The 72,089-nt window shown below is 46.3% G+C and overlaps 2 protein-coding genes and 1 pseudogene across 2 annotated transcripts; 1 reads left to right on the top strand and 2 right to left on the bottom strand.

The window, feature by feature from the left end:
• Positions 1 to 16,983: 16,983 nt before the first annotated feature.
• Positions 16,984 to 41,570, bottom strand: LOC136540342 (uncharacterized). Its single transcript, XM_066532346.1, has 12 exons — positions 41,323 to 41,570; positions 41,142 to 41,226; positions 32,241 to 32,292; positions 31,980 to 32,000; positions 31,846 to 31,899; positions 31,339 to 31,389; positions 31,132 to 31,194; positions 20,791 to 20,856; positions 20,637 to 20,675; positions 18,284 to 18,406; positions 17,634 to 17,726; positions 16,984 to 17,439 (listed from the first exon to the last, which is right to left on the bottom strand). Exons 1-12 carry the CDS (start codon positions 41,414 to 41,416, stop codon positions 17,254 to 17,256), a joined length of 927 nt encoding a protein of 308 aa, XP_066388443.1. The 5' UTR covers positions 41,417 to 41,570; the 3' UTR covers positions 16,984 to 17,253.
• A 3,750-nt stretch (positions 41,571 to 45,320) lies between these two features.
• Positions 45,321 to 45,677, top strand: LOC136462782 (cellulose synthase-like protein G2). The gene has a single exon (XM_066461837.1). The coding sequence runs from the start codon at positions 45,321 to 45,323 to the stop codon at positions 45,675 to 45,677; it is 357 nt and encodes a 118-aa protein (XP_066317934.1).
• Positions 45,678 to 48,311: 2,634 nt separating this feature from the next.
• Positions 48,312 to 59,092, bottom strand: LOC136462774 (uncharacterized; annotated as a pseudogene).
• Positions 59,093 to 72,089: the final 12,997 nt, after the last annotated feature.

Below are 72,089 nucleotides of genomic sequence, written 5' to 3'. Positions count from 1 at the left end.
AAATCTCATTGCCACTCTTTGATTGAAAGTGACTTCCATTTGTCAAAACTCCTACATCCTGCAGTCCTTCACAACATCACTATCAGTTGTACTCTATAGAGTCGAATTATCGAGCTACAGAAGACAGATTTAGGTGTGTTCCACATCAAGCGCAAGATGAAAGAGCAAGAAACTAAGCATTTTCGGGTAGATGAGAATGACGTGTTATGGTTTAAGGATAGGTTAGTGGTTTTGAAAGATAGAGAGCTTAGGAACCAAATCCTATCCGAAGTACATTCCTCGAAATTGTCTATTCATCCTGGTAGTAGCAAAATGTATCATGATTTGAAGCCTCGCTTTTGGTGGACCAAAATGAAGAAAGAGATAGCCGCTTATGTGGCTAGGTGTGACACTTGTTGTCGACTCAAAGCAGTGCACATGAAAGCTAGATTACTTCAACCACTCTCTATTCTAGGATGAAAATGGGAGGAGATAAGTATGGATTTTATTGTTGGACTCCCTACTACTCAGAGGAATTTTAACTTCATTTGGGTGATTATAGACCGTCTGGCTAAGTCTGCACACTTCATTCCTGTCCGCATTGATTTCCATCCAACTGACTATGCGGAGTTGTACTTTAATCGGATAGTTCGACTTCATGGGATACCTCACACTATTGTCTCTGATAGAGGACCATAGTTCACTGCTCGCTTTTGGGAGCACATACACAGATTATTAGGAACTAAGTTAGTAAGAAGCTCTGCCTATCATCCGCAAACCAATGGGCAAACTGAATGAGTGAATCAAATCTTAGAAGATATGCTAAGAGCATGTGTCATCTCGGCTAAGGGTTCATGGGAAAAGTGGTTGCCCCTAGCTGAATTCTCTTACAATAATAGTTGTCAAGAGAGTATCAAGATGGCACCGTTTGAAGCTTTGTATGGCCAGAAGTGTAGAACCCCGATGAATTGGGTTGAAGCTGGTGAAAGGAGATATTATGGAATTGATTTTGTTCAAGAAGCTGAAGAACAAGTCCATACTATCCAAACCCATATGGTCATAGCTCAAGCTAGGCAGAAAAGTTATATTGATCATCGTAGAAAACCTATTGAGTTCGAAGTTGGAGACTTCGTTTATCTAAAAGTCTCACCCATGAAGAGTGTCCAACGCTTTGGTGTGAAGCGAAAGCTTGCGCTGAGATATGTCGGTCCGTTTGAAATCATTGGACAAAGTGGTAAGGTAGCATATAAGATCCAATTACCTCCTAAGATGAGTGCTATCTTCAATGTCTTTCATGTATCCCAGTTGAAGAAATGTCTTCGCGTCCCTGAAGAGAGAGTTCCACTAGGGGATATCGAGTTAAAATCTGATTTGACTTTTGAAGAAAAACCGGTCTGAGTAATTGACACTCGAGAGCGAGTGACTCAAAGTCGGGTGGTCAAGTTTTACAAGGTCATGTGGAGTAATCAGGGTAGTAAAGCGATGCAACGTGGGAAAGAGAAGATTATTTGAGGGACGGTTATAAGGAATTCTATCAACAATGGTACGCTTGTCAAATCTTAGGATGAGATTTTTATAAGGGGGGAAGGCTGTAACACCCCATGTGTTTGGCTTCCACATTTGCACTTGCATTTCATAAACACGAGCATCATTCATCCATTCATGAGTTTAGAATTGTCTAAAACATGCTTTTGAAACAAGTTGCAACTTCTTTTCTAGAAGCCCATCTCTAAAGAACTCTGAGGTTAAGCGTGCTTGGCCTAGAGCAATTTCAAGAGGGGTGACTGATCAGGAAATATTTCCTGGGTGCGCACGAGTGAGGACAAAGTGCGTAGAAAAGACTTGTGTGGGTCTGTGAGGGCAGTCTATGTCCTAGAAAAGCTGCTAGATGTAAGCGGGCCTGGCCTCATAGAGGCGGGACATTATAGAAAATCTTAGAGATCATGTTGCAAAGATTGATATTTTACTAGAAGGTGTAAGGACTGAAGATCAATTAGCGGATATCTTCACTAAACCGCTAAATGAGGTGACTTTTTGTCGTTTGTGGAATGAGCTCAATGTTCTTGATTTTAGTAACTTCACTAAAAAATAAGTTTGTGTTGTCCCTTGCATTGCATTGTAATATACAACATGTTTAATTTTTGGTAATGCATATAGGGCTTGTCTAACATGGTTAAGATAACCGCCGTAAAGCATGTGAAGAAGCTTAACCTTGGATCAAACTTGACAAGCAACTAGATTACTTTCAAGTATTGCATTGCATAGGCATGAATGTTGCTTTGTCGTTTATCTTCAATTGCCCTCTTATTGCCTATTTTCTTAAAAAGAATTATAGTCTAAGGCAAAATATCTTAAAATTTTTTTAGGGTTTGAGAGAGGTCACTCATATTAGTCCCAATTGGTGTTTATTTGGATCTTATTGGAATTGGGACTTGACTAGGAACAGGCAGCATGAAGGACTTTGAAGATTTGCTAGAAAAAGAGTGACCGAGCCCTGCACCGGACTTTGATGTCTAGCGTCCGATCAGTTCACAGGAGGTGAATATGCTGCGAAGGAGTGACCGGACACTGAAATAGTGTTTTCCCAGCGTCTGGTCAGATGGTGATCCAGCGTCCGGTCGATCGAAGACGATGAAGGCAGACTACACTGGACTCTGGCTATGTCCGATTCGGGTTCACCGGACGTGTCTGATTGCGATTCTAGGGGTTTTGGACCTCTCTGGAATCGACCAAACGTTGGGTGGCAGCGTTCGATCGCTGCCACCGGAGCGTTCGGTCAGTAGAAAACATGCGGGAGTCAAACTCTTTTCTCCATTTCTTTTTCTACTCCATGGGGGCCACTATAAATCTCCACGCATGTATCTGAAGGGTCGAGATGGCGACTAGAGGGGGGGTGAATAGTCTTTTCTAAAACTTAATCGCGTCGGCTAACCGATACAAATGTGGAATTAAAACTATCGGTCTAGCCAAGACTATACCCCACTATATATGTTCACTAGCACCTTGCAAAGATAACAATTATGCAACAAAGGTGCCAGGCTAGCTAGAGCTCTCCTAAACAATTCTAGGAGCAAGGTTACACAAACCTATGCCACTAGTACTTTAAGCAACAAGGGAGCTTCTACACATGCTAGTAAGCAAAAGCACAAAGCTAACTAAGCTCACTAGCAATGCTCAACAACAAGGCAACCAATGCCTAATTAGAGAGCGCAAATACTTAGCTACACAAACTAAGCAATGTGACTAACAAGGTTACTAAAACCAAATTAGCCACGCAATGGAGCTACTCAAGCAAGAAGGTAATTAGCAAGCTACACAAGCTATCTAATTACAAGAGCAACTACACAAGCTTAATATGTATAAAAGTAATTGCAAGCTTGTGTAATGGGGATGCAAACCAACGGGAAGAATAAAGTTGACACGATGATTTTTCTCCCGAGGTTCACGTGTTTGCCAACACGCTAGTCCCCGTTGTGTCGACCGCTCACTTGGTGGTTCGGCGGCTAATTAGCATCACCCGCTAAGCCCGCATGTTGGGCACCACAAGAACCTACCCCTTGAGTGAGGGTAGCTCAATGACACGCTTTACTAGAGTTGCTCTTCACGGCTCCCGCGGGGCGAGCACAATGCCCCTCACAAGCACTTCTCTAGAGCGCCGCACAAGCTTCTTGCGCGCTTCGATGGAGACCACCACCAAGCCATCTAGGAGGTGGCAACCTCCAAGAGTAACAAGTACCACCAGCTTGCAACTCGATCACCTAGTGTCACTCGATGCAACCTCACGATGCAATCGCACTAGAATCGCTCACTCACACAATCGAATGATCACTATCAAGTATATGTGTGATGGAGGGCTCCCAAGCACTCACAAGCATGGACACTAAGTCCCTTGAGGTGCTCCTCACCAGCCATGGCCAAAGGCCACTTATATTTATAGCCCCAAGGGCTAAACTAGCTGTTACCCCTTCACTGGGCAACGGTCGGGCCAATCGGACGCTCCAGTCGTGTTGACCGGATGCTGGACCTCAGCGTCCGGTCGCCCGCAGACGGCCACGTGTCCCGGTTCCAACGGTCACTTGACTTGACCGGACATAGCAGCTTTCAACTGACCGGACGCTGAACCCCCAGCGTTTGGTCGTTTCCAGTAAGGTACCGACCTCGACCGGACGCGTCCGGTCACACTTGATCGGACGCAGCCAGCGTCCGGTCACACTCTAGCTTCTGCGTCACTCCACATCAGCGCGACTGGACGCAGGCAGGAAGCATCTGATGCTTTTGGATCTAGCATTCGGTCACTCGACCGATGCTGGCATCTCCTCCATTCTCTTCACCCTTGCTCAAGTGTGCTAACCACAAGAATTTGCATCCGGCGCAATAGAAAATAGGCATTCCATTTTCCCGAAAGCGCCGAATCACCACCTCCTTTGTAAATGTGCCAACACCACCAAGTGTACGCCACCATGTGTATGTGTGTTAGCATTTTCATAATCATTTCCCAAAGGATGTTAGCCACTCAACTTGCCACGCCACTCGATCCTAGTGACAATGCAAAGTTAGATCACTCGAGTGGCACTAAATGACCGATATGTAAACAAGTTTGCCCCTCTTGATAGTACGGCCATCTATCCTAAACCCGGTCATAAAATTTTCTACACACCTATGACCGATGAAATGAAATGCCCTAGGTTATACCTTTGCCTTGCGCATTCCATTCCATCTCCTTCAATGTCGATGCAACACATGCACCAACACGATCAACAATGATATGATCCACTTCATATCATCACATGATCATATTGGTTCATCGATCTTGACTCTACTTGCTCTTCACCATTGCCATCGTCCATCGGCGCCAAGTCTTGCTCAAGCTTCACCGCCACGTGGTCCATCACTCCAAAGCCTTCGACTTGCCCTTCACGCTTGCAACCGGTCCATCAAGCCAAGTCTTGTCTTGATCTTCTCCACCTTGATCACATGACTCAATGTCATGTCTCATGTGCAATAAGCTCCTTCATCATCACATGTGTGAGCTTTGCAACATCTCCAAGCCATTTTCACCTCCATGGCATATGTTGCTCATACACATGTACCTATGGACTAATCACCTGTGTATCTTACATAAACACAATTAGTCCACCTAGGTTGTCACTCAATTACCAAAACCAAACAAGGACCTTTCAGTATCCCTATTCCACATCATCTCCCACGCCACCGCTCGCACCTCCCCTACCCGCAGCCACACCGCCACACCCTATCGTGCCGCCACTGCCCGAGTTGTGCGCCGCCACCACCGCGCCCTGCTGCACCGCCGCTGCCCACGCCGTGCGTCACCACTGTCGTGCCCTACCCGTGCTCTCCAGCACCACCATGCCTAGCGCCACCGTGTCCTACTCCAGTGCTGCTGTCATGCCCTAGCGCCCGCATTGCAACCTCACCGGAGACCATAATCTCCATCCAGTGCCACCGTCCAGCGCCTTAGAGCTATTGTCGTAACCCTAATCTCTAGTTACCAACCCGATGGTTCCCCAATTCGTTCCTCTTATCGTCGTTTCACCGGTTCGTCAGGTAGCAAGCCCTCATCTCCAATTTCATACCTAATTGCTTGCTTCCTAGCGTTTTGTATCTCTAGATGAATAATTAAAGTTATTTGTATATCCTATCTATTCTATCATGCAGCGAGCCAGTGCCATTATGGTCCTATTTGTAGTTGTCAGTCAACTCAGGGCCAAGCTCACGAGTACGGATCGAGGCCAAGCCTCAGAAGTGACAGTTGGCAGTTGATCTTCGTCAGCAGTAGTTGTTCTTTTTAGATCCATCAGATGGCTCATGTCAAGAATGTTGGAGGTGGTCCCGGTGATGAGGATCCGAGGCCCCCGCCTCACCAGCCTATAGATCCAAAAGGCAAGGCGACGAAGAAGCTTGCAACAAAGAAGCAGAAGTATCCAGATGCAGATATAGCTAGAGCAGCCATAGTTGCAGCAGCAGCAGAGCGTGCAGAGGTAGGAGGTGCTAGGAGTGGAGTCCAGATCATAGATCAGCTCTCTCCATCTACGAGGGCTGCACTAGAGCAGGTTGAGCGATGTCATGGTGGTCTAGCTGGGACTGTCATGGTTGCGAGACGGCGAGTTGTCTTAGATGAGAGTCAGCCTCAGAGGGAGTCACAATAGGAGCCATAGCCAGCATAGCAGACTCAGGAGGGAGAGCAGGCTGAGGAGACAGAGAAGGCACCTTAGCCACAGCTTCACCGCTCTAGTTGTACCCATGCTCCAGTCACTCCAAGGTTAGAGACATAGCGGAGGGGTTCACGTCCACCACCTAGACCATAGGGTCCGCCTCTAGTGACCCATTTGGATTTGAGGGCCACCATAGCCAAGCAGGTTCAGCAGCTCAGATTTGTGGACTTTGAGCAGTGGTTTCCATTGAGGTGGGATAAGCATGCTTCAGAGGGTTTCTACACACCTCTGTAGGTAGATTTTTATAATGCATATCTTAACAGTGGGGTAGTATTTAGATCTCAGAGGGTGTGCAACATTGAGACCATTATAGCAGCAGCTAGAGAGCATATTCGCCCTTACCTAGCTTACCTGCCAGGGCTAACAGATTTACTTGGATGGATAGGCTTATATGTTCCATCTTGGGTCCGTTAGTTCTATGCTACACTTTGGATTGACCTGCAGCATAGATTTATACACTTTGCATTCAGTGGCAGAGATTATAGGCTAACGAGCACTAGGGTTAGAGAGATACTCAGGCCTCAGGAGCAGCCTGTCCAGCTACATGAGGTTTGCTATGGACAAACAGCACCCCCCAGACACCCACATGGCGGTATGGTGCCCCCTACCAATCTAGTCCGCCATTGCTTCATAGAGCCATTCACACGAGGGGTCTAGCAGGACACCCAGTGATCTCACTCCCACTGCTAGAGTGCTTGATGCCATTATGAGGAGGACTTTGCTTCCAAGGATGGGGTATCGCGAGGGCTTGACTCGCATACAGTTATAGTTATTGAGCTCTCTGATGTAGTAGATAGTGTTTGATATTTGTGATCTCTTTCTATCAGAGATGGAGGATACTATTGTAGAGGGGTTTAGGGGTCACAAGCAGCTGTCATATGCTCACTAGATTACATTTCTAATCCACAGGGCAGTTACTATGAGGCCACTAGAGATGCTGGCAGAGTACAGTGGTGCTACTATAGAGTTACCTACATACAACATGACTCAGATAATTCGACATAGTGCAGTGAGGACACCCAGCCAGCTGAGCTAATGTCTAGAGGTGCTAGAGACTATAGCTCAGTAGGATGAGACTATCAGGGGCATAGCAGCTATAGAGGAGGAGTAGCTTGATGCTCAGCAGGAGAGGATGGTCGAGAGCGACCCCAGTGATAGCTCAGATGAGGACTATCGAGACATTCCTCGGATGCCTCCATGTTGACATGACCATGAGGCTGGTAGCTCTAGTTCAGCTCCATCTACACCGTAGACAGACCTTGCTCTACTTTCCATACTTGAGCGGATGAGGTAGGATCAGGCTTGCCAGGCTCAGGAGACCGCCGCCACTTTTGCATAGTTTTAGACTTGGCAAGATGAGTTTCAGCAGCAGCAATAGGCCATACAGCAGCAGCAGCATGCCATGCATCAGTAGTAGCTTCTCATGCAGCAGCAGCTACTTAGGTTTATGTAGCATGTTGTGATAGCTATTGGGGTTCCACCACCATAGCCTTCACCCTAGCTTGGTCAGACTGCCACCACTTCTATGACTCCAGCTTTATAGCCTAGTGAGATTTAGAGTCAGGGACAACCATCAGCACAATTTGCTTCACCTATAGAGCAAGTGTCCCAGTGGTTTGCCTCGCCAATGTTAGCCCCGTAGTTCACACCTCTTCAGACGGGCTTCACACCGACTCAGACTTCCTCACTGATAGTGCCTGATACCTCAGTCTCTAGGAGTCTTGGAGCGACTTTCAATAAGTTGAAAGGGCAGCCTACTCTACCATATTTGCATGTCCTAGGTCCTTCTATAGTTGCACCTATTACCAAGACTATAGAGACGCTCCCTTCTTCTGTTGCATCATCAGAGCCACCTGCTTTAGTGATACCTACACAGTCTATGGCCGCTCCAGTCCCTAATCAGACCTAGACTGCTTCAACATCGCTTCTAGCTATAGAGGGTCAGATAGCTCAAAGCTCAAGGTCAGATGATGATGGCACACAGTTCTAGCTCGCTCCTCGTACCTCCATGCTCGACTCATCCTCTGTAGCCCCACTGACCGACCCATAGGTTTTGTTGTTTGATGCCAAAGGGGGAGAGGGATCGAGTATGATAGTCTTAGGGGGAGCGACATATCTAGGGGGAGCTTAGTTTATTTATTAGATTATCAATTACATTTAGAGTTTTATGTGATACACTATTTTGCATTCATGTGTTTACTTTTATGCATCAAACTATATTTATGTGATAGTGATATCTATGTGATCATGATATATGACATGTGTGCTCTCTACTTTGAATTATTTATATGTCATATCACTTGTGCTATGCTCATTTGCTTTCCTTCCATGTTTTACTCCGATGCAAATGAGCTTTATTACTTGTACTCATGCTTATTTCATATCTTTTGAGTACATCATGTTGCCTTGGGTCATATAAGCTTGCCTAACTCTTTTGTTCTTATTGTCAAAAGCTTATATGAACCAAGCATGTTAAAAACCTCAACTCTTTCACATACCCGAGGTGGTATTGTCATCAATCACCAAAAAGTGGGAGATTAAAAGCATCTAGGCCCCTAAGTGGGTTTCGGTGATTAATGACAATATGTGATTACTATGACTAATGTGTGTTTTGTAGAGGCAATTAAGTTAGGTCATGGTAATGGAGAGCGATTGGGCTATCTTGGTGGTCATGCCCCTATGATGGAAATCATTTCTGTTTTCAAAGGATGGACGACAAGGTTAAAGATGGATTAGTTCTAAGTGTCGATTAGAGTTGAAGAGACACTTAGAGTAGTTTATGACTTTATTTTTCCTTTGGCCATACTATTAAGGGGGGTATGGATGGGTAGCTTGACCTAGGTGAGTCTAGTGAGTTAGGTGTAGTGCACACTTGCTAAATCTAGCACTAGGTGGCTCCTAAATAGCCCTTAGATCCATTAGAGCAAACTTTATTCACATATGATCGAGAGTTAGAAGTGAATGGAGGGTCAAATACTGACTGAACACTGGCTTCGGTGTGACTGGACGCTGGCGTAGAGTCCGGTCAGTTCATTTGATCAAGGTGAAGTCATCTAGAAGTGACTGGACGCTGAGAGGTGAGTGACCGAACGCTGAGGGCCAGCGTTCGGTTGATTCTAGTAAGGTTCCATAGAGGGAAAATCATGATCGGACGTGTCCGGTCAGTGCTGACTGGACACTGTCCAGCGTCCGGTCACCATTTGATCACTGGAATTCGGGGTGAACTGACCAGAGCGTTCGGTCAACATTACCGGAGCGTTCGGTCACCCCGTAGAGGCACATAACGATTCATTTTTCAACCATACTTATAAATACTTCCTCCATTTGTGTGTGGGGGTACTTTTGCTCATTCCAATAGCTGAGAAACATCTTTGTGAGTGCCAAAAAGAGTAAGGTCCTAGTGAGGTGATTGAGATTTGAGAATCTCAAAGAGAGTCCTCATTAGTGAGATCAAGAGTAGCAAAGTCTGCATCCACCCTTCTCATTAGGCTTGTTGTGGTCAAGTGAGAGTTCGTGCTTGTTACTCTTGGTGATCACCATCACCTAGACGGCTTGGTGGTGATTGGGAGCTTGGTGATCATCCGACGGAGCTTGTGGATGACCCAACTCAAGTTGTGAGCGGTTGTGGGTGATTCACCATGACAGAGTGTCGAAGAATCAACCCGTAGAGAGCATTTGATCCTTGCGCGGATCAAGGGGGAGCTACACCCTTGCGCGGGTGGTCCAACGAGGACTAGTGGGGAGTGGCGACTCTCCATACCTCGGTAAAACATCGCCGCGTTCCTCCTTCTCTCTTTACTTTGAGCATTTACTTTGAGCAATTCAATACTTGTCTTTATCATAGAATTGCCATGCTAGAGTAGGATTGGAACTTAGGTTGTAAGACTTTTTATGCGGTAGAACATTAGAAACACTTTCTAGGCACAAAGGGTTAATTGGGCTAACCTAGGATTTAATTATTGCAAAGAAATTTAGAATTAGCCCAATTCACCCCCCCCCCCCTCTCTTGGGCATCTTGATCCTTTCAGATCTCATATTAGTTTTGTTTGTGGAGACTTGAAGGAATTAAACCATGTTTTGTTAGGTTTTAGGTGGAAGTTTGAGTAACCTCCCAAATTATCCTAGGTAGACCATATTATCATCCTATGATGGACCTTGGATTACATGAATAGCCCTAGTAATCCTAGCTATCCATCTCAATACATCCCCAAGATTAATTAAGCATATTTGAAAGCCATATGTTTGGCTTTGGTAATTGAGACAACTAGTGGACTAACCTTTTGCTAAGTGTTATTTAAGCTAGGTTAGGTCCACCCTGAGGTGGTGAGCAAGGCTTGGGGATGGATGAAGGGTGATCAATCCAGCTAGAGCAAGCTCACACTTTGAGAAGATGGAATGATGGAAACAAGCCCGAAGGCAAAGGTATATGTTAGGGGGTTTTGTTTTCATTGGCCAAGATGCAATAGAGTGCGTGGTCGGGTTTAGGATAGATAGTTGTACTATTAAGAGGGGAAGTCTAAAGCTTAATTAGTTATCTAAGTACCACTAGGTGTGAAATGACCTTGCATCTACAATAGACCTAGTGACGCAGTGAGTTGCAAGTGTAAATCCTTTGAAAATATTTAAAAATGTTAACTCCGGGCCAAAGGAGTTAATTCATTTGAAAAAGGGTTTGAAATGGAGCTAAACCGGTGCTTGTATGTAGATAGCACCGAACTATGCGCCGTGTATAGAGGGTGCCAGGGTGTTCAAATAGAGGATAGGGTTAGCCACCGGATTAGTCCGGTGGTTACCCCCACTAACTCATCGGACCATGCGTGGTTACTGTTCATAGATGGTGTTTTCAAAGTATGCACTGAATTAGTCCAATGTGAAGCATCGAACCAATCCGATGGCGCAAAACACTTTCTAGAACCTCTATGGTGGACACTGGATTAGTCTGGTGGTCCACAAGGAGGCCATCGCCATACCATGTGTTACACTAGTCGTTGGGCTATCCAATGGCTAGATTGACCGAGGCGTGGGTGCTAGGCAGTCATCGGATTAGTCTGGTGGTGTGCCTAGCAAGGCACTGAACTTTGCGCTACCCCATGTTGTATCATGAATTAAATCTGAGCCATTGATCTCACATTGTATTAGTCATGTGGTGCCAACCCGGTGGGCACCAGAGCGATCTGGTCCCTATGCAGACTGCTCACCATCAGTTTTCCAACAGCTAGTTTTTTTGTGTGTGGGGGGCTCTTTATATTTGTGTTGATCGGCTCCATGGGAGCTCACTTGGCATTCTAAGCATTCTAACACACTTGTGAGCCTCTAGGAACATCTCCTTGTTTGTGATTGATCCAAAGTGAGGTTGTGAGAGATCTAGTGCATTTGCTTTGTTGATTTGCAGCTTGTGGCACTAATTCTTCGATTGGGCTATAGTTTTCTTGTTATTCTTGGTGGTTGTCATCACCTAGACAGCTTGAAGTAGTTGTGGTTGTTGAGGGGAGTGTTGGTGATGGTTCTCCGCCTCCAACTGGTGATTTGTGAGAGGTTCACTTTGGCACCTCGCGAAGTTGCAAAGGGACACTTAGTGGAATGGTTGTGGCTAGTTGGAGTGCACCTTGTGCTTGATTATTGCGGCACCCAAGTCATGGATTTGCTTGAGGGCTAGTTAGCCAAAATAAATGGGTCGATTTGCCAAAAATCAAAACATATAACTCGATAATTAAATAAATGGGCCAATTGCATTTCTGCCTTCACTTTCACCTCTAATTGCACGTTTGCCCTCTTTTTTTTTAGAATTCACAAATTTGCCCTCACTTTCTGAATTTGAGTGTTTGTGTTGCTCCTAGTCTATCCAGTGAGGCTAACGGTGTGTGCTAGATGTTGCAAAGGCTTATATGCCTTTGACATGAATGACCCTAATCTATAGCCTTTTGCATATCTGGACATAAAAAAATGGCAAGATATATTTGTGAATTAAATGACAAAATGGCATCACACGGCTTTGTTTGGATGCACAATCTCAATCCACATGTGATAAAGTAGATTGGAGTGGAATTAAACTAAGTTATATTTCAATCCACTCCAATCCACGTGGATTAAAATAGATAGACGTATATCAAACAAGGCCTACGTTGGGTATAGTTGAAGCCATTTTATAAGGTAACCACCGTGTCGCCGCCCGCACAGATCACCTCGCCCGTCACCCACCTAACCGCACAGACCGTCGGGCCAGCTCACCGCCTCAGTCACCCGCCCAGGTAGCTTGCCACGTCAGTTGCCTTCCCACACAGCTTGCCATCGCGTCGGTTGCCCGCCCACGCAGCTCACCCCGCCAGCGCCTTCCATGCCGTGCTGATGCTACTAGCCACGGCATCGCTCAGCCGTGTGGCCAGCAAGCACGGTGGATATGAGAAGTTGTGCGGCCTATGCGTGTAAGGCTGGGATACGAAAGTCATGTTGGCTTCCCTTTTTCATTCTCTTTATTATTTTTATTTTTCCTTTTGCATTAGTTTGCTTCGGGTGACGGTGTTTAGAAGTGAGGGCAAATGGAGGACTGAAATTGTGAAAAACAAGGGTATATCTGCAAAATCTAAAAAACTGGGGCAAACGTACAACTACGCGTGAAAATGAGGGCCCAAATACAACTTGTCTTAAATAAATCTCTAAGCTACAAATCAATATATTATCGGCAGTGCTAGCATGTCTGCATGGACGCTCGCGCGCTGCACTCTATTTTGCGCGCTCCATGTGGGGCCCGCCCCGCCCGACTAACAAGAGGGGAAGGGGGCGGCGCCTCTAATTTGCAAGGACTCAGCCACGGCGTTATATGGATGCCCTGCCGATGCCAGGAGGGGGACACACCAAGACAATGCAACAGAAGGTGGGAAGGAGAGATGCAATACCCGATCTGCTTTTGAAACACCAAAATACAACAATTACAACATACGTCTGAAGGCAGATGAAACACTTGAAAAAACACCTAAAAACACTTGAAAACCTTTGAAACCATACACAACATCCAAATAAAAACACATAGAATGTATTTGTGAAACATATGCAACATTCAGATAAACACACTTGCAACATGCGTCCGAAAAATACAGATGAAATATTAGTGACAGACCTTTGCAACATACGTGTACAACCATTGCAACATATACAACATCCCGATCTACTTTTGCAACATCCATCTAAAATACTTGCAACATACCTCTGAAACATCTAAAACACTCGAAACATACGCTTACAACATACCTCTAAAACAATTGCAACATGCGCAACATCCCCGATCTAATTTTGCAACATCCATATGAAACAATTGCAACATACATCTAAAACGCCTGAAACACTTGAAACATATATATGCAACATAGGGGAGGGGAAAGGCTGGGCCGGTCGATTCCGGTCGTCGGGGTCAGAGACAGCGGCGAGCGGTTGTGCGCAAGCACCAACGCCACCAGTACCGGGCTTGGCTTAGCTACAATGGTGGGGGATGGTGGGCGAGGAGCGCCATGGCTGTCGAGGTGGGGGGAGCTTGATCACCGAGGTGAGAGAGAGCGCCACCGGGGGTAGGGAGGGCGCCGCGCCAGGGTTGGGGAGAGCCGCCCACTCCCCACAACACCGCCGCGCCACCTCCATGGATCTCGTTCGTTCTTCATGGATCTTGCCAGGGTGGGGGAGAGGGCCACTAGATCTGCGGCATTAGGGGCTCCCGGTGGGTGAGGACGCTGGGGTGGAGGAGGGATGCCGTCAGGGTGGGGGAAGGAGCTACCGGTGCAAGGGAGGAGGACGCCGGGGTGGGAGAAGGAGCGCGTCGAGGTGGGTGAGAGTGAGAGAGAGGATTTGTGCTGGTAGAGATTTTATTTGGCACTGTATGGCTCCACATGGTAGATCCGGTGGCTTGATTCTAGGCATTCATTTGTTGACCTTTGATGTTGGGGAAATTGAGGAAGGGGATTTTTTTATCCGTTTTAAACTACGACACAAAGAAGATGATTTTAAATTTAATCTTATTTCAGTTTATGGTCCGGCCCAAGCGGAGTTTAAGTCAAACTTCTTGTCTGAGATGATTCGGGTATGTTCAAAGGAAACCTTACCTATTATTATAGGTGGTGACTTTAACATTATTCGTAGACCAGACGAGAAAAACAATGAAAATTACAGTGATAGGTGGCCTTTTATGTTCAACGCAGTAATTGATGCCTTAAATCTTAGAGAAATTGAGTTGTCAGGAAGAAAGTTTACCTGGGCTAACAATTTGCGTAACCAAACCTTTGAAAAATTAGACAGGGTGTTAGTATGTACAGATTTTGAGTCAAAATACTCTTATTCAACTGTACATAGCCTAACCAGAGAAATTTCTGATCATACACCTCTACTTTTTTCTACAAATGACTCGTCCTCAACTTATCAACCTCAGTTCAAATTTGAATTAGGTTGGTTGTTAAGGGACGGATTTTGTGAGATGGTTTCAGAGGTTTGGCAGAACACTCTAGTTTCAGGCTCACCCATTGAGAGATGGCAAATGAAAATCAGAAGACTTTGTTAGCATCTTAGAGGATGGGCGAAGCATATGAGTGGCGAGTATAAGAAAGAAAAAAACAACACTTTTAAACAAACTAGATGATCTAGATAAGAAAGCAGAACATACCATGCTCAATGACTCAGAGCGAGATCTAAAGCACGTGTTAAATGAAAGGCTTGCAGAGTTACTAAGAGAAGAGGAACTCAAGTGGTACCAAAGGGCTAAAGTGAAACACCTTCTTGAAGGTGATGCGAACACAAAGTATTATCACTTGCTAGCCAATGGTAGACATAGAAAAACTTGTATTTTCCAGCTTGAAGATGGTGATAGTATTATAACTGGTGATGCTCAGCTTAAAGAGCATATTACTAGTTATTACAGAAACCTGTTCGGCCCATCTGATGATTCTCTAATATCTCTAGATGAATCTTGGACGGAGGACATACCTCATGTTTCTGAATTGGAAAATGAGTTCTTGATAGAGCCTTTCACACAAGAGGAAGTCAGAGCGGCAATTTTCCAAATGGAACACAATAAGGCGCTCGGACCGGATGGTTTTCCACCGGAGTTTTATCAAGTTTTCTGGGGCTTAATTAAAGATGATTTGATGGCTTTGTTCTCTGATTTTCATCATGGAACAGTACCTCTTAATCATCTTAATTTTGGAAACATTATATTGTTGACCAAAAAGAAAGATGCAAGAGTTGTTCAACAATACAGACCCATCTGTTTGTTGAATGTCTCTTTCAAAATCTTCACAAAAGTTGCAACAAATAGACTAACTACTATTGCCCAGAAATTAATAAGACCGACTCAGACAGCTTTCTTACCAGGAAGAAATATTATGGAGGGTGTAGTGATACTACATGAAACGTTACATGAACTACACACTAAAAAACAAGATGGTGTGATTTTTAAAATAGATTTCGAAAAAGCTTATGACAAAGTAAATTGGAGCTTTTTACAGCAAACATTAAGGATGAAGGGTTTTTCACAAAAGTGGTGTGAATGGGTACAGAATTTTGCACAAGGAGGCAATGTAAATATTAAAGTTAATGACCAACTAGGACCGTACTTTCAGACTAAAAAAGGACTTAGGCAAGGTGATCCCATGTCACCCATACTATTCAATATAGTGGTTGATATGTTGGGCATACTAATTGCCAGAGCAAAGGAGGCAGGGCAGATAGAAGGGGTTATCCCCCATCTTATTCAAGATGATTTGTCCATCCTTCAGTATGCGGATGACACAGTGATCTTCATGAGCCACGATGTTGAAAAGGCAGTTAATATGAAACTGTTGCTAAGTACATTTGAACAACTATCTGGCTTAAAGATAAACTTCCACAAAAGTGAAATCTTTTGTTTTGGAAAAGCTAAAGATCACGAAGAGTTTTATTCGCAGCTGTTCAGATGTGCCATTGGTAAATACTCATTTCGCTACCTGGGGCTACCTATGCATTTTAGGAAATTATATAATAAAGACTAGAAGAGCATCGAAGAGAGAATTGAGACAAGACTTAGTGGGTGGAAAGGTAAACTGCTAACAGTCGGTGGTCGATTAGTCCTTATAAATTCGGTGCTGACTAGCTTACCGATGTTTATGATGTCTTTTTTCGAATTACCGAAAGGAGTATTAGAAACAATTGATTGTTTCAGGTCTCGTTTCTATTGGCAAAATGACCATCATAAAAGGAAGTATAGATTAGTCAAATGAGAAATTATGTGTCAGCCTAAGGACCAGGGAGGTCTTGGGATACAAAATTTAGAGGTCCAAAATAAATGTTTGCTTATTAAGTGGCTGTTTAAGTTATTAAATGAGGACGGATTATGGCAAGAGTTATTAAGAAATAAGTATATTAAGAATAAGACACTAGGAAGTTGTGAAAAGAAACCAAGGGACTCGCCTTTCTGGAAAAGCCTCATGAATATTAAAGATACTTTCTTGAAGTTAGGACATTTTAATGTCAAAGATGGGTCACAGACTAGATTTTGGGTTGATACTTGGCTGGGCAATAAATCTCTCAAGGATAAATTTTCGGCGTTGTTTAATATTGTAAGAAGAAAACAGGATACTATTGCTACAGTTTTGAGTTCCCCCGAACTAAATATCTCTTTCCGCAGAAATTTGGTGGGTGTAAACTTATTAAACTGAGTGGAGCTCGTTGGGCAGGCGGCACGTGCGAAGCTAAGCGGAGCTAGGCAAGGCGGCCAGAAGTTGATTTTTGTTTTTTTATTTATTTAGACAGCGGCGCATACCGCAGTGAGTAGAATGAGACATACGGGCTTCCGTGCATTACCCATAAATTATACATGAATACGTCCTGTTGCAACGGCGTGGACATATTTGCTTGTCAGACAGGAAACGGAAACGACCAAACACACTGGACTTCGGATCCACTCTTTCCCTGCGCTTTCATTTCCTCCCTTCATGTTCAGCGTATTTACAAGGCGCCGATACAGGGCCCACGTGTCAGGGCACAGTGGGCAGCGATACAGACCTTGCTAGATACGCACGCGGTTCGCTCAAAGCGACAGCATCCGGTGTATGCTCTGCTTGGACGACGCCTCCGGCGTCAAGTAAGGCACGATGTACTTCTTCATGTCGCTTCTGGAGATACGCAGGTGGCCTCCTGGCACAGACACGAATTTAACACGCCCAGCCTCGTCCAGGGTCCTCAAGCCAATCCAATCTTCTGTATACAGCTTCGTCTATGCACACGGTGAGCGAATGCATTTTGTTAGTACCAGAGTCACAGAGTGAGACATAAAATAAAATTGCCAGAACATCGCAATGGAGAATAATCTACGCCAGTTTATGCACCACAGCACCAGTATGACTGTATGAGTTAACCAAAGAAAGCAAGCTACTCCTAACTCATGAAGGTACAAGGAGGAACAATCACCTCTTGAGGGGGCAGCACTGGGCTAAAGGCTCCATCAGGGTAATAACCAAACCATGCTGTTTCCCGAGGTATTAATACTGCATCGTCCTCAAACTGGAGCAGTTTAAAAGGATAATAAATTTAGCAACCTTCAGCAGAAGCATCTCAAAATTTGAAATACATAAGAAAAAGAAAAGTTAGAGAACATGCATGTGCTACCTGTGTCAATTACGGCTAGATTATAGTTGATGCTTGATGTTTATAAAAATGTAAGCAAAGAAGTCATGTTATAGTTGATACTTGATGTTTATACAAAATGTAAGCACCACACTATGATATTAGAGCCTTTTGTATATACATGTAAATAATTATTTCATGAGACATGCATTTGCTAAAGAGCTTCACAATGGTGTAAATCCTAAAACTGTATACGAGATAAGCCAGCTTAAATGAACCAATCTTTGTTCAATTAGCATGGGCACATCTGCATATGGTAGCTTTGTTTGTTTTGGTTTCTGAGGCTAACAGGAACAGCTATGTTTTCCTTTGTTTACTGCATTAGCTGAAGGACTAGGCTGTAATTGCCAACTCGGCACATACTATCCTATGGAATATAAGGACCCAGAAAGTGTTAAAACAGCATGCAACATTTGATAAGTTCAAACTTATACCATGATCAGTACCAAGTTTTCCAAGCTGCTGAATCTTTCTTTATAGGTAGTATTTCTTGCACTTGGGATCTCATTGTTAAGCTTTGGAAGAAATCTGCAACCTTTTAAATAATCTTCCATATCCTGAACAACAATCAAACATACCATCGTGTAAACAAAAAATAGCTACAATTTACTTTAGAGAGATGGTAAAAACATCTAGTTTTGGATGTGAAACTTTAAGATTCATGAAATGAGGCATAAAGGTTTTTGCAAGGTGTCATGCTCGGCCGTACATAACAAAGGCGCCATCGCCAGACTGGACAAGAGACCCGAAGGGACACGCCAAGTTCTAGTGGCTAGGAGTCGAGTTTGTGCAAGTTGTTTAGAGTTTGTTTACATTTGTTTGGAGTCGTCGTGTTAGTTGGCAGAGAGTTAGTTATGTACAGGAGAGGGAGACTATATTCAGATTGTAATCCTTGAGTTAATCACTCAAGAACTTAAACTCCAGTTCCTTTATTCCGTTGCCTTGTCCCAAGGCACCACATTACTACGGTGCCCAAGTTCAAGCACACGGTTCAGAGTCTCTGCCTGTGAATCAAGAACATAAGAACAAGAAAGAACACAGTCTGAAAACTTTTGATGTGATTAAGCTCACAAGTTAGAGTTGCACAAACCGATGAACTGTGACACATTAATCAAAGCAAAACACAGACCCTAACTTAGATGACGGTTACTAAATATATAGTGTTAGGGGACAAGGACCCCTAGATGCATCTTAATGGACCCCGACACTATACATGGCCAACGACCCAAAAGATGGTAATGCAGCACCCTAATAGATTCTGTACGCCTACTTGTCTCAACGATTTCTGTTGACTCGTAAGGAATTTGGATGCGGAACCGGTGCCATTGGAAAGCTATCTCCTTAGCTTTTCATGTATATGTAGAATATCGAAAAAAGAGTTTGTATGTGACTTGGGCGACAAGCGTGGGCTACTCCTAGAGTCCAAGGTGGACTTCAACACTTGACTTGGATGCCTAAGTTGGTCTTCTAAGGAGATGGCCAATGGCTATGGACGTCCTAGTTGGGGCGTGCTCTAACTTGGGCTAGGTCCCAAGGTGATTACAAGCCCCAAGGTCCAATAAAAGGTGATGTGGCGCCTGGCAGAAACAACACCAACATGTCATGATTATTTGGAGGTTTTGCCGACATGATATTGAGGTGGGACCAGATTCATTTGAACAATCAAGTATTCATGGGCCTCAATCGCACTATGCATGGAAGAGTTATGGCCTTCCCAATATTCTTAGGCAAAGGGCCTCTAGTCCAACTGGTTAGAGCGTCCCAACGGCACTCCTCAGGTCCTGGGTTCGACTCCCCGTGGGAGCGAATTTCAGGCTGGGGTTAAAAAAATCTCCTCGTGTGTCCCACGCCAAAGCACAGGTCTAAGGAACGGCCCTGTTCTCACAGGGGTACGGTGCCGCTGTGTATGGGTGGGGCAGGGATTCGGGGGTTTTCTGGACCTGCGTGAGAAGATTCTTCTTCTTAATGCAATGCCCGGGGGGTGGTTCCCCCCCCCCCCCCCCCCCCCCCCCGCAAGTCCAGCTTTTTTCCCAATATTCTTAGGCTACCGGCGAAGTGAACCGAATGTTGGGTTTCAATGGCCTTGTACTCCAAAATGGGTCTAGCGCATGGCGTATCTATGGCCCATTAGTTGTATAGGCCATAGAAAGTGTTTTTCCAAAGCGCACATCATCATCACCTTTGTTCCTAAGAACATTGAAAGTATCAACATTAGGTAGCAACAAATTCTTACTGATATAGTTATGCAAACATAGAAAAGAGCTCACCTTATATTCAATGATCGTATCACTAGGTGTCATGTACTCATCATCTCTGCCACTAACAACTTAGGTTGTTATGCTTCTAGGTCGGGTTGTTAATTAGTTCTTCTAACAGGGGCAGATGTAATTAATCTTTAAATGGGGTGTGTCGATGCGGGTGTTGTAACACTATCTTCTTCTATTAATGCAATAATATGCAGCTCTCCGTGTTCGAGAGAAAAAAAAGAACTCTACTACCAAACAACCACCGCAGGATACACCAAAAAGTAGATATTGTTGAAATAATATTTGTAACTATCAAATACTCTAGTCCGTATAGGATCCCATAGACACACAAAACTCTTGCACGAGTTCATGATGTAACCTCCTAAGACTAGGTATCAGACTAAACTATATAATGACAGTACATGGTGACAAGGAGCCTAAGCCATTCCAACTGATTTCACAAATATATTGGACCCAAACCCTAGAGCACAACTCTATACCATGCCAAGGAATGGAAGGGGGGAAAAGGAAGAACACTCACAGTGGGTATCTTTAGGTAACCACTAGGGGCAAGATGTGCCTGTAATTTCACAACCCTCAATTAATTTACTTACTGCACAGAAAAGGCTGTCTAATGTCTTACAATAATAACTGCAGTACAAAAACTGTGACATTGCAGCACAAGTTATACAAACCTGCACGTAATCTGAATATATCTCTGATTTAATCAGATCATCAATAAGAATACAAAGAAACCCAGACTGCAAAGAAAGGAGAAAAAGTTCAGTAGCAGAACAACAACAATGATAATATGTAAACAATGCTGGTTTCAAAATTCACCTCAGTACCAGAAGCTGCATTATTAATACTAAGTAGAAAACATTTTGGGAAAAATGGTTCTATACTAGAGGCAGATACACACTCTTTAGATGATACCACTCAACTTGATAGGTTCACTTCAATGCCACTTATTCTTCTTGTGACTGTACCAATCAAAACTACCGTCTACCAAAGACTGCTTTTGAAGTTGTTGGTACATCATTGGCATGCCCTGACAAGGTCAAGCAGAGAGAACACCAATCACAGTGACTGACAGGTAGCTTTGGTGGTTTATCTCATCGGTAGCAATTGCTCCTAGCTATGCATGGGGGAGAAGCTCCTGATCAAGTTGAAATTTTGATAGCATTAAGATGAGAGTCTGAGGAGGGTGGGTTGTAGAAAATTGGGACTGCATTAATGATAGAAGGCTGGTGGCATCAGAGATATGGCAATGCAAGTGCCAACTCCAATGATCAAGAATTTTAATGCACACTAACTTCATTAGATGCATACTCTTCTACTTAGCATTTATTGATCCTAGATTCTCACTTCCATTCATTTAGCCTAAGCACGTGCCTGAACCTTGATTGCTTCTGCTGGGTTTCAACTCTAGCCTACCCCAACTTGTTTGGGACTTAAAAGCTTTGTTGTTGTTGTTGTTGTTGTTGTTGTTGTTGTTGTTGTAGATTCTCACTTCCATTCATTTAGCCTAAGCATTAATTTGTGTGGTTGTATCGATTGGATGTTGCATGAGAGAAGTAGGATTTCTTGATTCCATGCTTGCGAATTCATCTTATTCAGTTATAGCTCCTCCCATGACTGGATCATTGTTTTAACTGAATAAGATGACAATTATTTCTTGATGTAGGTCGTCATCTTATTCAGCTATTTCTCGATTACATTTCTGCTATTTGATTTCTTATGCTCCTCATCTTATTCAGTTATGCTGGCCCCTGGATCTTCGGAACGGGAGAGCCGACCACTCCCGTGTGTTGCCGACCACACACTATGGCTAGAGGTATAAGAAGGGAGGGAGAACAGAGCGCACACACACACAGCACAAGCACCAGCGTTGGCCGGAGCTCTGCAGAGGTGATGGCAAAACTGAACTCGCTCTCTTTACTGAGTTGCAGTAGGAAGCTATATATACAACTCTACCCATCTAATCCTAGTGCACAGACATGTCAGGCTGCCATGCTGTTACAGTGACTAGATGTGACAGCAGGGTTGACTTTGGCGCCTGCCCCTGCTGTGGATACAGTGCGGCAGGAGAGCCTTTCGGCGCCTGCCCCTGCAGCGGCTACAGGGAGGGCATCAGATTACTTTTATAATTCTTCCTCTAATCCTGCTGCTAACCCTAGAACCTATACGATGCCGATCATCTTCTTCAACTCTGTGAACCGAAGACGGCCGAGCGGCTTCGTGACGACGTCCGCGAGTTGCCGACCAGTTTCGACAAACTCGATGACGATTTGCCCTACATCGATACAGTCCCTGAGAAAGTGGAACTTGACGTCGATGTGCTTGCTCCGGTCATGGAGAACCGAATTCTTTGCGAGGGCGATGGCGGGCTGGTTGTCCACCATCAGTGTTGGTGAGTGAGCTTCCACACCGGTCAGCTTGCCCAGTAGCCGGCGCAGCCACACAGCTTGGCACGCCGCTGTGGCCGCCTCCACGTACTCTGCCTCGCACGTGGACAGTGCCACCACCTTCTATTTCAGCGACAGCCAAGAGATTAGAGCCGACCCGAGGAAGACGAGCACGCCAGAGGTGCTCCGCCGTCCGTCGATGTCCCCCGCCATGTCTGCATCGCTGAACACAGTGAGCTGCAGCCCACTTCCGCCGGTCTTGTGAAAGACGATCCCATGATCCACCGTCCCCTTGACTTAGCGCAGCAGCCGCTTCACTGTAGCCCAATGATCCTCTCGGGGATCCTCCATGAAGCAGCTGACGTAGCCCACGGCGAACGCAATATCCGGCCTCCTGTGGACTAGGTAGCACAGACCGCCGACGATACTCCGGTAAAGTGTTGCATCTACCTTCACCGCGATACTGGCCTTCGTCATCTTCAGCCGCTCCTCTATCGGAGTCACGCACGGCTTGCCCTTAGCCATGCCGCTCTACTCTAACAGCTTCGAGGCGTACGCGCTCTGACCGAGCGTGAGCGCCGCCTTCCCCTGTCTGACCTCGATGCCGAGGTAGTAGGAGAGCGCGCCGAGATCGCTCATTCAAAAACGAGCCGCCATCTCGCGCTTGAAGCTGTCGATGTCCTCCGCACACGCGCCGGTGACGATCAAGTTGTCCACATACACGCCGACGATGAGCTCCTCCTTCCCCCGTCGCCGCGTGTAGAGCGCGTGCTCGGTTGCGCACCGCATGAACCCAAGCTCGCACAGCGTGGCGTCAAGCTTGGTGTTCCACGGTCGCGGGGCCTGCCGTAGCCCGTAGAGCGCCTTGCGCAGTCGGAGCACCCTGTGCTCTGCTCCCTTGACGACGAAATCCGGAAGTTGCCTGACGAAGACAGTCTCCGCCAGCTCGCCGTTGAGGAAGGCCGATTTTACGTCCAGGTGATGGACGCGCCAGTCCTTCGCTGCTGCCAAAGCCAACAGCAGTCGGATAGACTTCATGCGCGCTACCGACGCAAAGACTTCCTCGAAGTCGATGCCCTCGCGCTGGACAAAGCCTCGGGCGACGAGGCACGCCTTGTGCTTGACAATGACGCCGTGCTCGTCCCGCTTGACCTTGTACACCCACTTAAGGCCGATCGAACGACATCATGGAGGTGGATCGACGAGCTCCCAGGTCTCGTTTTCCTTGATCACCTTCATCTCCTCCAGCATTGCCCGTCGCCAATTTGCATCGCGCTCGGCCAGCGCGAACATGGGTGGTTCTTCTACACTGACGAAAAGCAGCTCTGGGTCATTGAGCAGCCGACCCGCCAGGCCTGAGGACCTTGTGCTGCCGACGATGTCATCCAGCCTGCGGAACTGCACCTCCTCACCATCGTGGAAAGCATACACGAACTCTGTAATGTCGCTTGGAGGTGAGGCGAACTCGATCGGCGTTGATGGAGTCCCCTGTTCCACCGGAGTGGTCAGCACAGCACCAGGAGTGCTCAGCACCAGTCTTGGAGTGGTCGGCACCACTGCAAGGCCTCTCGGCTCCGCTACGGGAGCGTTCGGCACCCGTCCTGGAGTGGTCGGCACCACTGCAGGACCGCTTGGCACCACTCCTAGAGTACTCGGTACCCCTCCCGGAGTGCTCGGCACCACCCCAGGAGTGCTCGGCTCCGTTGCTGGAGTGGTCGGCACCTCCTCTCCAGCGTCTCCACAACCGTGGATGACCAAGTGCTCGACGACGAAGGTGCTGATGAAGCCGCCAGCTTCCCCCATGTCCGGACTATCCCAATCCCAGGCCTCCTCGTCGAACACGACGTCACGTGAGACAACCACCTTGCCTCCGCGTGGGTCGTAGAGCCGGTACGCCTTGGTACCTTCCTCGTAGCCTAGGAACACCATCGGTGTGCTCCTGTCCTCCAACTTGGTGAGGACCGACTTCGTCTTCCTGACGTGGCCGCTGCAGCCGAATGTCCGGAGGAAGGACACGCTCGGCGTGCACCCATACCAAGCTTCGAACGACGTCTTACCCTTCAGGACCTTGGTGGGCGCGCGGTTGAGGATGAACACCGTCGTGGTCACCGCCTCACCCCAGAACCTTGCCGGCATGCCCTTGGTCTTCATCATGGATCGAGCCATACCGACCACCGTCTGGTTCCGCCGCTCCACCACGCCATTCTGCTATGGCGAGTACGGCGTGGTGTGGTGTCGCACCACACCCTGATCCGCGCAGTACAGGGTCAGCAGCGCCGCCCCCTCGTCACGGCGGGACAACGCGTCGGCGACGGTGTTGAGCCTCCCTGCGCGGTATTCGACCGTGAGGTCGTACCCGAACAGCTTGGAGACCCATGTATGCTGAGGAATCGTCGTCAGGCGCTGGTCGAGGAGGAACTTGAGGCTCCAGTGGTCAGTGCGGACGGTGAACGCGCGACCCCAGAGGTAAGGCCGCCAATGACGGACTGCCTTGACCAGCCCTATGAGTTCACGTTCATAGGCTGGTAGCTTGGCATGATGAGGAGCAACCGGGCGGCTGAAGAAGGCGATGGCACCGTCTCCTTGGTGCAGCACAGCGCCAAAGCCAGCACCTGACGCATCGCAGTCCACCACGAACCGCTTGGTGAAGTCGGGCAGCTGAAGGAGGGGTGCCGTGACCAGCGCCGACTTGAGAGTGAGGAAGGCCGCCTCAGCCTCAGCTGTCCAGGTGAAGGCCTCGCGCTTGAGGAGGGCGGTCAGCGGTGCTGCCACACCGCCGTACCCGGCGATGAACTTTCGGTAGTAACCGGTAAGGCCGAGAAACCCGCGCAGCGCTCGAACCGAGCGGGGTGTTGGCCATGCCTCCACCGCAGCAACCTTGTCAGCATCCATGGCGACTCCCTCGGCGTTGATAATGTGACCGAGGTAGGCCACCGAAGGCTCGCCGAAGGAGCATTTAGAGCGCTTGGCGTAGAGATGATGGTCACGCAGCTGCTGCAGCGCAAGCTTGACATGTTGTAAGTGCTCAGCCCACGAGTGGCTGTAGATCAAAATATCATCAAAAAATACAAGCACAAAGCGGCGGATATATGGCTTCAAGATGTCATTCATGAGTGCTTGAAAAGTAGCAGGCGCGTTGGTGAGGCCGAAGGGCATGACGAGGAACTCAAAATGCCCACGGTGCGTCCGGAAGGCTGTCTTGGCGACGTCATCCGGATGCATGCGCACCTGGTGGTACCCGCTGCGAAGGTCGATCTTGGTGAAGAAGCGGGCACCCTTCAGCTCATCCAGGAGCTCATCGACCACCGGGATCGGGTACTTGTCCTTGACGGTGGCGTCGTTGAGGGCACGGTAGTCGACGCAGAAACGCCAAGTGTCGTCGTGCTTGCGGACCAGAAGCACCGGGGAGGAGAATGGTGAAGTCGACTCCCTGATGATCCCTTGGCCGAGCATGTCCTCGCACTGCCGTTCGATCTCATCCTTCAAGAGCTGCGGGTATCGATACGGCCGCACCGCCACCGGTGGAGTGTTGGGCAAGAGGTGGATCCTGTGGTCATGGCGGCGCTGCGGTGGCAGGCCACGAGGCTCCTCGAAGATGTCATTGTAGGACTAGAGGAGGTCCTCCAGGACAGCACGGGGATCAGCTATGGCGCGAGCGGCCAATCCCCGGCTGTGGACACCAGTCCAGTGGTGGGAGCGACCGTTGTACCAGAAGGACATCGCGAGGGCGTCGAAGTCCCAAACGATGGGTCCCAGCGTCCGGAGCCACTGGACGCCAAGGACCAGGTCGAAGCCGCCCAAGTCGAGGGCGAAGCAGTCGATGGAGAACGCCTCGCCGCTGATGGTGACCGGAGTAGCCAGGCAGACGCCGGGGCTGCGTACCCGATCACCATTGGCCACCATGACGTTGAGGCCAGCTCTCGGCGTGACGGTGAGTCCCAGGCGCTGTGCAAGCGGGGAGTGGATGAACGTGTGCGTGGAGCCAGTGTCCACCAGCGCCCGCAGCTGTGCCCCGCCCACTGTGACCTGCAACAACATTGATTCCGCGGCCTTGAGGCCAGTCAGGGCGTGGAGAGAGATCTCCAGGTCGTTGATGTCGCTGAGGGGGTCGTCGTCGTCATCCGCCAAGTCCATGAGGAAGACGCCCTTGGCGGCGCACTGGTGCTCCTTGCTATAGGGTTCCGGGCAGAAATAGCACTGCCCGTTTCGGCGTTTCTCCTGCATCTCCACCGGTGTAAGACGGCGGAAGCGTGACCGAGGGCCCTCCGGCTTGCCCTCTGGCGGAGGGCCACCCGGGGCGACGTTGGAGGAGGCCGACGCGATCGTGCGGCGGCCGGAGCCCTTCGGTGCCGTCGAACCGTTGACAGCAGAGGACTCCGCGTGACGCTGCTCAAACACCCGCGCGAGGCTCATGGCCTTCTGGAGGTCGACGGGGTACTGCATCTCGACGTCGTGCGCGAGCGGTTGACCCAACCCTCCAGTGTAAAGGTCGATCACCGTCCGCGGGGCGAGGTCGGTGCAGCGCGCGAGCAGGGCCTGGAACTGGCGCGAGTATGCCTCCATAGTACCCGTGCGGACCAGCGCCTTGATCTCAGCCATCGAATTGGTGCGGATTGGTGGCCCGAAGCGGAGGTTGACGAAGTCGACGAAGCGTGGCCACGGCACCAAGCCGAAGTCACGCTCCATCTAGTAGTACCAGTCCGCCGCGGTGCCGTTGAGGTACAGCGATGCCATCCACACCTTCTCATCTTCGGGAACCTGATGGCCACGGAAGAAGTTGTCGCATTTGTTGAGCCAGGTCAGCGGATCAGACTCACCGTCGAAGGTGGGGAATGGAATTTTGGGGCGGACGGTGAGGTTCGCGGTGACGGTCGATGAAACAGTCGTAGTCCCGATCGTAGTCACGCCCGCCGCGTCCATAACCGCGGCCCGCGCGTCCTGACTCGCGGCCGCCGCCGCCGAATCGACCGAAGCCGCGGAAATCGCGCTCGTCGTAGGCGCGGCTGTCGGTGTAGCGGCGCCCGGCGCGATCGTCGTACCCGCGGTCCTCGAAGTACCCGCGTCCGCCGCGGTCTGCATACCCGCGGTCGCCAGGGCCGTCGGAAAAACGGCCGCCGCGGGCGCCGAAGTCGTGCGCGTCCCGGTCATCGAAGCCGCGCCCGCCTCGGCCGTAGAAGTCGTGATCGAAGGTGCGGCCGCTCGGACCGAAGGGGTCGCGATCGCGGAGGGCGCGCTCGCGGAAGTCCGCCCAGGCGCGGTCACGGTGGAGCTCCTGGTCCGTGTCGTCCGCGTCGGCATCCTCCCCGTCGGCGCCCTTCCCAGAAGCAGCGGGCTTGCCGCTCTCCATGCGCGCAAGACGGGAGTCATGGGAGTTGAGTCGATTGGTGATGGTGGTGAGTTGACCCAAGATGCGATCCAGCTTCTCGTCCATGGTCGCAGGAACAGGGGAGGTGCCGGACCGAGAAGTCGATGCACCGTAGATGGTCTCCGATACCAAATTGATACGGCGTTGTCGCCGTGGAGTACGCAGGGGAGAGTGGAGAAGAAGCCGGGACTGAGAACTGGAACGGAGAGGGTATCGTGGCAATGGTGCGGTGGAAAGTTCGTCGGCGGCAGCGGCAGAACCGCGCGCAGCCACCGTCGAAGATGAACCCCACCCACACGGGAGGTTCTATTCTTCTTCGATGCCCATTACAGCATTCCTAGGACACCTTTATACTCCAGGTGTCTTCCTAACAAACCAAGACCCCGATCCTATAATTCCTCCTGATTTATTGCTTTCTAAAACAGATAGAGGCGCCTCAGCCACTAGTGGCGCGCCTGGCCTTGCGCCGATACTGCCTGCCTATGAAGGAGTCCACAACAACTCCACCGAAGTGAATTCGCCGCCACGATCAGTCCACAGCACGCGCAGCTTCTTGCCGCTCTCTACGCTCGCCTTGAACTTCTTGACCGCTTCCGCCGCCTCGGTCTTGCTGGTCAGAAGCTGCAGCCACATGTACCGACTACAGTCATCCACCAGCAAGATGAAGTACTTGCGCCCGCCGGGCGTCGCTGGCATGATCGGCCCGCAGAGGTCACCATGGACCAGCTCGATGGTCTTTGCCGCGCGGTACTTCGCCGTCTTCGGGAACGACAGCCATCTTTGCTTCCTGGCCAGGCAGCTGTCACACAGCTCGCCTGCGTGCTCGATGTGAGGCAGCCCAGTCACCATCTTCTCCAGCCGACCAAGAGCGTCGAAGCTGAGATATCCATACAGGGCATGCCACAACCACGGCTCCTCCGTGCGCCGTGCAGCCAAACAGATGGGATGCTCCACCTTGAGGTCGAGCAGGTACAACCAATTCCGGGACCTCTTCATCTTGGCAAGAAGACGCTGCTCCCGGTCCCTGATCCTAAGGACGCCGTCCTTGATCAGTACCTCGCTGTCGCGCTCATCCAGCTGGCCAATGCTGATGATGCTTAAACGCAGCTGCGAGATGTAGTACACATCCGTCAGCGCGTGGTGCTCACCGTTCTGGCACCTAAAGATGATGGTGCCGCGCCCTCGGATCGTCACCCTTGAGCCGTCACCGAACTTCACCATGCCAGTCACGTTGCCGTCAAGCTCGGAGAAGGCTTCCTTGGAGCCCGTCATGTGGTTACCGTCGCCGAAGTCCAGGTACCACCGCTGCTCCTATCCGCCACCCACATGTCCAAGGTGGACTTAGGCACGCGGTTCGTCAAGGTGGACAGCCTTCAGAGCCTTGTCGTGCCCTTCCACCACCATCACCTCTCCCTTCTCTTTGGCCTTAACGTCGTGCAGTGCATAGAACGTCACCATCAGGAGAGTGGCCTCATCATCCTCATCAGCCTGCGCTAAATGAGCCTCAGCCTTCTTCTTCTGCTTACGATTTGTGCACTCCTTTGCCCAATGGCCCGTCTTCCCGCAGCGCCAGCAGGCGTTGGGGTCGACCTTCTTCTTCTCCGAAGAAGCCTTGCCGCGGTGCTTGCCATCACCACCGCGGCTGGAGGAGGCTTCCCCAGACTTCTTCCTTCGGGCAGCCCACTCCTCCTCTGTCAGCAGCAGCTTGCCGTTGTCCGTTGTTGCTGTGGCCTGCTCCATGCGCTCGTCCACCGCCTGCAGACGGCCTGTTACATCTTCAATGGTGAGGGTGGACAAGTCCGGCATCATCTCTATGGAAAGAGCGATCTAGATGTACTTCATCAGCACGGAGTGGAGGTACTTGGAGACCGTCTCTTCTTCGTCAATGGTGACGTCGTGGCTTCTTAGCTTGCTGATGAGCGACTGCAGGCGGAGGGAGAAGTCCTTCACCGATTCACCATTCTTGAACTTGAGGGTGGCGTACTCCTGCTTCAGTAGCTGGGCCATCGCCTTCTTTGCGCGGTCGGAACCGACGCGCATCGCTGCAATGGCCTCCCACGCCTCCTTAGCAGAGTTCTTCGCCCCCAACGGCTCCCTGTACTCTACTGGCACAACAGCGAGGATAGCCTCCAACGCTGACATGTCTTCTTCGTTGTCGGTGCCCTTGTCAACAACATTCCAGAGCCGTCAGGCTCTGAGCATGACCTTCATGGTCACCGCCCACTCACCATAGTTGGTGCGAGTCAGCGTCGGCCAACTGGTGCCGTTGACCTCCCGCATCGTGCACACGACGACCTCCTGTCGTGGCTGGGCAGCCACAGCAGCGCCGCTGCTGTCGCCCATCTCCAAACCGTCCGTCATAGACAGCGGTTAGTCCGGCGACGGCGCTTGTACGGCTCTGATACCACTTGTTGGCCCCTGGATCTTCAGAACGGGTGAGCCGACCACTCCCCTATGTTTCCAACCACACACTATGGCTAGAGGTAGAAGAAGAAAGGGAGAACAGAGCGCGCACACACACAACACAAGCATCAGCGTTGAACGGAACTCTGCAGAGGAGATGGCAAAACTGAACTCGCTCCCTTTACTGAGTTGCAGTGGGAAGCTATATATACAACTCTACCCATCTAATCCTAGTGCACAGACATGTCATGCTGCCATGCTGTTACAGTGACTAGATGTGATAGCAGGGCTGACTTTGGCGCCTGCCCCTGCTGTGGATACAGTGCGGCAGGAGAGCCTTTCGGCGCCTGCCCCTGCAGCGGCTACAAGGAGGGCAGCAGATTACTTTTACAAGTTATATCTCCCCATTACTTGTTTTATGTAGGTTGTCATTTAGCCAAGGCATCAAGAAGTTTTCCCATGGAAATGCACCCATAAAATGTCAATTACTATAGCATTTGATAAACAGGTATGCAGTCACTATGAGTAAAATATGTGAAAAACTAATGCATGAGCTCCTTATTCTATGTATGAAGCACTAAAATATTAATCCTGGACCAGAGTGAGTGCAGTTAAAGTGTTGCATCATGAGGTGCCTACTAACAGCAACCTAGAAAGCATTATGTACCCATTGTTTATATCAATACATTGGTTAATAAATTATAAGCATACTTTGGTTAATAAATTTATCATAGCACATACTCACTGCACATGGAAAAAAATCTCTCATTTATATCTGATGGTATTGCAAACTCAGATTGCTACTGTTAGAACAATGATCTAAAAAGAAGGATAAATTGGGAAGAATGGAGTAAGCTTACACCACAAAGTGGCACTGAAGCTGTACCAGCATGAGGACCCCCAATTGATATGAAATTCTTGACCTATCCCAAAAAGGAAGTTAAAACAAGTAGAGTATACAGACCACGAAGGGATTAATCATCAGTTGGAATAACAAGAACAACAGATAAACAAGTTAGCTCAGTGGTTGATAAATAACAGGAAGCAAAGAACAAAAATCAGCTCACCGGAGGTCCACCATCACAGTACTCGATTACAGCCCTGCCAATTAAGTTCCCCTACAAAAGGAATAGATGGGATAGGGTCAGAAAATATAACTCCCAAACCCCAATCAGCATTAATAACCTCAGAATCTAGCGAGAGTATAACAGCAAATCAGCAATCAGTGAAACTTCCTGCTAAACTAACAAGCCAATTCTCAGAGCACACTCCAAACTTATGTGAACTAAAGCGGTTTTGTCCATATAGTTTTCACAATAGTTACCAGAAGTTCACAGACAGCATTACTACAAGTCAGTTATGATGCCTGAAAACCTCTTATTGCTAGTAATGCTTCTTATTTAAGTATCTAAATTTCATAGCTTTGCGTTAACCAAGACAGTGAAGAAATTTGCATTTCCCAGAAACAGAATTAAAATAAGGAGACAGGAGCAGCAGAAAAGTACATCAAGAATAGATAAGAACATTTGAAATTATTGTCGTGAATCACAAATAGCACAGCACCACAAACACACCTGAGACAGGCCAACTATATTGTAACCTTCAATGAGCTCTTTCATTTTCTTGACCTGGAAAACAAATTCCAGAAATGGTACAGAACCTTGATGACTCAGTGTACAATTGAGAAAAGCAGAAGATGTTGCATCACCTTCTTGCAAACCGTATTTGCCTACAGATGAAAGTAAGATATGAGTATAATGGGGGAAAATCTATCCATTTTTTTCTTGAACGATGCAGGAGAGCTGTCATTTCATTCAGAGAGAGAGAAAGAGGGAGAGGCAAATGCCTGCTCCAAGTACAAAGGAGAGGCCGTAGCTTGCTCCCAAACACACCCGTCTCTACAAAAAAAAGATGCACCACACACACCATAAAAAATTTATCCAGTTGCAACTCTAAGTAAGAAACAAACCTGCCCTTGAAGTGGCATCAACCAAGAGTCCCATGCTCCTCTTCCAATTTCACTGAGCAACACAATTTCCATTATTAAATTCAAGAATAAGCACACTATCAGGTTTTTAAAAAAAAGGATTGACGCAATGCCCATCATAAGTCTTCTTTTAGATGTTATGTATAAAGATAAAGAAAGTTGAGGCATCAATGCTATAGTGATCACTTGATATTAATGGCAAAGCAAACTAAATACTAACAACAGATCAGATGTAAACAACTAAATATCAAGGCAAATGTACAGAGATAAAACACCAAAATATTTTCTAACAGTGATAGTGGGGTCTTACTTGGTACCCCATTTTATATCATGTGCTCAAGAAAACAGAGTTCACATATGGTATTTGTTGTCTTCTACAGATCAGCCATGAAGACACGACCTATCACTAAAGCTGTTTTCAACTTCTTTTGATGAAATTGCATTAAAAAAAACTTCTTTTGGTGAAAGTGCATACAGGACTATTTTCATTATTGAATTTAGGATTACAAATACATAGCTACAGCAATCTTCCAACCTAGTTTACAACAGTTTTAACATGTTATGGTAAACTTTTCAATACATTCCATCAGCTTCGACAGAATATTGGAATATAATCCTAACGAGATTCTCTTTTTAGGAAAGAGAACAAAGTTCAAATTACATTTTTTATATGTTACCCCCAAACATTCATCCTGAAATTGCAGAGAAAAGTAACAAACAAAACCAGGCAAGAGGCCATCGCATAACAAAATGTATTTAAAGAGATTCCTTGGCATATATGTAGCACTACAGTTTGTTTATTTATACTTGTAAAAAGAAAGCCAAATAAAAAATGTATTTAGATGAAAGCACCTGGTCATGATAAATTTACAAGGGAAATAACAAACTATCCACATAAAAATAACAAATAATCCACACAAACGTGCTAGCATATAATAGTTAGTTCCTTTTTTATCTATACATGGAAACCCACGTATACCTAAATTTGGAACATATATTTATTGGTGTATACATGCAAAACAAACAATAAAGGGCGTACCCAGTGCTGAGAGCATCCCACACTGTGCGGGGTCTGGGGAAGGGTATTAGCAGCAAGCCTTACCCTTGCGATGTGCAAATGCAAGGAGGCTGTGGCTCGAACCCACGACCTTCCGGTCACAGTCGGTAGTACTCTACCGCTTGCACCAGGCCTGCCCTTCATGCAAAACAAACAATCAATATATAAATTCTAGACACTAGAGCGTTACCACAAAACAAATTTCACCCTACATGCCCTGAAATTCCTACATGAACAGGTAAACAAAGCCATTTATTCCAAAGCACAATACCAGCAACATCAAGTCTATATTCCCGACCACCATTTACTCTTCTCTAACAACACAACAGACACACCAGATATAGGATGAAGTTTGGGTGGGACTTGGGAGAATGTTCTTTGAAAATTACTTATCCCATAATTTTTGGTATATGTGAAGACCAGAAAAGTTCTACTGTTTGCCAAATGGTGGGAGGAGGCAGCAAGCAAGGTGCCAATGCAGGATCGAAGGCGGTTCAATGGAATCCTCATTTACATTGTATGGAACCTGTGGAAGGAGAGGAATAGGAGGATCTTTGAAAATGAACACAAAACGGTCCAGCAGGTGGCCTCATTGACAAAAGAGGATATCATGCAAAGATGCAGGGCTGTATCCTTTGATGGGTAAACACCATTAGCGGTGCGACATGCCTGTCATGTTCCGGTCCTAGGACCGTAGTGTTTGGCGCCAGGGGGTGCCTTCTGTACATAAACTTCTTTATCCTTACTTAATTGGGCAGCAAAGCTCCTGCCTTTTATTTCAAAAAAAAAAAGATCTACTGTTGCAGAAGCAAACAGAAGAAACTGGAATTGAGGTTTGGACAAGCAGAGTGAGTGGAGTAGACTACAATGCAGGACATCTTGGAGGAGGGGTTTTAAATGATCAGCGAGATGAAGTAATCTGGAAACTGGGAAATTTTCTACCAGATGTTTGTACGGATTGATCACATTCGGTGGATTGATTGATAAAAGAAATACTGATACCGGGCAAACCAAGTTGCCACCAAAAATTCAAATATTTTTGTGGATGATTTGGCATGATAGGATTAAAACAGCTGATCAGCTGGTAAAGAGGAATCTATGTGGGAAGGAGGAAAGTTTGGACCATGGTTTCTTCATATGTCCAGTGGCAGTGACAACTTGGTGTTGGGTCAGAGATAGTTTCCATTGGGCTAATATCCCTGTTGGTCTCCAGTACTTCACTGAACAACATATGGGAACTGCAGGGAGGAAGGAGAGTCAGTGGAATATTTTCTCTTAGCTGGAGTTCGTTTGTCCTTGTGGAAAACTACAGTTGATTGGGTTTTTGATAACTCATTGGTTAAATCCCCCAAGGTTTCACAAGGTGCTTGCCTTTCTTCAGGTCTGGAGGCTTCTTTGGAAGGAGGCATATCAAGCACAGGTGGAGCTTAAGATGATCAAGATGAATGCCTTTCTTCAGGTCTGGAGGCTTCTTTGGAAGGAGGCATATCAAGCACAGGTGGAGCTTAAGATGATCAAGATGAAGGAGGCATTAGTAGCATGGTGATTGGCGATTTGGCATTGTTCTTTTGCTGGCTTGTAGCTTGGCCTTCTTTTAGCTGTGTGCTTCATTTTTTTTCTTTGTTCTACTAAGTATGTTTAAGTTTCCAAGTTCATTGTTTGGATCACAGGTTCTATCAAGAACAAGATCTAGTTAAACCAGATTTGAGGCTAACCACTTAATACTCCATTTGGCTAGATAGCAGAAAACGTGGATAACCAAAAGTATGGTTTTGCTAAACTCCTACCTGGTTTCTAGAAACTGACTCCCATACCTCCTGTTTTGTGTTACATGCTTCTTCTTTTTTTGTTCTTCCGTCTAAAATGAGAGAAAAGTGATTTGGTGCGATGTAATGGGTCTCCACTGTTAGTTGATCTCCACCAATAGGCCCAACGGCCTATTGGGCCCTTATCTCTGCTCCCTGATCGGGGGAGCCCAACCCTAATCCGGTTGGTGGGCCCCTGTCGCACAGCACATATAAAAGGAAGGTGGGGGTGAGGGCTCGGACTACGAGGTTGACCGGAGCCGCCACACCCACCTACAGAGAAACCCTAATCCGATCCTAAAGCGTGCTGCCAGCGACGGGATGAGTCCGCCAACCCCCCCACCACTGCCGTCGCCCCTGCAGGGTCACCGCCGACGCCACTGGACTTCATCTCGCCGGCGCTGGACGACTTCTTCTACACCGCGACACTGGCTGCGGTGCATCTACTGAAGGGCTAGGAGCCTACTCGGATCTACGGGTTACACAGAAAGGTACTCACATCGATCCTAACAATGGTATCAGAGCAAGGTTCACTTTGTGTAACCCTAACCCTAGATCGGGTATGGGAAAAGTGGACACGGTTTCAACAAAGAACCCTAGCAGTTCGTCAGCCTAGGGTGTAGATCTAGGGTTTCAGATTGAAAAACAAAGAAAATGCCCGATCCAGATCGGATCGGGACGGCACTCGAACCCTAACCCTACAAGAGAAAGAGGACGGTCATGAGGCTACCTACCTGGAGCCTGGCCGTCCTGTCACTGCCGTCGACCAAATCTATGGCCGACGAGAGAAAGACAGAGCCGCCGGGCTGGGTAGCCTGGCGCGCGCGAACAACAGGGCACCGTCGCGAGACTACTCGACGGCGGCGTGCTCCGCAACCAGGCAAGCACGCACGCCGGCGAGGAGCTCCACGGCGGCGCCATCTTGTCTTCTTCCTTCGGTCACCATAGGTGGCCGCCGCTCGTCCGCCGCAGCGCGTGAGAGTAGGAAGAGGAGAAAGAGAAAGAGAGAGGCCAGGGGAGCCGCGGGTTCGGATAAGAGAAAGGAAATAATCAAAAGAAAGGAAAGAATCAAAGAAATCCAAACCCTAATCCCCTCTTTCGGTTCGGATAAGAGAATCAAGATCCTAATCGGAGAAAAAGGGGGAAAAAAGGGGGACAGTCCTACCTCGCCGCGCGAGAACCTTCGCCGGCGCGGGAGAAGAAGACCGAGTCGTTGAGCCGTTTTGCCCAGGCTCGGCAAAGGGGGCGCCGCGGCCAGGCCGCTCGACGGCGGCGCGCTCACCCGTTTGGGGAGCGCGCACGCCGGCGAGGGGGCCGACGACGGCGCCATGGCTGCTGTCCTCGCTCGCTGCTCGCTCGGTTATGCTCGCTGCATTGAGAAAGAGAGAGGGCGAAGAGAGAGAAAGCAGCGGAGAGACTGAGCTAGGGTTTGCACCGGCTGCGGCGTCGGCGGGTTTTTATACCGCCCGAAACGAGCGCCCGGCCGTCGGATCGATATCAACGGCACAGATCATATCGGCCCATCGCCGGCCCAGGCGGGCGTGCGCGCGAGGCCGGATTCCCGGCCCAGGCCCAGGTTGCGGCCTGGGCGTGGGGGGAGCGCGCGGGACAGCGCGAGCGCTGACGTGGGCCATGGGCCGCTTTGGCTGTTAGGCCAAAAAAAAAACAGTGAAAGAATCCAGATCAGTTTTTGATTTTTTCTTTTCCAGTAATTGCTAATTTCTGGAAAATGAAAAATAGCTCGAAAGAAAAATAGAAAAAGTAATTATAATTTTTCCCTGTGGGTAAAATTCAAGAAATTGAGTGAAAATCTTTCCGCTGCTAAAGAAGTTGTTTATACTCCAGTTATTTTGAATCAATGTGATATTTAACTGGAGAAAAAGAAATTTTTCCAATAATGTTTATTTTCTGGAAATTGATTAATGGATTAAAGAAAATAGAAAAAGCATTTTTCCCTGTGGATAAAATTCAAGGAAAAGTGAATTTTTCCACAGCTAAAGAAAAGTTGTTTATTCTCCAGTTATTTTAAACCAATGCGGTATTTAATTGGAGAAAAAGAAAGTTTTTCCGCTGCTAAAGAAAAGTTTGGCTGTGATAAAGAACATGATTGAACCTACAATTGTAGGCTAAATCCCAAAGTGTGACACGGTCATCGAGTACCTCAATAGAATAAAGAGTCAGTTCACTGGCTCTTCAAAGACATATGCTACTCAGCTGAAGTGGTGGCATAAGAGAGCTCACGATGCATTGTCGAAATTATGGCAATGTCGTTTAGGCCATATTTCGAGGGGGAGAATAGAAAGATAAGTTAAGAATGATATTCTTCCTCCATTAGAGCTCTCAGATTTAAAACAATGCAGAGAATCCATAAAAGAAAAGTATATGAAGAAAAGTAAGAAAGATGACAAACGAAGCGCAGGAATTTTATAGATTATTCACATAGACATCTGTGGTAAGTTTCCTGTAAAGAGTGTGGATGGTAATGATTCGTTCATAACATCCACAGATGATTACTCCTATTATGGCTATATTTATCCAATTAAATAAAGAAAAGATGTATTGGATAAATTTAAGTTATTAAAGATTAAGATAGTCAGGTCTGACCGTGGGGGAGTACTACGGTCGGCATACCCTAAAAGAATGGCATAGTAGCCCAGTATTCTATACCGGGTGAACCTCAGCAGAATAGAGTAGCTAAAAGAATCAATCGTACCCTGATGGATATGGTGGGCAGTATGATAAGTTACTCCACCTTACAGTTGAGCCTGTGGATGGAGGCGTTAAAAACCTCATTTATATTCTCAATAGAGTATCAAGAAAGTCAGTGCTCAAAACACCGTATGAGTTGTGGACAGAAAGAACACCCTCACTTAACCACTTGCGTGTGTGTGGGGGGGGAGCCCTGCTAAGGTTAAAGTGTTTAACCTAAATATTGGAAAGTTATATCCCAAAAACAGTAAGTTGTCATTTATTTGGCTACGCAGAAAAGTCAAAAGGTTTTCGTTTTCTACTGTTCAGAGAGACATACAAAGTTTGTGGAAACAAGACACGCTGTCTTCCTAGAGGACAAATGGATGAGGGGGAGCATGGTAGCTCGAAAAATTGACCTTGAAGTGAAGCGGGTGTAAGGGCCCTCTCCAATGATTCATGAGCCATTTTTTCTCACTACCTGCTGTAGCTGCACCGACAGTGCTAGATACTATGGTGCCAGCACTTGTTGTTATCCCACCTGTGGCAACAATGAATGACGATGAGGAACCTGTTCTTTAGGATCCTATAGAACCTATTGCCACACATGAGGGGGAGCAACAACAGCCTCAAACAGAAGATGTGCCAAAATTGAAGGCCCCTATAAGCTCTCAAAGAGTTAGAAAATCAGCTATTCCTGCTGATTATGAAGTGTATAACATGAGGAATTTCAAATGGAGGATGATTACACCTCATTTGAAGAAGCTATGAGAAGTGATCATTCATCAAAGTGGCTTGAGGCCATGGAAGATGAAATGAAAACAATGAATGTCAATAAAGTTTGGGATTTGGAAATAATTCCTAAAGGAGTCAAAACAGTAGGCTGTAAATGGGTCTACAGAACAAAACTTGGCTCTCAAAGGAATATAGAGAAACATAAAGCGCGACTTGTGGCAAAAGGCTATATGCAAAGAGAAGGGATTGATTACAATGAGATATTTTCTCCAGTCTCATGTAAAGTTTTCTTCAGAATCATAATGGCATTAGTGGCACATTACGATTGAAAATTATATCAGATGGATGTAAAGACGGCATTTCTCAACGGAAACTTGGAGGAAAATGTTTACATGGCACAACCGAAAGGTTTTGTCATGGAAAGAAAAGAACGAATGGGATGCCGCCTAAAGAAATCCATTTATAGATTAAAGCAAGCTTCAAGACGGTAGTACTTGAAGTTTGATCAGTTAATAAAGAATTTTGGGTTTTAAAGAGAATGTAGAGGACAATTGTGTCAATACAAAGTTTAAGAATGGGAAGTTTAACTTCCCTGTCCTATATGTAGATGATATCTTACTTGCTAGTAGTGATGTCAGTCTACTACTGGAGACAAAGAAATTTGATATGAAAGATCTTGGCGAAGTCTCGTTCGTTCTAGGGATCGAGATTCACCAAGATAGAAGAAAAGGGTATAAGGAATGTCACAAAAGACATACATGAAAAAGATCTTAAAGAAATTCAGTATGCACAAATATAGTCCCTCACCTGCTCCTATAGTCAAGGGCGACAGATATGGGGATTTTCAATGCCCCAGAAACCAATATGAGCTCAATCGATAAAGTAAAAGTGGTTCCATATGCTTCAGCTGTCGGAAGCTTGCAACATGCTCAAGTATGTACGCGTCCTGACTTGGCATTTGTTACCGGGTTTTACTTGGCAGATTCTAGAGCAATTCTAGAATAGAACACTGAAATTAGTAAAGAAAGTCTTGCATTAATTGCAAGGAACGAAAGGCCTCATGATGACATATAGAAGATCTGATTCACACCACATGGTGGGATATTCAGATTCTGATTATGCGAGAGTGAATACATATCCAGACGTGGATTTTCTATCATCTCGCAAAGTGGAGATATTTCATGGAAAAGCTCAAAGCAAACCGTCACTACATCGTCCACAATGTATGACAGTTTGTAGCATGATATGAGGCAACGAGCAGGTGAACTAACTAACGAAGTTCATACCCGGTTTGAAGGTGGTTGACGACATCTATAGACCACTAAAGTATACTGCGATTATAATCTGGCAGTACATGATGCTCACAACATAAGTCAAGTGGTGCTGCCAAACACATTGACATGGAGTATTATGTTGTGAAAGATAAAGTCCGGGATCAAGTCATAAATCTTGAGCATATAAGTAAAGAAAGGATGCTCGCGGATCCGCTTACAAAAGGCTTACCACCCAACATGTTCAGAGGACATGGTGTTCAGAAAACATGTAGCTAGCTTGGGTTTAAGGGAAAGCCTAAAATATTCCTGGACAAAAGAAAGCCCAAAGATAAGTATCTATTTCAGAACAGAGTAGTGAGTTGTAGCTGTTAAGTCTATCGGCAATGGACCGTGACGATGAGACATGCTCTAGGAGCTAATCTGTAATGGAATGAACAAAAGCAAATGACATGAAAGTAAAAGATGGAATGAGATCAAGGGGGAGAATGTTAGTTGATCTCCACCAATAGGCCCAACGGCCTATTGGGCCCTTATCTCTGCTCCCTGATCGGGGGAGCCCAACCCTAATCCGGTTGGTGGGCCCCTGTCGCACAGCACATATAAAAGGAAGGTGGGGGTGAGGGCTTGGACTACGAGGTTGACCGGAGCCGCCACACCCACCTACAGAGAAACCCTAATCCGATCCTAAAGCGTGCTGCCAGCGACGGAATAAGTCCGCCAACCCCCCCACCACTGCCGTCGCCCCTGCAGGGTCACCGCCGACGCCACTGGACTTCATCTCGCCGGCGCTGGACGACTTCTTCTACACCACGACACTGGCTGCGGTGCATCTACTGAAGGGCTAGGAGCCTACTCGGATCTACGGGTTACACAGAAAGGTACTCACATCGATCCTAACATCCACGAACACTCGTTTTAGTCTACAAATCCATAAGTCTGGATCTAGCTAAGTAAGAACCCTTTTTTTAGGAAAATAGCTAAGTAAAAAACAAAAACCAAATTTCCTTAAAATAACGACAAAACCTGTTTTGTGGAAACTTAGAGGTGTTTTTTCTTTGTAGTGGAGTGAGTCGATGTCTGATTCCGGTGGCCTCTGTACCAAGTACCTTTGATGTAAGTATTTAACATGTTTTCCCCAGCATAAAGTTTTTTGTCTTTCATCAAGATATAAAAGTCGGACCAAGAGCCTCTTGGTAAAAATAAAAATAAAAATAAAAATCGGCGAGCCAAACGCATAAGATCCTAAAACCCATACCGCAGGCCCCCTCTTGTATCCTAAAAAAAACAAATCAAAACAATATAATTCAGAGAGAGAAGCCATTACATGCAGTAACCTTTGGAGCCGGACCACTCCCCAAGCATCTCGGTGAAGGATGCCAGGCCATCGTTCCCGCACTCGTCGCCAATCCCTGCACGCACCCCGGGCACAGCCAACCATAAGGAATGAACCTAATCTAAGACCAAGAGAAGAAGCAGAATCGAAGCGAGGCACGCGAAACCCCAACCGTGCAGGACGACGAAGGGCACGCCGGAGGCCACCGGGGCGAGCACGGGAAGGAGTATGAGGAGAAGAACGGCGACGGCGCGAGGTGGGTCCATCGGCGTCCGCGGCAGGGAGGGGAGCAAGGTCTTCGCCTTCGCGTCCCGCACCCGCCGCCCTCTCTCGGCGTCCGGCGGAGCGGAAAGGGGATTTAAGTCTCTCGTGAGCTCTGAATTGAGGATGACAAATCGGAATCGAGAAGAGCGGAGCGAGAGAATCAAGAGCGAGGGGCGGTTGGGTACCGTTGTCTGGCGGGGCCCGCACGTCAGAGATGCTAGTGGAGGGTTGGTGTGCTGCGCGGCTGGGCCTGCCCTGGGCTCACTTCCGGTGGTCTGGTAGTTGGCGTGTTTCGCGTTGAGGACGCCTTAACGGCTGAGAGCGGGCAAACTTTTGCAAATTGCAGTGGCCCAACAAAGCCTGGCACGCGGGGCCCATATTGTACAGGACCACTCACGCTACAGAGCCTGAAACGCGGGACCCACGTTCCGTGCCTTCCATTTTGGATCAACACATCCTTCTAAAAAAAGAAAAAGATCAACACATCAACCACGTTGCTTGCAAGAGAAGATCGCGCTTTGCCTATTCTCCAAGTTTGTGGTGGATTTTAATCATGTTAAATTGCTAGAAAAGGAAGCTATTGCCCACGCAATTTGGTAACTATTTCACTGATGAATTTGAAGAAACTAGCTCGGATAAATTGGTGCTTCTAAAAAACAGGACGGGTAAAGCTTGGTAAAGCTACAGAAGTTGATATATTTTTTAAAAAACCATTTGTTTAAAATAAGAAATTTTTTATTTATGATAAAACTAAATGACCCTCAATTGGAAATGAGGGGTAAAACTAAAGTAACATTGAGGCAAGGAGACATCAGATATGCTCATATGCTGAGTGTGATAACAGAGGGACAATCAAATAATTAAATTAGCAAACTGATTTATCACAAACCTATCACCGAACATATTTTATGCACAAAAAAAACTCACCTATGCTTGAAACCTTCCAACCACGGCCCCGTTCGCTTGGAGGAATCTGGATAAATCTAGAGGAATTTGTGAGAGGAAAACACTGTTCCGGCTGAAAAAAGAAGCAGATCAAGTCGGGTTTAAGGGCACGTGAACGGGGCCCACAAGTTGTCCAATCTTCTACAATAAAAATATACTTGTTGCGATTAGTACACTAGAACATTAAATCTATCGTCTCAACATCAATGGCTCTGTTCATTTGTCTTATAATCTGTACTTTTCGGTTTGTCTTTTCAGCTGGAACATTGTTTTTTCTCACAACAAATCAGCCAAAACAGTGTTTCAGTTTATTTTTTCGGCAAAACGAACGGAGCTAATATATATATCAAAGGACATATATGCATTCTGTTGGTGCAAAAGGTGTTCACACACCACCATAGCAGTAGAATGTGTGGAATGCAAATCATCGAAAGTGCAAGCACCAAACAGTTCGGCACTAGCGATAATGCCAGCGCGGAACAATTCCACAACAATGAGTCAATGGCCCCGTTCGGCTTACCTAGAAAATAGCACTATTCAGTTTATTTTTTTAGTCGGAACAGTATTTTTCTCTCACAAGAATTTAGCCAGAACACTATTTTCAACCAGTTTCAGCTATAATTCAGCAAGCGGAATGGGGCCGATGACGAAAAGCGTAGGTCACAGATAGCAAAATCATGAGCACCGGACAGTCTGACGATGGTGATAATGAGCACATCGAATAATCCCACAGTAGCGCTAGAACGTGTAGGTCGTAGATGGAGAAAACATGTGCACTGGCCCGTCCATTGGTTATGGGTTGTGTGGGTCGGACCATCCGGTGCTTTTTTATTTCACCGGAAACAGTGGATAACCAACACTCTTTATGGGGTGAAAAACGGATGGGTTTATGTGCAAACCTGCAAAGGGATAGCCATCGCACTTATGTGAAGAAAAAGACTAGTTTACGAGCAAAATAGTAAAGTAATCGTCAAAGCTCTCATCTGGGAAAGACTCTATAGGAGTGATGACATCAGCAGGTGCCCTAGCTCTGCTAGCAGGCCTAAGGCATCGTCCTTGGTTGTTAGGGATGAAAACGGTCGAAACGATTGAGAAAAGCATCTAACCACTTTTGATTTATGCACTTTTATGCGGAAACGAAAACGAAATAAAAAATGTCGGTCGAAAAAATGAAAACAATTATGTCGAAAAATCGGCGACAAAATAACTCGGTTGGGAACACATCGATAACAGTCAGAAATTGATAGTTCATATGGAGAACACGCCAAAGGGCCTCTAGTCCAACTGGTTAGAGCGTCCCAATGGCACTTCTTAGGTCCTGGGTTCGACTCCTCGTGGGAGCGAATTTTAGGTTGAGGTTAAAAAAATCCCCTCGTTTGTCCTACACCAAAACATAGATCTAAGGACCGGCCCGTTCTCACAGGGCGACGGTGCCGCTGTGTAAGGGTGGGGCAGAGGTTCGAGGTTTTCTGGGCCTGCGTGAGAAGGTCTTCTTTTTAATGCAATGCCTGAGGGTGGTCATACCCTCGCAGGTCCAGTTTTTTTTCATATGGAGAACACCGACATACATAACCACTTGAATGTTCAACTTAGTGCAGCAGATACATGAAGATAGTACCAATGCACACTATACAGAGGTAGATAACACCACAGATTCAAAAATATATCTTGACATATTGACTTCAAAATAAATTCAAGCTTGAGTACTCGTAACCTGAACAAATTTACATCATCACACAGGAAGCAGGGAAAGAAAATAAAAAGAACCATAACCAAAAAGAAAGATGATAAATAGTATTTAGTTCGATAAAGGCATGTGTATGTAAACAAATCTTTTAGTTTTTAGATCTTGTATTAGCAAGTGTTTTTTTGTGGATTTCAAAAAAAATAATTTTTTGTGTGCTCAACAAATATATTTAGCAAACTTTTGCATAGAGAAATATTCAGCAATGTACAGAAAACAACTAGAAATTAAAAGACAAAAAAAAAAGCCGCTACTCTCATTTTGCTTGGAGAACAAAACTGCTTGGGCTTGGCCTCTTGGGCCGAACTGTTGAAAAGATCGTCTGAGCCAAAATTGTCTCATGATAAATAGTGGGCCTAGAAAACTTCATATTGGGCCTAGTCATTGACGTGAAAGCACTCCAATTGGCAAGCAGGGCTTCTCCACCGGCTTCGGGAGCCGTTTGGAGCCGTTTTCTACCAAACGGGGTAAAGTAAAATAGCTTCACTTGTGAAGCACCTAAAAACATGCTCTCACAGTGATTTGGGGTGGGATGGAGCCAAAAAAAATGGCTTCTCCCGGCTCCTCCTCCATGCCCCTAAAAACATGCTCTCACAGGGAAGCCATTTTGCCAAACGGTTTACCAAAACCGCTTCAGCTCCACCGGTGAAACTGTTCGTGGAGCTGAAGCCAAAAAAAATGGCTTCACTAGTGAAGTGAAGCCCTGCCAAACGGGGCCTAAGTTTCAAAACAGCTCCAACATGATAAATAAAGGATTAAATCCACTTTTGCCCCTCAACTATCATGTTCGTCTGATTTTAACTTCTAACTACAAAACCGTCTAGTGTTGGTACCCTAACAATCAAAACCGTTCACTTTTAGCACCTTGTCGTGGGTGTGGCGGTTTTGTCGGACGTGGGGCGGTTTTAACCATGCCAAGCTAGCGTTGACCGTGCCACACTAGCCCCTCCCTTTCCTCCCATCACTAGCGGCGAGCAGGTTACGACGGCAGCGCGCAAGCAACATGGCGGTACGCGAGCAGGCTGTGGCGGCGGCGCGCGAGCAGGGCGGTGGCGTTTGAGCAGGATACGGACGCGGACGCCGCCTCCCTGCACCGCAGCCGAGCTCGACGATTCACGGCGACGCACGACAACCGAGCCCGGATCATCTCAACCCTGACGCTGGTGGCCTCCTGCGCGTAAGAGGCGGGCACAGCCTGGGGCACCCACGTCAGCTTCATGTACCGGTCGGTGGTGGAGGACTACTTCACGGGGTACCAGCGCTTCTTCTTGCGGGGCTGGACGTCCGCCTACTGCTACCCGGAGCCACGACCGATGTTCCTCGGCAGTGTGCCCACCAACCTCAACGATGTGCTGGTCCAGAACAAGCACTGGATGTCTGGGATGCTCGTCGTCGGTGTCTCCAGGAGGTACTCCCTGCTCGCCTGCCGCCCACTCCTCCGCGCCTCCCTGCTCCAGGCCATGGGCTACGCCTACTTTGGCTTCGCCGCGCTCTACGCCGTTCCGGTGCTCTGCTACACCACCCTACCAGTAGAATCAAGATTATGCATGATACACCGGACACAATCTAAATAACTTTCTGATAGAAATTCAAGAATTAGCAAGACAACTAATGCAAATGATGTTTAAAATGCTGTTTGTTATTTTGATACAAATGACTACAAGAATTCAGCAATGAATTCAAGAACAATTGCACATTAAGCGCAATCACTGTGAAGAGTAAGAAACAAGACGAGCATTGAGTAAGAAACAAAATAGGTCACAAGCGCATGATACTAGAGTACTAGATACCTATGCATGAATCATCAAGGAAACAACTGATAACCATACGCATGAATAGAACCTTGCAACAAGCATCAGTTGGAGTGGCAAAAGGCATAAGGAACTCACCAATTCCTTGTTTGGGGTTGGGCTTGTCAGTAGCTGGTTTCATCGAAGGTAAGGTGATGGGAACATCCATCAGAGCATATTTAACTCTAGAGCCTCCTCCCTCGGTGCCATTTTCTGACAACAGAAAATAAAAAAAAGGGCGTACCCAATGCAGAGAGTTTCCGCTCTGTGCGGGATCTAGAAAAGGGCAAAAAATAGGGAAAATTAAATACAGAATTAAACATGTAAGGACTAGCTCATAACATAATATAATGGCATCACAATGGCAATTTTGTTCAATAGGCGATTGAACTAGTGTGATAAAAGGGCAAAATACCATGGAGACAGCAGATAATAACACAAATATGGTTTGTAAACTACAAGAGTCAGTATGGGCTTCTCTATCTATCATTCTATCAAATGATACAGAACAAAAATCCATTTATTTTGTAATCATACTTTAAAAGCTATAACAACGTGAAAAGAATCATTTGGTAATCTAGAATATGGTAACACCAAAAGAAAGGTTTTATAAGACACATCTTCAGAAGTACAGCAGTGCATAACAAAAAATCAGATGATAACACATAGGAGAGATGGGTTGACTTGGGGGTGGCCTCACAGTCCAAGTTCTGTTAGAGTACATCCAGCTCAGAGAGGCGGCTCCGACCCCGATGGCTGGAATCGACCGGCCCATGCTTCCCCTCTCATATGTTGCAAATGTATGTTTCAGGTGTTTCAGTCATTTCAAAGGTACATTGCAGTTATTTCTTATGGATGTTGCAAAAGTAGATTGAGGGATGTTGCACATGTTATATATGTTGCAAGTGTTTGTACAAAATGTTTCATCTGTTTCCAGACGTATATTGCGATCGTTTTTTATTTGGATGTTGCATATGTTTTCACACATATGTTGCAACAGTATATTCCAAATGTCTGTTTCAGTCTTATATTGCAGTAAGTGTTTTTTCATGTTGCAATTATTTTATTTGGATACAATCCATATGTTTCACACACATGTTGCAAGCGTATGTCCCAAATGTTTCATCTGTTTCAAATGTATGTCGCATTCGAGTATTTCGTGTTGCAAGTGCAGACCGCCGGCATTGGTGTCCATAAAGGCAGGCAGGGCCAAGCCACGGCCACCAACGCGTGGAGGCGCAGGTCATCACCGACGGTGTAGGGAGGAGGCACAGGCCGCGCGGTGCTATTGTAGAAGAGGCGGGGGCGAGTCATCCGAGCAGCGTGGGCAGCGGATCTAAAGTGTGCAATTTGGATGCGAGCGTGGAAAACGGAGCTGGCGCGGGCGACGTGCGAATCTGAGCAGATGGGGCGGAGTAGCCGCGGGCATCCAGACGCTAGTGCTGCCGAAAATAAAAACAGAAAAACAAGTGACCTTATAATATTTAACTTGTGCAACTACTCTAGGTGTCTCTAATTTACTTTTAATATTTTAATTAATCTACTTTAAAACACACTAATATCAACTAATACACATTAATTATATGATAACAGTATCATCAAGACACTCACCATGCGAGCCAAGCTCACTAGAAACACAAATGAAATCTGTATTTTGAGAGCGCTCTAGGCTACGGCCGTGTTTAGTTGCTCACCGATTCGGCGCCGCCTGATTTTCGCTGGTACTGCAGCTACAGTGCCTTTTCGTTTTTATTTGGTAATACTTGTCCAAAAATTGACTAATTAGGCTCAAAACGTTCGTCTCGTAGAGTACAACCAAACTGTGCAATTAGTTTTTGATTTCGTCTATATTTAGTACTCCATACATGTACCACAAGTTTGATGTGACGGGGAATCTTCTTTTTGTATAGTGTCAAAGTTTGGAATACGGGGGAACTAAACGTGGCCTACATTTTGAATCTAGGGAGCTAGGTTCGGACTTCGATGCAGGCAACCAAGAAGGAATCAATACGGAAGTTACACTTCGAATTGTACTCTTTGGATTCACTACGGAATCCCCAGGACTGGCTCAACACCAAGAAGGAATCCTCACCTCCCTGAATGAAAATACCCTGATGACTGAATATATGTAGGATTAAGATCCAGCAAGTAAAGTCAAGCAGTTCAACCTTGGAGAAACTACAGCAGACAAGCAAGAGCAAGAATACAACAAATAGAAGCACACAATTGTCAGTTCATTGTGTAGTGCCAGCTGATAGATCATTTACCATTTAAGCAGCAAAATGACCTTATCATTTCATGGTAATGCAGTATTCATTCTGGATTCTACAAGTAGCTAAGTAGTCAGTCTGTATCACTCATTCATCATCACAAGATCATTTGTATTGTTAGTTCCCAGTTCCGTTCGCCTAAGCTCTGCTAGACATACCATGATACCATACATTCATCTTCGGAAGTATCATCAGATTGATCAGGTTCTTCCTCAGGCAGGGCAGAAATGATTGTGGCACAGCAGAAAGATTCGCGCTCCTTCAGGAAGAGACAGCTCCCATTCGAGTTCCACTTCAAATCCAGGATTCGGAAGTTCAGCAAGGGGATGTTGACACAACAGGCACCAGATGGTGTCCACATGTACAAGTGAGGGCTCTCCCTGCATAAAACAAGGCGTGTGCAGGTAGGGTCCCATGCTGCAGCACAGATTGGATCTTTCTGCACAAGCACAGCGGCAAGCTCAAGGCGGCATATATCCCATATCCAAAGAGCAGTCGGCATGTTGTCGTTCCGGGTGAAGAAATAGTGGCTGTCGCTGCCCCATGACAGCATACCTGCAACATTTTGTAAAGTGAGCGAGTGGTGTTTCCAAGTAGAATCAAGATTACGCATGATACACCAGACACAATCTAAATAACTTTCTGATAGAAATTCAAGAATTAGCAAGATAACTAATGCAAATGATGTTTAAAATGCTGTTCGTTATTTTGATACAAATGCCCACAAGAATTCAGCAATGAATTCAAGAACAATTGCACATTAAGCGCAATCACTGTGAAGAGTAAGAAACAAGACGAGCATTGAGTAAGAAACAAACAGCCTGTTCGGGAGGCCGTATCGTATCGTGGATTATTTACTGCTGGCTGGTTTGGTGTGAGAGAAAAATACTTGTTCTCAGCTGGAAATTTACGATCGTTTACGAGCAAGCGAACAGGCTGAAAATAGGTCACAAGCGCATGATACTAGTGTTAGTTGATCTCCACCAATAGGCTCAACGGCCTATTGGGCCCTTATCTCGGCTCCCTGATCGGGGGAGCCCAACCCTAATCCGGTTGGTGGGCCCCTGTCGCACAGCACACATAAAAGGAAGGTGGGGGTGAGGGCTCGTACACCTACAGACAAACCCTAAAACCGATCTAAAGTCGTGCTGGAAGCGACGGGGTGTGCCCCACCATCGCCGTCGTCCCTGCAGGTCTACACCGGCCCCTCTGGACCACCACTATACCTCGCCACCGAGCCGGAGCTGCCTCGACATCGGTGTCCACGAGGTCACGAAGCTATTGTCCACGACGGATCTACGGGTTAAACACAGAGGTACCAATCCTATGATACTAACAATGGTACCAGAGCCAGGTTCACTCTGTGTAACCCTAACCCTAGATCGGGTACGGGAAAAGTGGACACGGTTTCAACAAAGAACCCTAGCATAGGGTGTAGATCTAGGGTTTCAGATTGAAAAACAAAGAAAATGCCCGATCTAGATCGGATCGGGACGGAACTCGAACCCTAAATGGAGAAAGAGGACGGTCATGAGGCTACCTACCTGGAGCCTGGCCGTCCTGTCACTGCCGTCGACCAAATCCATGGCCGACGAGAGAGAGACAGAGCCGCTGGGCTGGGTAGCCTGGCGCGCGCGAACAACAGGGCACCGTCGCGTGACTACTCGACGGCGGCGTGCTCAGCAACTGGGCGAGCACGCACGCCGGCGAGGAGCTCCACGACAGCGCCATCTCGTCTTCCTCCTTCGGTCACCGTAAGGTGGCCGCCGCTCGTCCGCCGCAGCGCATGAGAGTAGGAAGAGGAGAAAGAGAAAGAGAGAGGCCAGGGGAGCCGCGGGCTCGAACTCCGGTAGATCAGTCCAAATCAGAGAAAGAAAAGGAAAGAGATTCGGATGAACTCCGAAAAGGAAAAGAAATCAAAAGAGAAAAGAAACCCTAACCCTAACTATCCCCAATCGATCGAATCGAAGAACAGGAAAAGAGAACCAAAACCACAGGGGAAAGAAGGGGAAGGGGGTGGCTTACCTCGCCGCCGTGCAGCATTGCTGTCACGCCAGCACGCGGGAGAAGAAAGGCCGAACCGGGGCAGCTGCTCGCTGGGCTCGGAAAAGGGGGGCCGCGGCCAGGCCGCTCGACGGCGGCGTGCTCACCCGTTGGGGAGCACGCGCGCCGGCGAGGGGGCCGGCGACAGCGCCAAGGCTCGCTCCACCGCCTAGCTCGCCATGATCACTGCTCTCGCTCTTGCTCGGTTGTGCTCGGCTGCAAAGAGAGAGAGAGGACCGGAGCAAATGACTCTAGGGTTTTGCCCGGGGCGCACGACGTCAGCCTTTTTTTTATTCGAGCGAAATGGCCGGGCGACTGTCGGATGCGATCCGACGGCGGTGCTTGATCGGGCCGACCGCGGCCCAGGCGGGCGAGCGCACGGGAGCGGTTTTGCCGGCCCAGGCCCAGGTTGCGGCCTGGGTGCGGCAGCGCGCGTGGAGAATAGATGGGCTGGGCCGATTTGCCGGCTGGACCAAAGGAATAGTAAAGAAATGAATCAGTTTTCATTTTTTTTTCTTTTTTCAGTAAAATTTTATTTCCTGAAAATTAGAAAAATGCAAATTGGATCAAAAGAAAAAAAAATAGAAAAATGTATTTTACCTGTGGGTAAAATTCAAGAAATTGAGTATACGTTTTTCCGCTGCTAAAGAAAAAGTATATTCTCCAATGATTTTGAAACCTACATGATATTTAACTGGAGAAAAGAAAAGTTTTCCAGTAAATCTTTATTTCCTGGAAATTGATTAATGGATTAAAGGAAATAGAAAATATAATTTTTCCTGTGGGTAAAATTCAAGGAAAAGAGAATTTTTCCATAGCTAAAGAAAAGTTGTTTATTCTTCAGTTATTTTGAACCAATGCGGTATTTAATTGGAGAAAAAGAAAGGTTTTCCACTGCTAAAGAAATTATTGATTCTCCAGTTATTTTGAACCAATGTGGTATTGGAGAAAAAGAGTTTTGATATGATTATAATGTTGTTATTTTCTTACCAACGTTGTTAATAACAATATCATAATTATAATAATTTATGCATTAATTCTACTTTTGTCCAACGGTGATGTAGAATTAGTGCATGAGAACAGTTATAAAAGTTAATGATTTATGCATTAATTCTACTTCTGCCCAACGGTGATGTAGAATTAGTGTATAAGAAAAGTTGATAACAGTTAATGATTTATGCATTAATTCTACTTCTGTCCAACGGTGATGTAGAATTAGTGTGTAAGAACAGTTGTGAAAATTAAAGATTTATGCATTAATTCTATTTCTGCCTAACGGTGATGTAGAATTAGTGTATAAGAATAATTGTATGTTTTGATTTTGACCAACGTTGAAATCAAGGCATGCAAATGATGTTATTTTTATGTTAAGAAAAGTTTTGACCTGGTTTTCATCTTGTTTGAGGTGGACTGGGTAGTGTGCCACTTGGGCAACTAAAGAGAGGGATTTTGAATCCCAAAAGATATCCTATGACTCCTTGGGCATAGAAAATGAACACTACCAACAAGAAAAAGTTTAGCTATGATAAAGAACATGATTGAGCTTGCAATTGTGGCTCAAAGTGTGACACGGTCACCGAGTACCTCGATAGAATAAAGAGTCAGTTCACTGGCACTTCAAAGACATATGCTACCCAGCTGATAAAGCAGCTAGTGACAGAGTGTTACTCTGGAAATGTTGGCATAAGAGAGCTCACGATGCGTTGTCGAAATTATGGCCCTGTCGTTTAGGCCATATTTCAAGGGGAAGAATAGAAAGACAAGCTAAGAATGATATTCTTCCTCCATTAGAGCTCTCAGATTTAGAACAATGCAGAAAATGCATAAAAGAAAAAGTATGTAAAGAAGATTAAGAAAGATGACAAAAGAAGTGCAAGAATTTTATAGATTATTCACATAGACATCTGTGATCAGCTTTCCTGTAAAGAGTGTGGATGGTTATGATTCGTTCATAACATTCACAGATGATTACTCCCATTATGGCTATATTTATTCAATCAAAGAAAGAAAAGATATATTGGATAAATTTAAGATATTAAAGATTAAGATAGTCAGGTCTGACCGTGGAGGAGTACTACGGTCAGCATACCCTAAAAGAATGGCATAGTAGCCCAGTATTCTATACCAGGTGAACCTCAGCAGAATAGAGTAGTTAAAAGAATCAATCGTACCCTGATAGATATGGTGGGCAGTATGATAAGTTACTCCACCTTACAGTTGAGCTTGTGGATGGAGGCGTTAAAAACCTCATTCATATTTTCAAAAGAGTATCAAGTAAGTCGGTGCCCAAAACACCGTATGAGATGTGGACAGAAAGTGTACCCTCACTAAACCACTTGTGTGTGGGGGGGGGAGCCCTGCTGAGGCTAAAGTATTTAACCCAAAAATTGGAAAGTTATATCCCAAAACAGTAAGGTGCCATTTCATTGGCAACACAGAAAAGTCAAAAGGTTTTTGTTTTCCACTGTCCAGAGAGACATACAAAGTTTGTGGAAACGAGACACGATGTTTTCCTAGAAAATGAAAAGATGAGGGGGAGCATGGTAGCTCGAGAAATTGTCCTTGAAGTGGAGCGGGTGTATGCGTCCACTCCAATGATTCATGAGCCATTTTTCTCACTACCTGCTATAGCTGCACCGACAGTGCTAGATACTATGGTGCCAGCACCTGTTGTTATTTCACCTGTGGCAACAATGAATGAAAATGAGGAACCTGTTCTTCAGGATTCTATAGAACCTATTGCCACACATGAGGGGGAGCAACAACAACCTCAAATAGATGATGTACCAAATGTGGAGGCCCCTAGAAGGTCTCAAAGAATTAGAAAATCAGCTATTTATGCTGATTATGAAGTGTATAACACTAAGGAATTTCAAATGGAGGATGATCCCACCTTATTTAAAGAAGCCATGAGAAGTGGTCATTTATCAAAGTGGCTTGAGGCCATGGAAGATGAAATGAAATCGATGAATGTCAATAAAGTTTGGGATTTGAAATAATTCCTAAAGAAGCCAATACAGTAGGCTATAAATGGGTCTACAGAGCAAAACTTGACTCTCAAGGGAATATAGAGAAATATAAAGCGCGACTTGTGGCAAAAGGCTATATGCAAAGAGAAGGGATTGATTACAATGAGACATTTTCTTCAGTGAAAGAAAGTCTTGTAACATGCTCAAGTATGTACATGCCCTGACTTGGCATTTGTTACCGGGTTTTTACTTGGCAGATTCCAGAGGAATTCTGGAATAGAACACTGAAATTGATAAAGAAAGTCTTGCGTTATTTGCAAGGAACGAAAGGCCTCATGATGACATATAGAAGATCTGATTCACTCCACATGGTGGGATATTCAGATTCTGATTATGCGAGAGTGAATACATATCTAGACGTGGATTTTCTATCATCTCGCAAAGGGGAGCTATTTCATGGAAAAGCTCAAAGCAAACTGTCACTACATCGTCCACAATGTATGACGGTTTGTAGCGTGTTATGAGGCAACGGGCAGGTGAACTAACTAACGAAGTTCATACCCGGTTTGAAGGTGGTTGACGACATCTATAAACCACTAAAGTAATACTGCGATTATAATCTGGCAGTGTAGGATGCTCACAACATAAGTTAAGTGGTGCTGCCAAACACATTGACATAGAGTATTATGTTGTGAAAGATAAAGTCCGGGATCAAGTCATAAGTCTTGAGCATATAAGAACAGAAAGGATGCTCGTGGATCCGCTTACAAAAGGCTTACCACCCAACATGTTCAAAGGACATGGTGTTCAGAGAACATGTAGCTAGCTTGGGTTTAAGGGAAAGCCTAAAATATTCCTGGACAAAAGAAGGCACAAAGATAAGTATCTATTTCAGAACAGAGTAGTGAGTTGTAGCTGTTAAGTCTATCGACAATGGACCGTGACGATGAGACATGCTCTATGAGCTAATCTGTAATGGAATGAACAAAAGCAAATGATATGAAAGTGAAAGATGGAATGAGATCAAGGGGGAGAATGTTAGTTGATTTCCACCAATAGGCCCAACGGCCTATTGGGCCCTTATCTCGGCTCCCTGATCGGGGGAGCCCAACCCTAATCCGGTTGGTGGGCCCCTGTCGCACAGCACACATAAAAGGAAGGTGGGGGTGAGGGCTCGTACTATGAGGTTCAACGGAGCCGCCATCCACCTACAGACAAACCCTAAAACCGATCTAAAGTCGTGCTGGAAGCGACGGGATGTGCCCCACCATCGCCGTCGTCCCTGCAGGTCTACACCGGCCCCTCTGGACCACCACTGTACCTCGCCACCGAGCCGGAGCTGCCTCGACATCGGTGTCCACGAGGTCACGAAGCTATTGTCCACGGCGGATCTACGGGTTAAACACAGAGGTACCAATCCTACGATACTAACAACTAGAGTACTAGATACCTATGCATGAATCATCAAGGAAACAACTGATAACCATACGCATGAATAGAACCTTGCAACAAGCATCAGTTGGAGTGGCAAAAGGCATAAGGAACTCACCAATTCCTTGTTTGGGGTTGGGCTTGTCAGTAGCTGGTTTCATCGAAGGTAAGGTGATGGGAACATCCATCAAAGCATATTTAACTCTAGAGCCTCCTCCCTCGGTGCCATTTTCTGACAACAAAAAATAAAAAAAAGGACGTACCCAGTGCAGAGAGCTCCCGCTCTGTGCGGGGTCTGGGGAAGGGCAAAAAATAGGGAAAATTAAATACAGAATTAAACATGTAAGGACTAGCTCATAACATAATATAACGGCATCACAATGGCAATTTTGTTCAATAGGCGATTGAACTAGTGTGATAAAACGGCAAAATACCATGGAGACTGCAGATAATAACACAAATATGGTTTGTAAACTACAAGAGTCGGTATGGGCTTCTCTATCTATCATTCTATCAAATGATACAGAACAAAAATCCATTTATTTTGTGATCATACTTTAAAAGCCATAACAACGTGAAAAGAATCATTTGGTAATCTAGAATATGGTAACACCAAAAGAAAGGTTTTATAAGACACATCTTCAGAAGTACAGCAGTGCATAACAAAACATCAGATGATAACACATAGGAGAGATGGGTTGACTTGGGGGTGGCCTCACAGTCCAAGTTCTGTTAGAGTACATCCAGCTCAGAGAGGCTTGAAAGAGTTGTTCTCTCGGATCAGCCTGACACGTTCATTTAATCACCTGGAAATGGTCCAGCGATGGCCAATATTAGGCGAGCTTAGCTTACCATGGTTTGCTGCTTGGTCACATATCATTGTTTGGGGCAAAGCAACTTTGGAAAACCTGTGCCCTAACAAATGCAAGTTCTTTGGCTGGCTTGACGGCTGCAGCTACACTTCTGACCACCTCAAGTGCCACGGTCTCCCCAACCATGGCGATTGAGCACTTCGTGACCAGGGGGCCAGAAATTCACTCACGTGCTGCTGAACGCACGTGTTCAGTAGGGAGGTCTGGTTTCGGACCCTACACACCTTCAGAGTCCATGGATGTACACCGCTTGGTGTGCCTTCATGGGTCGATGTCTCTTCAACCGCAAGCAGATTACCAACGGTCCCCGAAGGAGTTTCAACTCCATTGTGCTGCTCAACTCTAGGATGATCTGGACGCATGGATTTAAATAGCGGGCTATAGCGGCATTATAGGAAGGTCAGGCCGGGTATAGTGGTGAGAGCTGTCTCACTGAGTCACCAGGTCGTGGGTTCGAAGCAGCCTCTCAGCAGATTTTGCGGGGGGAAGACTTGCCTCGGTTTTTCCCTTCCCCAGACCCGACTCATGTGGGAGTCTCCGGTACTAGGTCTGCCCTTTATAGCGACGTTATAGCTGCTAGAGAGAGCCCATGCTAAGCTATTGCTATTTTTGTCGCTATGTTAGCTACGGCCACTATATTGCGCTTTAGCGCCGCCGCTACATTGTTAGAACCAAATCACAGATTTGGGGCTAGAATTTCAGTTTCATTAGCCTTACCACAACTATGGCAAGTTGAGGATACATATAGGGTAACTTGCTTGCAACTTAAGAAAACTACATCATATTCTAGAGATGCTAAAGTAGATGCTAAGGATAAAGATAAGGGCTAACACAACCACCAACTACTCTAGATAAGTATCATAGATAGATAAGGACAAGACTTATAGCTGTCATACATTACTTAGCTGTAGCTTTGAAATAGCGACCCCATTTCAATTTTAGTTATAACAGTGACAATCTAGTTACTATCTACCTATCTTTTGTTGCTAAGTTGTTTTTTTTTTTGGAAAACTAAACACTTGAATTTCATGAATCATGTTGTAATAAGTAATATCATATTAAATAATGCTCCCTAGACTCCTAGAACTTTGGAAACGTATTTGTGTTCATCAAATTTTATGATTGTCATGGTTTTCTTAAAATACCACTATCTGTCGTAGCTTCTCTATAGCTTTATAGCTCTAGGAAAAAAAGACGCCGCTATTTGCTATAGCCCACAATTTTAAACCTTGTCTTGACGACAAATAAACAAAGGTGTTCAGGGGGGAGACCATGCAGCCGGTCGCTCTGGTGGACACGGCCTCTCAGGCCTTGTTTAGATGCCATCCAAATTTCAAGTTTTTTCACTCTCTCTCCATCACATCAATTTTTAGCCGCTTGCATGGAGTATTAAATGTAGGTAAAAAAATAACTAATTACACAGTTTAGTTGGAAATCACGAGATGAATCTTTTGAGCCTAGTTGGTCCACGATTGAACAATATTTGCTAAATAAGACGAAAGTGATACTATTCATCGAGTTTAAAAAATTTGCAAAGTGAACAAGGCCTCAGTTTCTTTCCTGTCCCTCTGGCACTTAACCGTCACCCCCTCTTCTCTTAGGTGGCTAGCCGTAGCTTTCCTTCTTTTGTTGTAATTCTGCCAGCTTTGTGGTCGCTTTTCTTTATTAGGAAGCTCGTTGAACGTTCCCCTTTTACGTGCAATGCACGTTCTCGAAAAAAAAAACATGTGGGAGAGATAAGATTACAAGTCTACTACAGACTGCAGGAGCATAAAATTGTTAGAGAATACCCTATTGAGTGTTTTAGTTTTCATTTTGTTAGATATGATAAGATCCTAGTTTCCTATGGGCCACTACATCCAGCTTCAGTCGAGAAGGGAATTCATCATGCAATAAATGTTTTTTTTAAAAAGAGTAATCCAAGGGTCTGCAGGTGGAAAATATAGAAAAGCAATAGTATGAGAAGTCGCATGAAATGATCACGCTTATACTGGCCTGCACCATTGTCTTGCATGTTACGAGAGAAGCCTTCACTTAGACATAACTCTGACATATCAAGCTGCCATGGGTCATCCACTTCCTGCCCATATTTGGCAGTTAAAATTAGATATCATGATTATTTGTCAGAGAAGTAAATTTATACCATGCATCGGTGCTAATATAGCAAGTCAACAAAATAACGGACTGAGTTACCTCATATATAGCAGCATTGCAAGGACTTTGGATATACGCTGCATGTGAGAACTCTGCAAAAGTTTTCCACGGCCCTGTTTGGTACAGCTTATCTAGGAAGCGCTTTCCAGATAAGCTGCACAAATAGAGTAAAAGCGACGGTCAAAATAAGCTGGTCTGATCCAGCTTTTGCTTTTTAGTACAAATGGGAGCTGTAGGAATAAGCGTGGCCAGAATAAGCTGTTGAAAAGCGTAGCGTTTGGCTGTTGATTTCAGTTTATTTTGGCCATAAGCAGCTTATACGTTGTACCTAACAGGCCCCACGTCAGGTGATTCAAAGTCCGCACTCCGCACTGCTTGATCATAGCTGCCCCCCACTGCTAAAAACTGTCCACATGGTGACCAAGCAACATTTTTCACACCTAACCCACTTTCATAAGCTAGATACTTGAACAAGCACCTTCCGTCTGGCGAATATATCAGAACCTGTAAATGACAAAAAAAAAGGATGTGTAATAGGCTTGGTCCTTGAAGGATCATTTCAGTTAGTATCTCTGCATAATTATATTATGCTTAGTTTAAACTTTAAAGTAGGAAAAAGAACAAAATGTTTTTTCACAACAAGCTGAAATGAACTCTTTAGAGTTAAATGTTAGTGGTTAACCTATGAACTTATGAAGCATAATACGGAAGGTTCAATCATTAAAACCTACATACGGCAACAATAACTGAGGCACAAGGTTGATAACCTAAAAGAAAAATAGAAAATATATGCTTCCTTTAGGAAAAAGGAGAGATCATGGTACAAGACAAACAAGTTAACTCAGAGCAACGACAACTCAATTCAGGGCTATTAAAATTGAATTAGCAGAACAAATGTTTGCCAGCTACAAAATTGCTATGTAAGATGATGATACTGAAAGTAAAGATAATTTTAATGAACACATAAAGAGGATAACTAAAGACTGAAGTTGCTCACAGAAGTGCAAGTGAACGTCAAATCACACAAAAAGAAACATGGATTTGTGAAGAGAAAGTGCATGAACCTAGTATTCAAGAAGTGAATCCCAGACAACAATAGCACTATCATCTGGTGACCATTCAACACCAGCTAAGTCTACCGTGTCAACGGCAGACACAGTCATTATCTCCCAGGAGTGACATGAGAGCAAATTTATGTAATCCTTGCAATCACGCCTGGTGCAGATTGCAGCAAACTTCCCATCCTTGGTAAAAGAAACACCTCTAGAACCATGCTTCGGCCACTGGACATGCACACATGCTGTATTTACGAGAGACCACACAGTGAGACGGAGCTGAAACTCGGATGTAGTGAGTATATGGCGACTGTTAGGGCTCCAGCGAGCATATGCAATCCCTGCAGGACCTTAACCGATCTTGCAGGTCCAGTCAGGCTGGCTCAGTGACCAAGCCTGCATCATTGTGGTCGGGCAAGGCCGCTGGGGCTCATCTCGGTTTTTCTCCCCTGATTCTATTTGACATGAGGCGACCTCGAGTCCTTCATGGGCCAGCCTTCGAACCTCAGTCAGTTGCCGCTCATATCGAATGAGACGACTACCGCTTCATGACGCGACACAAAGCGTTGAGATGCAGCAATTGCATATGCAACATTTTGGATGTATGGGATTAATGTATGATTTAATTGAAACAATTGAAACGAAAGCGGGGTCAGTGATGTTACCTTGGTGGCATGAGCGACGGGAAGCTCTTATCGGACATGTTCATGTGGGGTTCGAGTCCGACGTTCGCGACGAGGCTGGTGTAACCTGCACGAGCATCACAATTTTTCGTTTCTGTCTCTCTGCGGTGATCCGAGCCGATCGATTGACTTAGGTGGCCTGATAGCTTCTCCTTGAAGGAGATTCCGCAGGCAGACCCCTCCGAACCATTCTCGAGAAGGTGGATGTTAAAGCTCAGGGTGCGGGGTGAAAGGATCAAGATGCCCAAGAGGGGGGTGAATTGGGCTAATTCTAAATTCTCTTGCAATAATCAAATCCTACGGATAGCCCAATTAACCCCTTGTGCCTAGAAAAGTGTTTGAATCAAACTAATGCACAACAACCTCTCAACCTATGTTCCAAACTTACTCTAGCAAGCAATTCTATGGATGTAAAACAAGTATTGAATTGCTCAAAGTAAATACTCAAAGTAAGAGCTCAAAGTAAGTAAAGAGAGAAAGGAACGCGGCGATGTTTTGCCGAGGTATCGGAGAGTCGCCACTCCCCACTAGTCCTCGTTGGAGCACCCGCGCAAGGGTGTAGCTCCCCCTTGATCCGCGCAAGGATCAAGTGCTCTCTACGGGTTGATTCTTCGACACTCCGTCGCGGCGAATCACCCAAAGCCGCTCACAACTTGAGTTGGGTCACCCACAAGCTCCGCCGGGTGAACACCAAACTCCCAATCACCACCAAGCCGTCTAGGTGATGGCGATCACCAAGAGTAACAAGCACGAACTCTCACTTGACCACGCGAAGCCTAATGAGAAGATGGATGCACACTTTGCTACTCTTGATTTGCTAGTGAGGCTACTCTCTTGGATTCTCAAATCACAAACACCTCACTAGGATCTTGCTCTTCTTGGCACTCACAAACGTGTTTCTCAGCTGTTGGAATGAGCAAAGGATACTCCACTCACGAGTGGAGCTTCTATTTATAAGCCAGCCTGAAAAACGAACCGTTATGAGCTTCTGCGGGATGACCGGACGCTTCGGTCGTGATGACCGGACGCTCCGGTCAGTTCAACCCGCGAACCAGCATTCAAGTGATGACCGGACGCTGTCAGGGTCCGGTCAGTACCGACCGGACGCGTCCGGTCGCTCTTGGATGCTTACTGTAAACGACCGGACGCTGGATACTCAGGGTCCGGTCACACTGACCGGACGCGTCCGGTCACACTTTTCCAAGTCTGGACCCTTACTGGAGTTGACCGGACGCTGGCCCTCAGTGTCCGGTCACATGACCTCCCAGCGTCCGGTCACACCAGACTTGATCTTCTCGGTCAAATGAACTGACCGGACCCTGCGGCCAGCGTCCGGTCGCACCGGAGCCAGCGTCCAGTCAGTATTTGACCCTCCATTCACTTCCAACTTCCGAACATATGTGAATGAAGTTTGCTCCAAAGGATCTTGGGCATTCATAGGAGCTACCTAGAGCTAGTTTTAACAAGTGTGCACCACACCTAACTCACTAGACTCAACTAGGTCAAGCTACCCGTTTATACCCCCCTTCATAGTACGGCCAAAGGAAAAAACAAAGTCCTAAACTACTCTAAGTGTCTCTACAACTCCAATCGACACTTAGAACTAGTTATCCTTAACCTTGTCGTCCATCCTTTGAAAACCAAAACGATTTCCATCGTAGGGGCATGACAACCTCGATTGCCCAATCGATCTCCATTACCATGACCTAACTTAATTGCCTCTACAAAACACACGTTAGTCATAGTAATCTTGTATTGACATTAATCACCGAAATCCAACTAGGGGCCTAGATGCTTTCAATCTCCCCCTTTTTGGTGATTGATGACAATATCACCTCGAGTATGTTATGGAGTGAGGTTTTTGATGGGCTTGGTTCATATAAGCTTTTGTCAATAAGAACAAAAGAGTTAGTCAAGCTTATATGACCCAAGCCAACACAATGTACTCAAAGGATATGAATTAAGCATGAGTACAAATAACAAAGCTCATTTGCTTCGAAGTAAAAACGCGGAAGCAAAAGCAAATGAGCATTCCACAAGTGATATGACATATAGATAAAGCAAAGTAGAGATCACACATGTCAAATATCACAGTCATGTAGATAGCACTATCACATGTATATATAATAGTATGCATGAAAGAAAACACACGAATGCATAAGTAATAGTGTATCACACAAATAAAACTCCAAATGTATATAATAAGCTAATACTAGATAACTAGCTCCCCCTAAAACTCGCTCCCCCTAAGTCTACATACTCAAACCCTCTCCCCCTTTGGCGTCAAACACCAAAACCTAAGGGTCGGTCGGTGGGGCTGCAGCGGATGAGTCGGGCGCTGAAGTACGTGGAGCAAGATGGAACTGGGCGCCATCATCATCTGACCCTGAGCTCTGAACTGACTGACCCTCTGAAGCAGGAAGAGTCGCTGAAGCGGTCTGGGTCTGAGCTGGTGCTGCCTGTGAAGCTGCAAGTATGTCTGTCGTAGGATCTGACAAGGCGACAGACAAGGGGAGCCTCTGAGTGGTCATGATAGCTGGAGCTGCTGTAGACGGACCGGCAGAATGCATGTGAGGCGGAGTAGGCATGCCGGTCAACTCGCTGAATGATGCTCCAAGACTCCTGGAGACTGACGACTCAGGCACGAATAGCGAGGAAGTCTGCTCTGGTGAGAAACCCGTATGATAAGGAGTGAACTGCAGGGCTATACCAGGTGAAGCTAACCACTGGGACACCTGTACAGGAGGTGAAGTAAACTAAGCTGGAGGCTGTCCCTGACTCTGAAGCCCGATGGGCTGTACTGCTGGAGTCGTCGAAGTGGTAGGAGGCTGTGCAAGCTGGGGCGAAGTCTGTGGCAGTGGAATCCCAATGGCTGTCACTACATGCTGCATGAATCCCATGAGCTACTGCTGCATGAGTAACTGATGGTGCTGAAGGAGCTGCTGCTGCCGCTGAAACTCGTCCTGACGAGCCTGAAACTGTGCGAAGTTTGTAGCTGTCTCCTGTGCCTGTCGTGTCTGATCCTGCTGCATCCGCTCAAGAATAGCAATGAGAGCGGGGTCTGTCTGTGGAGCAGGTGGAGCAGAACTGGAGCTACCGGCCTCTGCATCATGTCTGCGTGGAGGCATCTGAGGTATAGGCTGGTAGTCATCGTCAGAGCTATCACTGTACTCACTCACTCCCTGCTATGCCTCTAGCTCCTCCTCCTCAGTGGCTGCAATCCCTCTGATGATCTCGTCCTGCTGAGCTGCAGACTCTGGCACATCGGGGCGATGGCTAGGCTGACTGGGTGCCTGAGGAGTGGCGTGTCTGATCCTCTGTGACAGGTTGTAAGCTGGGAACTCTGTAGTGGCACCTGTATACTCATCCATCATGCCAGGGGGCTTATCAATCACAACTCTACGGATGAGGAACGTGATCTAGTGAGCATAGGGAAGCTGCCTGCGACCCTTGAATCCTTCAGCTATAGTATCCTCCATCTCTGAAAGAAGGAGGTCCCAGATGTCAAACACTGTCATCTGCATGATGGCATTGAGAAGCCAGAGCTATAAGCGAGTCAGGCCCTCCCTGTATCCCAACCTGGGAAGCAGTGTCCTCCTGATGATGGCCTCTAGTATCCTCGCTGTAGGAGTCAAGTCACTGGGGTTCCTGCTCGACCCCTCACCAAATGGCTCCTTGAAGCAATGGCGCACTAAGTCTGTAGGGGGCACCAACCCTCCATGAGGACGCCTGGGAGGCTCCTGATGTCCATAGCAAACCTCATGCATCCTTACAGGCTGCTCCTGTAGTCTCAGTATCTCTCTGGCCCTGCTACTCGTCACTCTATAGTCTTTGCCGTTGAATGCAAAGTGAATGAATCTGTGATGAGGATTGATGTAGAGCGAGGCATAAAACTGACAAACCCAAGAAGGTACATATATCCCTATCCGTCCAATCAGATCTAACAGTCCTGGCAAATATGACAAGTATTGCCGAATGCCCTCTCCGGCTGCTGCCACAATGGACTCTATCGGACAGACCCTCTGTGATCTGAACACTGCCCCACTGTTTAGATATGCATTGTAGAAATCCTCCTGCAGTGGCGTGTAGAACCCCTCAGCTGCTCTCTCATCCCTCCTTGGAGGGAACCAAACCTCAAACTCAACAAACCGCAGCTACTGAACCTGCCTGGCTGTAGCGGCCCTCAAGTCGAGGTGAACCACTGGAGGCGGACCCTGTGGTCTGGGCGGAGGGCGTGAACCCCTGTGCCGTGTAGCTGGCCTCGGTGGAACTACAGCACTAGTACGACTCGAGCGGCGTAGCTGAGGTGCCGGCTCGGTCTCCTGACTCTCCTGAGTCTCCTGGGCTAGCTGAGGCTCTACTGGTGCTGACGGACCCTCCTCAATGGCAACCCGTCGTCCTGCAAACGTGGCAGTCCCTGCTGGACTACCATGACGACGCTCAACCTCCTCAATCGCAGCTCTGACTGCGGGTGAAACTGGCTGATCTGCAATGACAACTCCGCTGCGGGTGCCACCTCTCTCGGCACGCTCTGCGGCCTCTGCAACAGCTGCTGCTCTGGCTGTCTCTGCGTCGGGGTACTTCCGCTTCTTGGATGTTACTTGCTTGGTTGATTTGCCCTTGGATCCGGCTGGCTGACGAGGCGGGGGCCTCCGATCATCTTCACCTGGGCCACCACCAACATTCTTGGTGCGAGCCATCTGAACTGACAAGATGGTGAACTAACGCTGATGAAGATCAACTGTCAAACTGTCGCTTTCGAGGCTTGGCCTCGATCCTTACTCACGAGCTTGGCTCTGAGTTTACTGCCAACTGCCAGACGAAACACAACGGAGCTGACTCGCTGCACGATAGAATAGATGGATATACAAATAAATACCATATATCTAATAGATGCGAAATCCTAATAGAGAAAGCAATTTTAGATGCGAACTTGAATCGAGTGGCTTTCTACCTGACGATCAGCGATCCGAGAATAGATAAGACGTCACGTGGGGGATCTCGGAACCGGTTACGGTTAGGTCAAACGCCCTGAATGCAATGGGGAATCAATGTATTTAGAATTTGATCTAGGTCACAATTGGAGATCAAGATTGAAACACAAGATTTGCCTTACCAAACAATGGAAGGATAGGGCAAGAGCGGCGAAGATTGGCAGCCTTGGCAACGATGAAGCAACGAGCTAGGGCGCGAGGAGGCCGGCGAGGCACTGAGCAGAGGCAAGGCAGGGCCGGAGCTCGGCGGCGCTTGGCTGCGACGGACCGGTGGTGGCGCGGGACAGGGGCACGGAGGCGCGCGGCTGGGCAGGCGTGGTGGCGCGGCGAGGCTGCGGCGGCGTGCGGCTGCTCGGGCTAGGGCTGGCGAGCGAGGCTGTGGCGGCACGGCTAGGCAGGAGGTGGCGGCTTGGTTGCGGGCTCACAGAGGCGCTGGTAAGGCAGGTGAACCGAAGGTCCGGATTTATAATCCCCCAAACGCGACAGAAAAGGAAACCGAAAAGAGACTTGAAGTCACGCGAGATCCACTGACCGGACGCTCCGGTGGTAGCGACCGGACGCTACCACCCAGCGTCCGGTCGATTCCAAAGAGGTCCAAATCCTCTGGAATCGCGACCGGACGCGTCCAGTGGTCCATGACCGGACGCAGGCAGGGTCCGGTCAGTTTAACTTTGTCATCCTCCGATCGACCGGACGCTGAGCCCTTTCTGACCGGACGCACAGACGCAGCGTCTGGTCACTCCTTCAACAGCAGTTCACCTCCTGTGAACTGACCGGACGCTGGACAGCAGCGTCCGGTGCAGCGTCCGGTGCACCTTTTCCAGCAATCCTTCAACCTTCCTTTGCGCTGCCTGTTCCCAATCAAGTCCCAACTTGAGTAAGATCCAAATAAACACCAATTGGGACTGATGTGAGTGACCTCTCTCAAACCCTCATATTTTTCAAAATATTTTGCCTTAGGCTATAATTCTTTTTAAGAAACTAGGCAACAAGAGGGCAAATGGAACAAAACGACAAAACAACATTCATGCATATGTAATGCTTGTAAGTAAATCTAGTTGCTTGTCAAGTTTGATCCATGGTTAAGCTTCTTCACACGCTTTTCGGTGGTTATCTTAACCATGTTAGACAAGCCCTATATGCATTGCCACAAATTAAACAAGTTGTATATTACAATGAATGCAAGGGACAACACAAGCTCAATTTTTAGTGAAGTTACTAAAATCAAGTACATTGAGCTCATTCCGCAATCTACAAAATGTAGCTTCATCTAGCGGTTTAGTGAAGATATCCGCTAATTGATCTTCGGATCTTACACCTTCTAGTGATATATCATTTTTAGCTACATGATCTCTTAGAAAGTGATGGCGGATATCTATATGCTTGGTGCGAGAGTGTTGAACCGGATTATTTGCAAGTTTTACCGCACTTTCATTATCGCACAAAAGAGGTACATTCTCTAGAACTACTCCATAGTCTAGTAAAGTTTGTTTCATGTATAATATTTGTGCACAACAAGCACCCGCGGCAATGTATTCCGCTTCGGCGGTGGACAAAGCCACACTATTTTGTTTCTTGGAGGACCAAGACACAAGTGATCTACCAAGCAAATGGCACCCTCCGGATGTGCTCTTTCTATCAACTTTGCATCCGGCGTAGTCCGAATCGGAATAGCCAATTAATTCAAATAAAGCTCCTTTGGGATACCAAAGGCCAATGCTTGGTGTGTGCTTAAGATACCTAAGGATTCTTTTTACGGCAATTAAATGTGTTTCCTTAGGACTAGCTTGAAATCTAGCACACATACACACACTAAACATGATGTCGGGCCTAGATGCGGTTAAATATAACAAGCTACCAATCATAGAACGGTAGAGAGTTTGATCAACCGAGTTACCTCCCTCATCTAGGTCGAGATGTCCATTGGTAGGCATTGGGGTCTTGATTGGCTTACATTCATCCATCTTGAATCTCTTGAGAAGATCTTTTGTGTATTTCTCTTGAGAGATGAATATGCCTTCTTTCATTTGCTTGACTTGAAAACCAAGAAAGAATGTAAGCTCACCAATCATTGACATCTCGAACTCCTTAGACATCAATTCACCAAATTCTTTGCATGAGTCTTCATTTGATGATCCAAAGATGATATCATCAACATATACTTGACAAATGAAGATATGCCCATCAAGCTTCTTGGTGAATAGTGTAGTGTCGACCTTCCCAATGGTGAAGCCCTTTTCAATAAGAAAGTCCCGAAGGCGCTCATACCAAGCTCTTGGGGCTTGCTTAAGCCCATATAGTGCCTTGTACAACCTATAAACATGATTAGGATATCTAGGGTCTTCAAACCCGGGAGGTTGATCAACATAGACTAGTTCATTAATAAAGCCATTTAAGAATGCACTTTTCACATCCATTTGATATAGTTTCATTTCATGATGTGATGCATATGCAAGAAGGATACGGATGGCTTCTAATCTTGCAACCGGTGCAAAGGTTTCTCCAAAATCTAGACCTTCAACTTGAGAGAACCCCTTTGCCACTAGTCTTGCCTTGTTCCTCACAACAACACCTTGATCATCTTGCTTGTTGCGGAACACCCACTTTGTTCCAATGACTCTTGCATCTTTTGGTCGCTCTTCAAGATTCCAAACTTCATTGCGAGTGAAGTTGTTCAACTCTTCATGCATGGCATTGATCCAATCCGGATCTTTAAGAGCATCTTCTACCTTGGTAGGCTCATAGCAAGAGACAAAAGAGTGATGAGCAATAAACGAAGTAAGCTTTTGAGATCGAGTCATCACTCCCTTTGTTGGACTCCCTATGATGAGATCTTGTGGATGATCTTGTAGGAGAGGTGTATTTCTTCTATTGACCACTTGAGGAGGAGGTTGTGGAGCATCAACATTTTGTGCTTGTACCACCATTTGCTCATGGGAGATATGAGTATCTTCATTTTCTACTCTCCCAACTTTTTCACCATCTTGTGGTACATTTGATGAAGAGGGTTGATTAATGACTTGTACATCATCTTCATCATCTTTTGGCTTGATGTCTCCCACCGGAATATTCTTCATAGCCTCCCTCAATGGTTCATCACCTACATCATCAAGATTCTCATGTGCTCCTTGGGAGCCGTTAGATTCATCAAATTCCACATCATATGTTTCTTCAACCAAGCCGGTGGCATGATTAAATACTCTATATGCTTTGGACTTCAATGAGTAACCAACAAGAAAACCTATATCACAACGCCTTTGAAACTTCCCTAGGTGTTGCCGCTTCTTGTAGATGTAGCACTTGCAACCAAACACCCTAAAGAAGGAGACGTCCGGCTTCTTCCCATTGAGCAACTCATATGGAGTCTTGACAAGGAACTTTTGAAGAAATAGGCGGTTGGATGCATAACATGCGGTGTTGATTGCTTCCGCCCATAGAGCTTCGGGGGTGTTGTACTCATCTAGCATTGTCCTTGCAAGAGTGATCAAAATCCGGTTCTTCCTCTCAACTACACCATTTTGTTGAGGAGTATAGGTTGCGGAGACTTCATGTTTGATTCCAACTTCATCACAATAAGCTTCTATATTTGTGTTGTCAAACTCTTTGCCATTGTCACTTCTTATCTTCTTGAGCTTCACTTCAAATTCATTTTGAGCTCTCTTGGCAAACTTCTTGAAACAAGATGCAACTTCGGGTTTGTCATGAAGGAAGAACACCCATGTATATCTTGAATAGTCATCCACAATCACAAGACAATAGAGATTTCCTCCCAAACTCTTGTATGTTGTTGGTCCAAATAAATCCATGTGTAGGAGTTCTAGCACTCTTGTGGTTGACATGAAAGCTTTGGTTGGATGAGTGTTTGCAACTTGCTTGCCGGCTTGACATGCACTACAAAGCTTGTCCTTCTCAAACTTCACATCCTTCAACCCTCTCACCAAATCATTCTTCATAAGCTTCTTGAGTGAGCTCATCCCAACATGAGCAAGTCTTCTATGCCATAGCCACCCAAGTGTTGTTTTGGTGAATAGGCAAGTCTTCAAGTTTGCATCTTCGGAGGTGAAGTCAACTAGATATAAGTTGTTGTATCTAAATCCATTGAATATCACTTGATTGTCATCTACCTTGGTTACAACCACCTCCTTCTCAGTGAATAAGCATTGAAAGCCAAGATCACACAATTGCCCAACGGATAGCAAGTTGAAGCTCAATGAAGCAACATAGAGCACATTAGAGATGGAATGATCATTTGATATTGCCACTTTGCCCAATCCTTTAACCTTGCCCTTTGAGTTATCTCCAAAAGTTATTTTCTCTTGACCATCTACCTCTTCATCTAGTGAGGTGAACATACGAGGATCACCGGTCATATGTTGAGTGCAACCACTATCAATAACCCAATGACTTCCACCGGTCTTGTAGTTCACCTACACACAATAGATTCAAGCTTTAGGAATCCAAGCTTGTTGAGGGCCCTTCACCTTCTCAACAAGTGACTTAGCCACCCAAATTTTCTTAGGCCTACTCTTGTTGGGGGGACCTAAGAACATGACTTTCATCTTTCCACTCGAATCTTTTCTAAGCATGTAGTGGGCATTGAAAGCAAAGGGTCTAGCATGCTTGGGCAAGGGTTGTGGTGGTGGAGTTTGACACTCATGAGCAAAGTGACCTTCTTGTCCACACTCAAAACATCTCTTTGGCTTTGGCTTTGGCTTTGATTGTTGGTGTTGAGCTTGAGCCTTCTTCTTCTCTACACTTGCCATATATCCAATGCCACTTCTATCCATCTTCATGACGGTATTCATGAGTAGCTCACTTTGGAGATGCTTGCCTCTAGCAAACTTGCTCAATCCCACCTTGAGATGCTCTTTCTCCATCTTGAGCTTCTTATTCTCTTCCTTGAGAATATCATTGTTCTTCTCCTCCTTGAGTTTCTTGATTTCTTCTTTTAGCTTCTCATTCTCAAGGATCACCTCTTTGTCATGATCAAGAGTTTCTAGTACAATGGTGTTGTGACTTTTCATCTCTTCAAGATCTTTCATGAGCTTCTCATTGTCACTCTTGAGCTTGACAAACTCATCATAGTCATTGCACTCAACCACTTGCTTGCCCTTGCTACTAGATCCATGCTCAATGCTTTCATCAATTAAATCATCACATGAGGTAGCTATATCAATCTTAACAACATGGTTAGTAGCATCATGTGGCTCATTTGGTAAGAATTCTTGTGCAATAATAAGGGTATCATAATTGATCTTTAGAGTTGTATATTCATCTTTTAGCTTATGGTGACTAGTGACAAGCTCATTGTGCACCCACTCAAGTTTATCATTTTTATCTTTAAGCTCTTTCTTAGAAGATTTGAGCTCCTTGAGTTTGGATGATATAGAATCATTTGTTTCTTTGAGCTCATCATTAGCCTTTTCTAATGTATCACACTTAGCTAAGAGTGAATCATTTTTAGCATCAAGTTTTTCATTTGTAGCTCTACTCTTTCTAATGATCTTAGTATATTTTCTTAGTATTTTGACAAGATCATCATATGTAGGTGAGTCATCATCATCGCTATCACTATCATCATCACTAGCATGTTCATCATCACTACTATCATCACTCTTAGTTACCTTGCGTTCACCTTTGGCCATAAGGCATAGGTGTGTAGAGGATGATGGCGATGGTGGCGGTGAAGATGCAAGATCAATAGCAATGGCGGCCACCTTTTCATCGTCACTCTCATCATCGGATGATCCACTTAATGAATCAATGTCCGTGAGCCAATCATCGACAATGTAGGCCTTGCCACTCTTCTTCTTCTTGTAGAAGTCCCTCTTTTTGCCATCTCTCTTCTTGTATGGCTTGTTCTTCTTCTTTTCATCTTCATCACTTGAATCATCTTTCTTGCCCTTGTTCTTGAACTTGTCTTTCTTGGGCTTTGTGCATTGATGAGCTAAGTGGCCAAGTTCACCACAATTGTAGCAATCCATCTCGGAGATTGGCTTTCTTCTTGAGCTTGTGAAGAACTTCTTCTTCTTGCCGTCGAACTTGATGCCACTCTTGTTTAGCCTTTTTAGCATCTTGGTGGTCTTCTTCACCATGAGGGCAAGGCTTTCTTCATCATCTTCATCACTTGAGCTCTCATACTCAAGTCTTGCTTTGCTCTTGTCTTGGCTAGCTTTGAATGCTAAGTCCTTCTCTTTCTTCTTTGTAGAGGATGAGCCATCTTGTGGTGTGATGTGCATGTACATCTCATGAGCATTGATCTTTCCCAAGATTTGTGTCGGTGTAGCGGTGGAAAGATCACCTTGATGTAGCACGGTCACAATGTGCCCATATTTATCAATGGGGAGGGCACTCAAGATTTTTCTCACAACATCGGATGGTGACATTTGAGTAAGTCCAAGCCCATTGACTTCCTCTACAAGAACATTTAATCGAGAATACATCTCATTAGCACTTTCTTTGGGAACCATCTCAAAAGAATTTAGCTTTTTAATCACAAGATGATAGCGTTCCTCACGCTCACTCTTGGTTCCCTCATGGAGCGCACAAACATCCGACCATAGAGCATGGGCGTCTTTGTGGTTCCTTACACGATTGAACACCTCTTTGCAAAGGCCTCTAAAAATGGTGTTGCGAGCCTTTGCATTCCATTTCTCATAATTCACTTCATCGCCTTGAAGTTGTGTGGCATTCCTAGGTGCGGGGAACCCTTGAGAGGCGGCTCTAAGAATTCCAACATCTAGAGCTTCTAAGTATGCCTCCATGCGGATTTTCCAATATGGAAAATCATCTCCCTCAAAGATAGGAGGAGGTCCATCCCTGTGAGACATCTTGCTCTAAGCGATTAAGCTTAAAAACGTGAGCACGAGGCTCCGATACCAATTGAAAGGATCAAGATGCCCAAGAGGGGGGGTGAATTGGGCTAATTCTAAATTCTCTTGCAATAATCAAATCCTACGGATAGCCCAATTAACCCCTTGTGCCTAGAAAAGTGTTTGAATCAAACTAATGCACAACAACCTCTCAACCTATGTTCCAAACTTACTCTAGCAAGCAATTCTATGGATGTAAAACAAGTATTGAATTGCTCAAAGTAAATACTCAAAGTAAGAGCTCAAAGTAAGTAAAGAGAGAAAGGAACGCGGCGATGTTTTGCCGAGGTATCAGAGAGTCGCCACTCCCCACTAGTCCTCGTTGGAGCACCCGCGCAAGGGTGTAGCTCCCCCTTGATCCACGCAAGGATCAAGTGCTCTCTACGGGTTGATTCTTCGACACTCCGTCGCGGCGAATCACCCAAAGCCGCTCACAACTTGAGTTGGGTCACCCACAAGCTCCGCCGGGTGAACACCAAACTCCCAATCACCACCAAGCCGTCTAGGTGATGGCGATCACCAAGAGTAACAAGCACGAACTCTCACTTGACCACGCGAAGCCTAATGAGAAGATGGATGCACACTTTGCTACTCTTGATTTGCTAGTGAGGCTACTCTCTTGGATTCTCAAATCACAAACACCTCACTAGGATCTTGCTCTTCTTGGCACTCACAAACATGTTTCTCAGCTGTTGGAATGAGCAAAGGATACTCCACTCACGAGTGGAGCTTCTATTTATAAGCCAGCCTGAAAAACGAACCGTTATGAGCTTCTGCGGGATGACCGGACGCTTCGGTCATGATGACCGGATGCTCCGGTCAGTTCAACCCGCGAACCAGCATTCAAGTGATG

Source organism: Miscanthus floridulus, chromosome 1 (assembly GCF_019320115.1).
Source record: "Miscanthus floridulus cultivar M001 chromosome 1, ASM1932011v1, whole genome shotgun sequence".
Classification (NCBI taxonomy): domain Eukaryota; kingdom Viridiplantae; phylum Streptophyta; class Magnoliopsida; order Poales; family Poaceae; genus Miscanthus; species Miscanthus floridulus.
Note: the sequence above shows the minus strand (reverse complement) of the source record. Positions and strands in the feature narration are given on the sequence as shown.

What these genes read in the sequence shown, in the direction of transcription:
- LOC136540342 (XM_066532346.1), bottom strand. Translation starts at nt 41,416, where the DNA reads ATGGACCCACCTCGCGCCGTCGCCGTTCTTCTCCTCATACTCCTTCCC. An exon ending in GGCTCCAAAGGTTACTGCAT is followed by an intron (nt 32,293 to 41,141) that starts GTAATGGCTTCT and finishes TGTGTTGCTCAG; the next exon opens with TGAAATTGGAAGAGGAGCAT. An exon ending in GTTACCTAAAGATACCCACT is followed by an intron (nt 18,407 to 20,636) that starts GTGAGTGTTCTT and finishes ATTGTTGTTCAG; the next exon opens with GATATGGAAGATTATTTAAA.
- LOC136462782 (XM_066461837.1), top strand. Translation starts at nt 45,321, where the DNA reads ATGTACCGGTCGGTGGTGGAGGACTACTTCACGGGGTACCAGCGCTTC.